General features: G+C 36.6%; 1 protein-coding gene across 1 annotated transcript; it reads left to right on the top strand.

Annotated features, from left to right (window-relative positions):
• Positions 1-28434: 28434 nt before the first annotated feature.
• On the top strand, positions 28435-30353 carry LOC110912167 (gibberellin 20 oxidase 1-D). Its single transcript, XM_022156839.2, has 3 exons — positions 28435-29059; positions 29153-29474; positions 29682-30353. Exons 1-3 carry the CDS (start codon positions 28512-28514, stop codon positions 29949-29951), a joined length of 1140 nt encoding a protein of 379 aa, XP_022012531.1. The 5' UTR covers positions 28435-28511; the 3' UTR covers positions 29952-30353.
• Positions 30354-72089: the final 41736 nt, after the last annotated feature.

Here is a 72089-nt window from a genome sequence, read left to right as displayed (position 1 = left end):
TTTTGCGTTGCATTAACACACATCCTAATCCTAGCATAGAAGCATCACAGTAAACTTCAAAATCTTCTGTTCCATCTGGTAATGCTAAGATTGGGGTATTTGTTAACTTTTCCTTTAAAATTCTAAAAGCCTTTTCTTGTCTTGGTCCCCATTCAAATTTTACAGCTTTACAGCTTAGCTTAGTTAATGGCACGGTTATCTTAGAAAAATCTTTAATGAAACGCCTATAATATCCTGCTAACCCTAGAAAACTTCTAACTTCCGTTGCTGACTTTGGGGCTTTCCATTTGGTGATAGCTTCAATCTTGGAGGGATCTACATGAATACCTTCATGATTCACCATGTGTCCTAAGAATTTCACTTCTTGAAGCCAAAATTCACACTTTGAGAATTTAGCGTAAAGCTTTTCTTTTCTTAATAAAATTAAGAGTGCATGCAAGTGCTCACAATGTTCCTCTTGACTTTTGGAGTAAATAAGTATGTCGTCAATAAAAACGATTACAAATTTATCCAAATATGGTTTACAGATTCTATTCATCATGTCCATAAATACTGCTGGAGCATTTGTTAACCCGAAGGGCATGACTGTAAACTCGTAATGTCCATACCTAGTTCAGAAAGCAGTTTTAGGTATGTCTTCTTCTTGTACCTTTAATTGATGATATCCGGAGCGCAAATCTATCTTAGAGAAATATCTAGTTCCTTGTAATTGATCAAAAAGATCATCAATCCTAGGTAATGGATATCGATTCTTAATTGTAACCTTGTTTAATTCCCTATAATCGATACACATTCTCATTGATCCATCTTTCTTCTTTACAAACAACACTGGGGCTCCCCATGGAGAGACACTTGGTCGTATAAATCCTTTACTTAGTAATTCATCTAACTGTTTCTTTAGTTCTAACATTTCCGTAGGTGCTAACCGATAGGGTGCCTTGACTATCGGCATAGTTCCTGGAATTAGATGAATTCTAAATTCTACTTCTCTATCAGGTGGTAATCCTGGTAAGTCTTCTGGAAATATATCTGGGTATTCGGATACTATCGGAATATCTTCCAGTTTCTTACTTTTGTTATTAATAACTACCGAAATCATATATACTATTCCTTGTTTTCTTGAATAACTAGCCAACTTCATTACTGAGATAAATTTCAGTGGCTTTTGTGGCTTATCTCCGGTAATTATTATTAGTTCTCCTGTGGGGGTATGAATTTCTATGGAATTTTTATCACAGAAAATTCGAGCATGGTTGGTTATTAACCAATCCATTCCTAACACAACATCGAATCCGGCTAAATTCATTGGCAACAGGTTTGCAGAAAATTTATGGCCTAATAATTCTATCTTTCCTTCTCGCAAAATCTTATCTATTTTAACAGAATTTCCATCTGCCGTTTCGACTGTAAAAATCTGCCTAAGATTGGTTAAGGGTAAATTAAGGGCTTGGCAGAACGAAGTATTTATAAAACTTTGGTTTGCACCAGAGTCAAATAATACTTTTGCAAAAACGTTGTGAACTAAAAACGTACCAGCTATAACATCATGAATTAATTCGGCTTCCTGAGTAGTTAATTGGAAGGCTCTAGCGTTCCTCTTGGTAGTTCCTTCAGCCGGTTTAGTCTCGTTGTCTGCTGGTTTGACTAATTTAGGGCAATCTGGCTTATAATGCCCAGTTTCTCCACAGTTGTAGCAGACTGTGGTTTTCTTTCTACAAGTCTCTTCACGATGGCCTACCATTTTGCAATAGTTACAGGGTTCCCTACATTTTCCGAAATGCTTCTTTTTACAATTTTTGCAATATGGCATGACAGAGGATTGTCCTGGTCCCCTTTTCTTGAAATTACTACCACTACCCACACGAAATCCTTGGGAAATTTTCTGAGCCAAATCTTTCTTTCTATTTGCTTCTCGAGTGCGTACCAGTCCTTCAGTTAAAGTGTTGGCTAGTTCCACCACATCATCAATTGTGCATGGTCTCGCGGCTTTGACAATGTCACGAATCTCGCTAATTAAACCCCAAATATAACGAGAAATAAGTACCGGTTTTGGCGAAGCCAGAGTAGGTACAATTCTAGCATACTCAAAGAATTTTGAAGTATACCCTCGACAATCTACATCCACCATTCGGTGGCTTAGAAATTTATTCGCCATCTGCTCTTTCTCATATTCAGGGCAGAACTTTCTTTCTATCAGCTGTTTAAATTCCTCCCAACTTATGGCATAAGCCAGGTCACTTCCCTTGGCTTGTAATACAGTATTCCACCATTCCAACGCTTCTTCCTTAAAAAGGTGCGAAGCGTACATGACTCTATCTTCTTCGGCACATTTGCTTATTTTAATTACGGCTTTGGTTTTCTCCAACCAATGTAGTGCCGCAGTTGCCCCTTCGTTGCCTGCAAATTCCACAGGTTTACAGGCAAGGAATTCTTTGTAAGTGCAACCAGGTGTTGCAGCTTTCATTTGTTTATGTTGAGGGGCCTGAATTCTATTATCATTATTACCACCTCCATTGATACTATTACTTGCAGTATCGTTGTGCGTTCGTTTACTAGGGTGAGCTTGCGAAGGCTCAACGGGACTTTTAACTGTAGCGACGATGGCTGGGATAGCATTGACTATTCCTTGAGCAACAATGTTTTCTATATCTTGTCGATTTAGGAAATGATCCTCGTTATTATGTTCTGACTGGTTAACTTCGTTAACTGGTTCATTTACAGTGTGTTCCATCTGAATGTTTATAAACTATTATTTAGCACAAATACTTGAGTCCATTATACAATCAAACTTTATTTAAAACAAATAAGCACAACAATCCTATAGATCTATTACAACTGAAATTCCACAAAATATACTATAATCATTACATCCTGCATTTATTTTATTCCCTCATACTTATTTATTTACTAGGGTTGGTCTTTGTGTGGCTACTTATCTTGATTACGGATCAAGGTTTGCAACAGTAGTAGCTAATATATAAAGGTCTGACCATTTTTCATCTAACCTGTCTTCCCATGGTGGGTTTTTACCAATTTTCTTATTAATCACTATTTCTTTGGAATTGGATGTTCCTACTTTTTCTTGGCTTTTTCTAATAATCCAGTCTCTTTTCTCGGGAGTAAGTGGGTTTTCATAAGATGCTTTACGAATAAATATTCCTTCATTGGTATTCACTGAATATCTTGAGGGCTTTGGTTGGGGTGAGATTTTCTTAGTCTTTTGGTTACTGTCTAATTGTTGGTAAATATCCGAGAGCTTTTGTTTACCCATTCTGTACATTAACAAATAGGCAATTAATACTTTAATAAAAACAATTAAGAAAATAGATTATCACAAAAACATGTACAGCCAAAATTGTCGACTTTGCGACTATCCGATTTATATATTTTTAATATTATGCTTCCGTACACACAGCTTATCTTACAAGGTTTTATTTTAAACTATCTTACAAGAGTTATATTTTACTATTATACATTACAACCACACTTCCACCTGCGATCCCTGTTAACTAGCTTTTTCAGAAATGACGCTCCCTCTCGTCATATTTCCAGGAGATCTGCTCTCCTACTTCCCGAATCCTATTTCCGGCATCCACTAATTCCTCGCCAAAATGGCGAAGTTCTGCTACGTTCTCGTGACTCATTGGTGGGTTCGGTGCAGGTTCCGGGTCGAATTGAGGGAGAAAAGTGTTAGGGCTATTTATAATATTCTGAAATTGCCAGTCGGCAGACCACCATTCTTCTAGTGTTCCTGGAAAAGGTCTAGGGTGCATAATTGGGTCTGGAATAGCAGGCTCTAGGTTAACAGGCAACAGGGCTTCTGCTGGGTAACTAAAGGGAGTTTCATTGGCAGGTCCGATGATATCACCTAGTGACAGTTTATGGTCCAGCTCTTTTTCCCAAGATAGGGTTTCCTGGTTTTGCCCAGAACTTTCTCCAGTTTCTATCCCTTTTCCTTTGTCTTTTGGGTCGTCCTTTTTCATGGTTTTCTGTGTCGCGGGCTTCTTCCTACGTACAAGCCTCCAACCTGCCCACCTATGTCTCTTTTTCACTACTTTTGGTTTTGCCTGGGGTTGGGCACTAAATACCATTGGTTCGTCTACATCTGCCTGGTACCCAGTAGTGACATTGGTGGTATCCATATCTGAACTATGGATTGAAATATTCTGTAGGGCTTCAGATAGTTCATTCATGCTGTTAGCACACACGAAGACGCACACAATTCTAAGTTAAAATTTTGTAAACTAAAATTTCACAGAATCACAGAATGGCAATTAAATAAATTAAGTATTTCTAAATACTTAATTTGGCTTAAATCAGTGGCTCTGATACCACCTTTTTCTGTCACGGCCCCCGTGCCCGGTTTGACCCGGTCCAGGAGCCGTGAGACAGAAAATCCCGTGGTATTTATTTTTACAGCGGAAGTCTTTAACAGGATCGTTTAAACTTGAAAATGCCCGAGTATTATTTATTTATAATTCGGGATAAAACCCCGTAATTTACAGTGGAGAAATTTTATAATTTCTTTATTTTATAAACGTGTTTATTTATTTATTCGAGCCACTACTTTAAGCTTCAGAGTGCTCCTATGCACTTGTACTTGATTCAAAGTAGATCACCTGAAACATGTTGTAAAAATATTTTGTCAGCGGGGAAATACTGAGTGAATCATTCATTTTAACTAAAAAGTCACATTGTTATAAATTACAGTATTAAGAGAGATTACAATGTTTTTATCAAACAAATTTACAAGAATAGGTATTTGTCACTCGACCGTATCTTGACTGTGGTCAAACCACTATTGGATCCCGTCGCCCTAATAGTGACGAGTATCACAAATTTTAGGCTCGCCCACCTAAAGTGATAAAAATAGTAATGTGCACAATACCCCACATACTGACTGTAATTGAAGACTACATAGACTTAATCCCTGTAATTATAAGTTTGGAAAATAATTTGAGGTATTGTAAAACAGTTGGTAAAAAGAGAATGACTCACTTTGCAAGTTTAGACGGGCAGTACTTAGCCTACTGATGAGCCGAATAACCTAGTTTAACAATAATGCACACAACCAGGTTAGTAACGAATACAGCCGTTACAATAATTCACGAGATACAACCCTCACAACAAATAACAAAGTGCGATACTTAATATCCAGCGGATTCACAACGAATAACAGAGCATAGCTCAAATATCCTGTTGGAATAACGACGAATAACAAAGTATAAACCCAGATTGAGCAGCACTTAAACACTCGTTGGATAGTTTTAATCGATCGGATATCGAATCGTAATAGCGATCGAGTTATTACCCGGTAATGTGGCAGCACCTTGCTACTATATGAAAATTATAATTTTTCACAGTAAAGCTTCGTTTAAAAACGAATTTGAACGACACGGAATGAAAGCTCCTGAGCTAGGCTATTTATAGCCTGAATATGATCCTGACGCGGCCCGCATGGGATTACGCTTAGGCCTTACGCGGCCCGCATTGCCGCCTAATCTAGGCGTAGGCCTGATTAGTCATGGGCTAGGTTTAATAGGTGGCCCAAAACGTGGCCTGTTTGCGTTACCGGATAACTTTGAGTTGTCGCGGCCCGCATCAAAGTTCATTCAATCTTTACGCGGCCCGCCCGGACTCATAAACTAATCCGGTTATGTTGCTAAGTTAAAGCGGCCCGCGTCGAAATTAAGTTGTCTCGTACGCGGCCCGCCTAAAACCCAAAAATTAGATTTTTTTTTCTTGGTTTTCATGTAGGTTAGGGTTTTAGGGGTTCGGGTTTTCACATACAGATATTCTAGAGATGTTTTTGAAGGTCCTTACACCCTAAGGTTTCTTTAGGACCATATTATAAGTTAATATAATCCTCTGAGGTTATACAACTTGGTTCCTAATTAATTCGATTCATTTGCATGTTTCCGTTAATTGCTTAAATGCTGACCATTATGCCCTTTTGACCTTAAAACGAGATTTTTGAAAATGTGAGAGGACAAAAACCATTAATACTGATTTATAAACATGTCCTAAAAATTTGACATCAGTTTGAGGTCTAAATTAGGAATTATGCTCAATGTCGTAATTAGAAAACTTTTTATTAAATTAAACGGCATTATTAGCATAAAGCCTATCTAAACACAAATTTTGACACCAAACTTTTTACCCACTGATGTAATATAATATTCTGGGATTTTTGAAGATGTTTATTTATTTTTAAACTGAGCATAACATAGAATTCTTGCTTTAATTCGGTAATTGTCAGTAATACCCTTTTTGCTAATAAAATGAGCTTTACATAACATTTTGATACCAAACTTTTTGCTACTGATTTTATATGATAAATAATATATTTGAAAATTTATAAACTGATCAAAAACTCAGATTTCCTATTATAACCCGAAAATCGCATAAAACCGACTTTTACGCGTTTTAAACACATAGTATGGATTAAAACTATTTTTATGATATAAGACTTAATACCTACTGATATATTAAGTATATTTTTATACTTTAACAGTAAGAAAATGTTTTGAACTCAGATTTCAAAATTTAACCTTTAAAGCTTATGTGAAAGTACCAAAATGCCCCTTCGGTGCATAGTTTGGTTATAAATGATAAATTTCACATATATGCAATATCCTACTGATATAACTTATTAAAATGAATATTTTTACTGATCATTTCAGATCTGAACCTCAGATTAATATTTAATCTCTTTTATAACCTTTAAAATGACCAAAATACCCCTACGGGGCTTAATTTGAGTATTAAATTCGTTTTGGGCATAATGGAAGGTGTCCTACTGATATCACGACATATTTAAGGCATATTAACTTAGGAAACCTATTCATGACTCATTTGTTTACCCGTTATGCATTTTTCGCATTCGGTGCGGTTTATGTAACTAGTTTGCATAAATTAACCGAAACGGGTCAAAACTTATCATTTATCTCAAAATCCAGAATGTGTTTAGTTTACCCATATTATACAAGTCCTCATATTTGTCGGGTCTAAATCACATTCTATTCCGGTCATCACTTAATCATGCATTTTGAACTGTATACCTTTCTTTAAAACTAACCGGTCTAAATTTAAACTTAAGTAAGACCCGTTAGGAATCTAATAGGTTAATTAAAACCTTCGTTCCAGATTTAGGAGACCAGTAAAAGATACTTGCACTTGCTGATTTGTACGGCTGGGATAAATTTGTATAATTTACTCAGGTAAATACTTTTAACTAATTTTTCGTTATACGGGCTTGGGATACGGTATTATAATAATACCGCTTGGTCGGGTGTGTAATTATTTAAATCGGATTGTGATTAATATGTTTACATAACTCGTTTTAATCTGTTTTGTTTGGTATATGGCCTTTGGGGGGGTTAATGACCATGTCCTAGATATCTTCGGCTCATTCATTGAAATGGCCACGGCTTAAGCACGGGGTGTATGCATACACCTGACAGTTGCATATGTATAAAAGGTACTCCACAATAAGGAAAATTCCTTGTGGGTATTATACCTGTGGTGTGTCAGTTAATCTTGGCCGGCTCTTCTAACCGGCCCTGACGGACGACAAACATATAAATCTGTATACAAGATTATTTTTAAATAATTATCGCAAGTTATAAAAGATATTTTGTGCCTTGTGCATTCAAATCAATTTTCTTAAACATTTTCAAAATGAGCCAGTTAATTGTATTTACCAGTGTAAACTGACGTATTTTCCAAAAAGGCTAAGTGCAGGTACTAGACGGAATAGGCTGGCTACTCCTAGCATCAATAAAGAGTCTTGCAAGCTTAGATGTTTACAAATCTGTTGAACAATGTTCCTTTTAGCTTTGATCCGCCTGTGGATCCCTTACAACCGTTTTTGTAATAATTGGTATTACTTTCATTCGGTTTGTAATGTTTTTATCTTTCGACTTCCACTGTGTATTAAACTGTGATAAATTGTCTATGATGATATCAACTACGTCACGATACTCCCCACCGGGCCCACCGGTAATACATGGAAATATCGGTGTGTGATAGGTTGGTATCAGAGCCAACGTTTGAGTGAATTAAACACTAGCCCTTAGTGTTTAATCTCAAATGACACAGTAGCACATTCCTTAGACCTTCCGAGTCTAGACTTAACATAGGAATGCTCTCATCCCTATTAAGTAAACATTGCTTTCAATTTTATGTATTTTGAACGTGTCGCCAAGAAAAGGAACCATGGATGGAGATTCTTCTCATCAGAAGCCAAGAAATGCTAAGTTTCATACCACGGCTAGGATAAGCGTGCGACTGGTTGAAGGAAAGACATTTATGGACCTATTTCCAAAACTAACTTGTTTAAACCCTTATCCAGATTACGGAGTCCATACCAGAAGGTCCCTGAGGGTTCCATATTGAAGATGATACATGTGGATGTTATTAAACCCTATTTCCTACCTCCGAGTTTTCAAATTTCAAACTTAGACTATACTAGTCAAAACCTAATCCGTGATCCATGTCATTCCTTTAATCATTGAACCTTTGGATTCTAATTCTGCAATGGATCCTTATTTGAAATATTCACTAAAATCTTCAGAGTCGCTACTGCGTACAATAAATAAAAATGAAGAAGCAATCAGAATAAAGAAAGGAAGACATTTGTAGACCCTCCTTCCATCATACTTCTTTCATTTAAGTCCCTATTTGGGCATTTGATTATTGTAGTCCTTTGTGGACATATTATTACTTCATAGTCCTTGTAGACTAACCTCTTTTGATAAGACTCCATAAATATATACACCTATCTGTCAAAAATCCCTTTAAGGACATTATATTTCACTATAGTCCTTTCAAGGACATTATATTCAATAATAGTCCTTTCGAGGACATCATACTTAAAATACTCTTTTCATAGACATATCATTCCATTAAAGTCTTTTGTCAATATATTATTAACGTCCCTTGGCGGACATAATAATTCACCATAGTCCTTCCTAGGACACATCATTTCACTAAAATCCCCATATTGGCATATCTTATAGTCCTTACATGGACTTATATTTTCGTTTCAGTCCCTGCATGGACTAGTATTACCACAAAGTCTCAATAAGGACTTATCTTCCTGCGTAGTCCATACGTGGACGTTTGGTTATTATAATTCTCTATTGAACTTATCTTTTGTTTTAAGTCCTTTTATGGGCGTATTATTTCATTAAATCCCTATGGGGATATGTTATTTCTAGATAGTCCTTCCGTGAGCAAGAGATTTCATTATAAGTCCTTTAGTGGACATGATATTTCATTATAACCTCTTTGTAGATATGACATAACCTCTTTGTAGATATGACGTTTCGTTATAGCCCCTTCATGGGCAAACTGTTTTAATATAGTCCCTATACGGACATATAATTTCCTTTTAAGGTCCTCTATGGGTAAGTATGATACTAAAAGTCTTGTTTTAGGCACTACGGTAATTTCTTAATAATTTATTGAAAGTTTTGAAAACTTTTATATAAGTACTCATATCGTCCTTTATCATCCATTAGTATGAATTGATTCGAACCTTATCGATCTTCTAGATAAATTCAAAAGATCTTCTTAATGGTTTACCACTGCCAAGTGGCAAGTCCACAAAAATTGGCCAAAACCTTCGGTAGTTAAGGATAATTATTCCTTCTACCATAATAGTTAAGGGAGATAACCCTTCTATCCAGAGGTAGTGAACTATGTTCAAGCCTCCAAACCCATATGATCAATGCGATCATGGTATTATCGTATAACCATTAAGACATATTAATCCTTGTTAACATCCAAGAACATGTTAACACTCCTGGCAGTGTGACTTGAGAAACCACACCAGCCGTCAAGGTATTTGGACTATGTCCAAGCCTTAAAGCCTATACGATCGAATTAGATCATGGCAAGTATCATCAATGTGATGATCAAAATATAAACATCCGTTATTGATGAAGTGCCTACGGGCTAAACTGGTTGTCCATTAAGACAACGACAGTTGTGGTCTATGACCCCCTGTCTAAAGATATTGGACTAGGTCCAAGCATAATAGTCTATATGATCAATGCGATCATGACTAATATCAAATGATACGATAATCATATTATTTTATGGGATATTTGAAATACAGGCTTAGGCCTTCCTAACTTCATAATAAGATTATTAAGAAGTACTTTAAGACTCGATAGTTATGGCTTATGCATAAATTTTCGGTGATTTAGATAACGAAACTAGAGTAATACAATAAACACATGGTGGATAAGCCGCTGGTACTTCCTATATATAAGTGTGTTTATTGTATTACCCTTCGCGGTGTTATCCCGAATCACCATTAGGATTATGTCGCCCACGGGTTATATACTATATTGTCCATTAGAGACATTGATAAGTTTGACCATTATGGTTCATCGACAAAGGTAATGGGCAATGCCCAAGCCTTATGGTCTATAAGATCGATAAGATCATGACTAAAATACTCGATTGCAATAATTGAACATATATATACATATGTGGATATATGTAAACATCCATTAGTGATGTCCTATGATTTGCCTATGTGCCAAAATGAATCGTCTTTTAAGACGATGACAAGTTGTAGTCTATGACTCCCTGTCCAACGCTGAAGAACTAGGTTCAAATCTTAAAGCCTCTGATCTAATAAGACTGCAGCTCATAAATTAATGTCCTCCGTGACAGGCTTTTGCCATATCTTATATTGTACTTCGCGACTAGGCCTTCGTTCCATATGATTATTAAGTCCTTTCTGACGGACTCATATTTCATATGTAAAAGTCATTATGGCAAGCCTTCGAGCCATCAAAAATCGTCAGTATAGCAAAGATAGTTTTGACATTGTGATCCCCTGTCCAAAAGGAAATGGACTCGGTCCAAACTCTAAAGGCCATTGATGGTCCTTTTGTGACCTAGGTTGAATGTGATTGATGTGCATACAAATGACATTCATTAGGAATGTTCATACCCTAATAGCCGGGATGGTTTAAGGATACCATGACTGATGTATGTTAGGTCGTCAGGGTGATGACTCGCTATAGTAATGCAATTAAGCAATTGTTTAATCTTGGTGTTTAGTGACAAGTTGCAAATAGGGCGAATTTGAATAAGACAAATAACAGTCGCGATATTGATGATGCGACAAATGCTAATGATGCAACAAATGTGAACCTCAAGGTTAAGGGAGTTAATCTCCAAACTGAGATTGACGCAGCTATTAGAAAGGCTATGAGAAAGGTCATGAAAAGGTTTGAAAAGCCGAATGCTAGTTGCTCCAAATCACATTTCCCTGCTCGTGAGAAGAGTTTTGCTCACACTTCGGATACAAAGGACAAACCAAATAAGATGACCTATTGTGAGGAGCCCCGTTCCTGTAAAGGATGTACTTAAAAGTACTTTGTCCCTTGCAAGTCAAGAGACTCAAATGGCAAAAAGGGAGCCATTGATATCATAAAATTTTGGATGAAATGGAAACCATTATGGACAGCAACGGTTGTGCTGAGAAAGACATTGTGAAATATATATCACAGTCATTCAAGGGCAGTGCCCCTAATTGGTGAAAGACTTTAATGAAGTTACAGGAAGAATACTCTTACACAATTTGGGATGGTCCAAGTTCATGGACTAATCAGAAAAACCAATTGACTGCGACACGAAATGGAAAAGGTGGAATAAGAATTTTCTGACTCTCACCATGAAGGATCTTAGATGTCGACAGAATGTTACAAACTTTAGTTTAGTATCTGAGATAGTGCCCTATTCAGTTAACCCAAAAATCTAAGCTTAATGCAATAATTATTGGTGGTTTAGCGTCGGTAATAAGAGGGCACATTAAGGTTTCAAAGCCCGCTTCTTAATAAATCCATTATGGATCTATCTCAGCTACTCTCGTTATATAGGTTAAGAAATAAACCAGACAAGGCTGAGACTGCCCTAAAACTGTCAAAGATTTTATAGCTAAGTATAGAAGGATTAAGAATGGAGGCGCCTAAACCCTCCTAATAAATGTTAGAGGCTGTTCATATCACCAGATAAATCCCTTATCGTGATTTTATTACTAAGAGTTACATTTGGATTCAGGTGCTACCGAGTCTCTCGTAAGACCATAAGCTTAGCAAAATTTTAGAATTTTTTCCTGTAAGAATCCCAAATATTAAGTATGAGGTAGAACATACAGGCGAAATCATAGGAACCATTTCTTTCTTTCTTGTCAGAATCTTTATTCGTAAAATTCTAAGAGTACTCTTTCTCCAGATGGAGTATGTCAATATATGTTATTTTATTTTATTATCTCATTGATTTCTATCAACTGCGAATACCAGACTGTATGATAAAAGCGCCATATGAGGATTGGTGTATCTTAATGTGTTCCATAGATTGCTTCCATGCCTGATCAGTATGGAGGTTTAATGCATGGAACCACTGAAATATCCCAATGGTCATATTGTACTAAAGTCAGCTAATGGTATTTAAAGAAGATATCCAGGATAGAATGTCCATGTAAGTGTCTCTAATTAGGATATCCATGCTTCGTAAAGAAAACATGTCATTTATCTGACACCGGCAAAGATAGAAGAACCAGAGCTTGAGGTTTGGAATATCTCTGTAATCTCCGTGTGTCTTGATTATTCTCTCCAAAGAAGTACCCTGGTCACCTTCGAACACAAGTAGAGTTAAGATTTTTATCCCATTTAGGGCTGCATCATTATGAAATCTTCATGTCGGGTAGTACCAACATTAATGGAAGGATAGAAACCCTAATCACATGAGTTGCAAGATAAAGCTTCATGAAACCTAATTCATAAATGTGAGAGCTCCGACATTATTATTTCAGAAAGACGGTTCGTTATGCTTATGCATTGTCTACCGCAACCCTATTTAGGCAACAATTAGGAATCACCATTAGTTTCCCAGGAACGTCGATTTGTTCGACTAACTGTAAGGATTAGCTATTCCATAAGGTTGGTTCAAGCAGTAGTTGGAATAACTATCTCGCCTTAAATAAGCTTTTCTATAATAGTTGTTATGTAGAGAGACCTTGTATATATGGATTGTCGAACGTCCATTTGATGGACAGAATAGTGGTAAATCCAATTATCAGGATCTGAAAGTCACCCTGGAGACGGCGGATAAGACCATATAAATTACGATCGTTTTGAAACTGCCAAGTAATCGGCGGAAAGTCAATAATAAATGAACGTCGCAAACCTCATAAGTTCTTGTTAAGGAATAAAGTTCAATTGAAGGTATTACCCTAGGAAGGGTGTGCTGAATTTTTAATTTATCGGACTAGTTAAGTTCTGATATATAGAGGAAATCAAATATATCAAGATTGGTAAGCAATAAGCTAAAACTTACATGAGGAGCTTGATGGAAATCAATGTGTCCCATACTAGTAATTTAAGGATATGTTTCGCCAATAAGACAAGAAGCATTATCACATAATGATATGCAGACTAATGAAAACTTTTGGGTTGATGAGAAACCTGTATAGATTAAGGATCGACAGGTTAAGAAGCTTCGAAAGAAGCAAGTACCAATTGTGAATATTAAATAGGATGCCCGTAGGGGTCCCAAATACACATGGGAGGTTGAATCCACAATGAAACAGAAGTACCCTCATTTATTTCAGTAAATCTTGAGGTCGAGATTTCTTTTAAGGGGGTGAGGATGTAACAACTCGCAAAATCATGTCCAATATAGTATGGACACGTGTCATGGACTTTAAACGTGTTACGGATTGATTATGAGGGACTAAAGTTGACACAACGAAGAAAGTATGTGTATATAAGGATTCAAAGTGTCAACATTTGATAATTTTGCCTTTCAACAAACCTACACGATGTTTATACCCTTAAACGAATGAATCATGAAGCGTATGAAACCGTTTGTGGAAGAAAGTGAAAGTTTACAAGACGCGAGGGTTAAATGTGTCAACATGTTTAATTAATACCTCTGAATGACCTTTTTACGAACCCGGAGCCTTGTAACGATTAATTATGCTCCCAAGAATAAGTGATAAAAATTTCACAAGGTTTCGATATCATATGAGGAAAATACGTTAACTTTCGTAATTAAGGGGTTAAAAACGTCAATGAGGCAAAACTTGTGTTTTCGGTTATCGTTTAATGAAACTGGACCTAACGATGTTTGGTTATATCTCATAGATCCTAAAAATATAAGTTATATGGGTTAATTGTGCTAAAAATGAAAGATACGAGGTTTTAAAGGTCCAGAGGTCAAATGTGCCAAGTTTATAACTTGTTTGGCTGGTGACCATGATGGTGGCGCTGCGCCACCACAAAAGCTCTCTGCCGTCACGCGACACGACGGCCTGATCTGGACAGAATTCTTGCACAGCTGCAAGTTTCAGCAAGTCATCTTCTCCAATTCAGCTTTAACTTGATTCTATGGGTTCTTTGATGGTTTTAAAAACCACTAGACACCTGTATGATCAAGATTACACTTCGGGGACACTTGCTTTGATCCTAGGGCATCCAAAAACCTATATAAAGGGGCAAGTTTGGCAGCCATTTGCACTCACAAGTTCAAAATTCATACTCTCAAACTTGCTCTCAAGCTTTGGAGTGTTTGAACTCATTCTCTGGAGCATCCTACTTTGGAAGGAAGCCCTCTTAGTCTTAATCTTTGTGATAAGGACTCTTGTAAGTGTGCTTAGCCTCTGTAATTAAGTTCTCATTAGTATAAAGACCGAAAGTCAAAGATATCGTAAATACGCTTTGACTTTGTCATTAATCACTAACGGTCCAGCCATTTGTCGAATTGAAAATGGCTATGAGTTGGTAATTATATGGGTAATAAACCCTTAAAAGGGCACCCACTGATTATCACTCTAACTTGGTCAATTGTTGGGTCAAACTTAATATTAAAAAGTCAACAGAAAGCTATTTTTGCGAATAAATCAATAACTAGTAATGTAGAAGTTATGGAACATGTTTTAACACTAAAATAACTTGGTAATTAATATAAGAACATGTTTGGACATGTTCAACCCGACAATTCCGAGTTTAGGCTCGGTTCGGAACCGAAAGTCGCAAAAGTAGACTTTTACTTTGACTTTCAGTTCTGGCCCGATTTAGTTTGTTTTAGATATGCCTTAAGGTTTCTTTAGGACCATATTATAAGTTAATATAACCCTCTGAGGTTATACAACTTGGTTCCTAATTAATTCGATTCATTTGCATGTTTCCGTTAATTGCTTAAATGTTGACCATTATGCCCTTTTGACCTAAAAACGAGATTTTTGAAAATGTGAGAGGACAAAAACCTTTATTACTGGTTTATAAACATGTCCTAAAAATTTATCATCAGTTTGAGGTCTAAATTAGAAATTATGCTCAATATCGTAATTAGAAAGCTTTTTATTAAATTAAATGGCATTATTAGCATAAAGCCTATCCAAACCCAAATTTTGACACCAAACCTTTTACCCACTGATGTAATATAATATTTTGGGATTTTTGAAGATTTTTATTTATTTTTAAACTGAGGATAACATAGGATTCTTGCTTTAATTCGGTAATTGTCGGTTATACCCTTTTTGCTAATAAAATGAGTTTTACATAACATTTTGATACCAAACTTTTTGCTACTGATTTTATATGATGAACAAAATATTTGAAACATTATAAAATGATCAAAAACTCAGATTTCCTATTATAACCCGAAAATCGCTTAAAACCGACTTTTACGCGTTTTAAACGCATAGTATGGATTAAAACTATTTTTATCATATAAGACTTAATACCTACTGATATATTAAGTAAATTTTTATACTTTAACAGTAAGCAAAAGTTTTAAACTCATATTTCAAAATTTGACCTTCAAAGCTTATGTGAAATTACCAAAAGGACCCTTCGGTGCATAGTTTGGTTATAAATGGTAAATTTCACATATATGCAATACCCTACTGATATAACTTATTAAAATGAATATTTTTACTGATCATTTCAGATCTGAACCTCAGATTAATATTTAATCTCTTTTATAACCTTTAAAATGACCAAAATACCCCTACGGGGCTTAATTTGAGTATTAAATTCGTTTTGGGCATAATGGAAGGTGTCCTACTTATATCACAACATATTTAAGGCATATTAACTTAGGAAACCTGTTCATGACTCATTTGTTTACCCGTTATGCATTTTTCGCATTCGGTGCGGTTTATGTAACTAGTTTGCATAAATTAACCGAAACGGGTCAAACCCTATCATTTTTATCTCAAAATCCAGAATGTGTTTAGTTTACCCATATTATACAAGTCCTCAAACTTGTCGGGTCTAAATCACATTCTATTCCGGTCATCGCTTAATCATACGTTTTGAACCGTATACCTTTCTTTAAAACTAACCGGTCTAAATTTAAACTTAAGTAAGACCCGTTAGGAATCTAATAGGTTAATTAAAACCTTCGTTCCAGATTTAGGAAACCAGTAAAAGATACTTGCACTTGCTGATTTGTACGGCTGGGATAAATTTGTATAATTTGCTCAGGTAAATACTTTTAACTTATTTTCCGTTATACGGGCTTGGAATACGGTATTATAATAATACCGCTTGGTCGGGTGTGTAATTATTTAAATCGGATTGTGATTAATATTTTTACATAACTCGTTTTAATCTGTTTTGTTTGGTATATGGCCTTTGGGGGGTTAATGACCATGTCCTGGATATCCTCGGCTCATTCATTGAAATGGCCACGACTTAAGCACAAGGTGTAGGCATACACCTGACAGTTGCATATGTATAAAAGGTACTCCACAATAAGGAAAATTCCTTGTGGGTATTATACCTATGGTGTGTCAGTTAATCTTGTACGACTCTTCTAACCGGCCCTGACGGATGGCAAACATATAAATCTGTATACAAGATTATTTTTAAATAACTATCCCAAGTTATAAAAGATATTTTCTGCCTTGTGCATTCAAATCAATTATCTTAAACATTTTCAAAATGAGTCGGTTAATTGTATTTACCAGTGTAAACTGACGTATTTTCCAAAAAAGCTAAGTGCAGGTACTAGACGGAATAGGCTTGCTACTCCTAGCATCAGTAAAGAGTCTTGCAAGCTTAGATGTTTACAAATTTGTTGAACAATGTTCCTTTTAGCTTTGATCCGCCCGTGGATCCCTTACAATCGTTTTTGTGATAATTGATATTACTTTCATTCGGTTTGTAATGTTTTTATCTTTCGACTTCCGCTGTGTATTATACTGTGATAAATTGTCTATGATGATATCAACTACGTCACGATACTCCCCACCGGGCCCACCGGTAATACGTGGAAATATCAGGGTGTGACACCACATCAGAACCATTATATCTACACCCTGTTTTTATTATTTGAAAAGTTGCGACGGTAGTTTTTTATATATAAAAACCTACTATTGATCGTCCATCAAATTATTGTGAGTGTATAAAAACAAGGAATATAATAAAATAAATGTTTGTGAGTACCAAAAAGATAAAAATAATGGATAAGATGTGGGAGGTTTTTAAAATGAGGGATTAATTTTGTAAAGTGTGTTTTATAATTAAATTATAGGCTCGAATATGGTGGAGATGTAGTAAATGCTCTTCGGGGGGAGGGGCACTTAACCCATAAACCCTAAGTCCCACCAATCCTATCGCGACATGTCACGTCACTTAGACCATCCACTGCCCTAAACTACCCTCTTTGGTGGCGCCACTACCCTGAATGTAACGTTCCGTACTTTTGTACTTTCTAATTTCGTAAACTTGTAATTCGTATTTCATTTACACATTTGTAATCCGGGATTTCAATCATAATGGAAATTCGTATTTTTATATACACGTTATATTCATACTTATATTTTATTCAATCAATCAACAAATACGTGTTTATACACGAACCCGAGACTTTAAATACTATCAAAACATCAACCATGCATGCATCATACTTATACCATACTCAAATACACCTTGAATACCTAAAAACAAGTTAAAATGGAAGTTTATGGCATAACAAAAACAAAATATTAAGAAAATTAGCCTGTCGCGCTACGTGAAGGCTGAAGGGAGAGCTTGTGGATAGTCGCGTGGATGCTCAATCTGCAGCAAGATTTTCCAACCAATCGGATTTCACCTTTTCCACCTCTTTTTACCTCCAATCATCTTCTAACCTCTTTAAAACAAAAACCCAAATTTACCATTATAAAACCAAGCCTCCTCTAACATGTTTTCACTTTCCACAACTCCATATCACTCTCAAACACTCCAAAATCACCAAGAAATTCTCTAAGTTGGGCAGAAAGTTTCAAGTGTTCAAATGAGCTTTCAACTCACTACCTTCTTCATTTCTTCTTATTTTCTTGTTCCACTCCACTTGGACAACCTCTAGGAATGTTTTCACAAGTTTTCCATGGTAAACTGAGTTGGAACATCACCATATTTGAGGTCCAAAGTAGGATATATTTTCTGTTTTTGACAACTTTCAAAACAATGTTCATACTTACTTGTTTCTTAGATTTCTATGCACCAAACCTAGTTGCCAACGAACCCATGAAAACACACTACAACTTAGTGTCCGAATGAGTTTTTAAACAAGATGTATTTTCAAATAACATCATACTTTCTTGTAATAATTCTCCATTTCTGGATCTAACTCATAGTCAAACTCCATTGACTCACACACCTTCGTTTCCCATTGTAGGGTAATTTCGGTATTCTAACCATACCATTCATGTCAACTCACGATTAGAAGCTTCAGCAAACCGTGAGTATACTTAACTCTTCTTACACTTTAATGCACTTTTGGGTGTAACATGTATAATATATCAAAATTCACAATGCACACAACCAAACATATTTAATCACTCAATCCATCAAACATAGTATTTGTTATGCTTAGATTGTTCTCGCTAGAAAACATTCATGCACTCTATTTTTCATTTACTTAGTTAGCCCACCTTAACAATTATAGCGCTATAGGAGTAGCACATCACCCGTTTATTGGGTATTTGTTAAGTATTCAATCAACTTTTCCGATCTCATTCACTTTGGTGACGATGGTATGTACGCACAATATTCAGTGGACACAAGGGTTTGACCTATTGTTATGCAGGCTAGCTTCAACGTAGTATACATTTTGTCATATTGAATTCAGACTTTTTATGATATGCTATTTAAACCAAACTTGTATGCTCACCGACCATTATGTGTTTACAAATTATTTTAATAAATGTTAAAGGAAATTAGCCTTGATGATTTGAGGAAATTGGTTAGGGTGAACTAGATACGCGCCCAAATTTTCATATTATGTATTTCCTTTGTTTCGTTTTGTTCAAGTTGCCAAAATTGTTGTGTTTTGCTTTCTAGAATATGTACTTTTATTTAGAATGAAATGAAATATTGCTATTTAACTTATTATCACTACTAGCAAGTTATGAAGTTTTGAACAATCTATTTCGTCGCACCTCGATATTTCTGCCATCGGTTGGGGTGTGAGACTAAACTACGATCTCCCTTTTTTTTTCTTTTTTTATTACACATACACACAAAAACAACAAATGCAAGCAGCAGCTACTTAACTCAACTCTTACCCCCCGCCCCTAGCCGCACCACCGACGGCAGTATTTGGAAACGTGTAGGGGTACCCGCTATCTTACCCACTTGTGCCCCTTCTCCCCTTAGTGTTAAAGCTTGTTATTATTATATTTGTGTTTATGTTTTATTTAAAATTTTCAAATTTGGTTTTTCTTAAGGTCGGTTTTTAGATTTCATAAGGGCTGGTTTCAAAGTTTAAGATGGGCAATTGCCAAATTTTACGAGGTAGCGATTGGAATTTTAAAGTACCCATAACACCAATTTTTAAGGGGGGGGGGACTGCCCCCTTCAACCACTAGTTTGTACACCTACAAGTAATCACTTGATTAAGAAAGAGTGAATTTCAAGTTTTGTTCTTTATCTTTATACCTAATTTCAACCGGTGTCCTTTGTCTTTAAAATTGACAAATTTTGTACTTTATGTTTCCAAATCTTGCACGTTATGTCCTTAGGCCTAACAAAGTTAAGTTTTTATGTTAAGTGGAGGGCAAATTGGTCTTTTTACTTATTAATTTAACAAAATCATTATAATAATTGTGAAAACTCGAAAACCAACTAAAAAAAGCCTAAAAAACACACGAAATTTTTTTTTTCAATTTTTTTATAAAAATCGCTGGTTTTTATATATGAAAAAAAAATTTTCAAAAAAAAAAAAAAATTCGTAGTACACATGTGTAATAATATACATGTGTAATAATACACATGTGTAGTACACATACATATGTGTAGTATTACACATGTGCACTACAATTTTTTTTTTTTTTGAAAACTTTTTTTTATATAAAAAAACCTGCGAAAATTATTATGCAAAAAAAAAAAAATTTTGTATGTCTTTTTTGGCTTTTTTAGTTAGTTTTCGAGTTTTCACAATAACTAGTGGTTTTCATTTGAACATTCCCCTATATATATATATATATATATATATATATATATATATATATATATATATATATATATATATATATAGGGTAGGGATATGGTAAAAAGTGTCCAAAGTGTAAGAAGTGTAAGAAGTGTTTTAAGCCATTGGATCTTTGATCTAATGGTTGAGATCAATAGGGTATTAAAGTGTAAATTGTGTTTTAATTAGAAGGGGCTTTTGTAAAATTGAAGGGCAATAGTGACTTTTCCAACATTTCAAATATGGTAACCGTTTCAAAACCACCCATCAAACTCCTAAAGATCAGCGAATTATATGTAACCGCCATCAATCTCCAAAAAAAAATCAGCGAATTTCTTCATACTTTAAAACATTCCCAGATTTTTAAAACGTAATCGCAGATTCAAGTCATGGTGTTTTATCTGGAGACATTGTTGATGGCGTGGTGTTTTATCTGGAGACATTGTTCATGGCGTAGTGTTTTATAAAAACAAAACATTCCCAGATTCAAGTCATGGTGTTTTATCAGGAGACCTTGTTCATAGTGTGGTGTTTTAAACATCTATGATTCAAGTCATGGTGTTTTATCAGGAGACATTATTCATGGCGTGGTGTTTTATCTGGAGACATTGTTCATAGCGTGGTGTTTTATCTGGAGACATTGTTCATGGTGTGGTGTTTTATCTGGAGACATTATTCATGCCGTGGTGTTTTATCTGGAGACATTGTTCATGGCGTGGTGTTTTGTCTCCAGATGTTTAAAACACTATGCCATGAACAATGTCACCAGATAAAACACCACGCCATGATTCAAGTCATGGTGTTTTATCTGGAATCCCCAGCAACCTTCTATGAATATAACACCATACAACTTAATAGAACACCAGAATAAAACACTATGATACACATTAACCTGCATCGTTGGACTCCCTAAATATATTTTGTTCAAATCGGAGAAGATGATCTGAATCGGAGTTCGGAGAAGACGATGACGGAAGGTTAACAAGATGACGTGAACTGTGATCAATCCCTAAACATTCTCATAGTCAGTTTTTTTTTCAGTTATATTGTAAATCAAATTAAATGACAAAAAAATACAATTACTAATCTACCCTTTTGAATTAATTAAGAGGAGGGACACTTGTCATTCCAAGATTATTTCTTACACTTCTTACAAAAGACCCACTTTTTACAGGATCCTCTACCTATATATATATATATATATATATATATATATATATATATATATATATATATATATATATATATATATATATATATATATATATATATATATATATATAGAAGAAGGATCCGTTAGGAACCACCTTTTATTACGAGAACCGCGAGAACCAATGTGAACACAACCAAAAATACCTCAAAATAGCTAAAAAGCACACAAAAAAAAATAATATTTTTTATAAAAAATCGCTACTTTTAGTAGCAAAAAAAAAATTTTTTTTGGCTACTAAAAGTAGCGATTTTAAGGTAAAAAATATTAAAAAAAAAATTTGTGTGTTTTTTTTTATTTTTTTAGGTTTTTTGGGGGGTTTAGTTTTTAACATTTTGCTTTGTGGGGGGGGGGGGGGTTAGGTTTTTTTAGCTATTTTAGGTTGTGTTCACATTGGTTCTTCTGGTTCTCGCAATAAAGGTGGTTCTCGCATGAACCTTACTCTCTCTCTCTCTCTCTCTCTCTCTCTCTCTCTCTATATATATATATATATATATATATATATATATATATATATATATATATAGGAGAAGGATCCGTTAGGAACCACCCTTTATTGCGAGAACCGCGAGAACCAGTGTGAACACAAACAGTAATACCTAAAAAAAATCTTAAAAACACCAAAAAAAATCTTTTTTTACTATTTTTTTTTGTAAAAATCGCTATATTTCGTTTATAATAAAAAAAATTTCAAATTTTTTTTTTCGAGTCACAGCTATCCATGCACATGTGCATTTGTATCATTTCTTTGACAAATTCCGTAATTCATTACAAATATTAGACAATTGCACTTTCATTACATTATCACGTGTAATACACTACTTTTTACGTTAACAATATTAGAAATGAACATGTGCATCTATATGTATCAACATGAAATAAGGTGTGTTGGTACACTACTTTCACTTTCATCTATCATTTCATCCATAATACACAAAGATGCACATGTGCATTTTTGTCATTTCTTTGACAAATTCCGTAATTCATTACCACTATTAGACAATTGCACTTTCATTTACACTACCATGTGTAATACAATACTTGTTACATTACCAATATTATAAATGCACATGTGCATCTATATGTATCAACATGAAATAAGGTGTTTTGGTACACTACTTTGAATACACTTTCCCTTTTATCTATCACCATCCATAATACACTACCATTACCTCCTTCCATCCATAATACAATACCAGTACCTCCTACCATCCATAATACAATACCATTACCAATATTTTCACTTTATTACATGTATGTAAACACCATTTATACTCCAATCAACATATTACATCATAAATTGACAACTATAACCAAACCATCAACCACTAGATATAACTAACCAAAAAACATGTATATGGGTCTACTTCTCCATTTAAAATCACAAACTTTTTGTACCAAAACACGTTATATCATGGTTACACCTAATGATGCACATGTGCATTTTGAATATTGGTAATGTAAAAAGTAGTATATTACAAATGGTATTGTAAATTAAAGTGCAATTGTCTATTCCTGATAACGTATTAACGACTTTGTCGAAGTAATGATACATATGCACATGTGCATGGATAACTGTTACTCGGAAAAAAAAGTTTTTTTTTTATGGTAACGAAATATAGCGATTTTTTTTAAATATTAAAAAAAATTTGAGTGTTTTTTTAGATTTTATTTTGTGTTTACATTGGTTCTCGCAATAATGGTGGTTCTCGCATGAACCTTACCCTATATATATATAAAGTCACACACACTCTCTCTCTATATCTACTACTACCTCCGTCCCACTAAAAGTGTCCTATTTTGAATTTTCAAAGTCTTTATTTATAAACTTTGACTTTAATTATATATTTTTGTGTTATATAAAACTTGATGGAAATTAACCCGATAAAAACACTTGTAAAACACACTCAAATCATATAACTTTCATCAAGTATTAACTAACACAAACAAAATTATTTAAGGTTAAAGTTTATAAATAAAGACTTTGAAAATTCAAAATAGAACACTTTTAATGGGACGGAGGGAGTATCTCTCTGTATATATATCCAACAAAACCCCATGCCACCACCTACCCTCACACAACTAGCAGCACCAGCCCTACATCACCACCGCACAATCCCTACATCCCCATCTACCACCACCTACAACCATCACCACCCATCCTTACAACCAGCCATCACCAACCGACCACCGCCACCAACGGCTAATAACCACCAGTCAACTAACACAACACAGCCCACACCCTTTCCCTAAACCCTCAAACCACCCAAACACCACCCTCCGACATCCCCGACACCTCCCTCAAACCACCACGACATCCTCAACGATCTTGGAAGCGGAAGACGAGGCCTCATCATCGTCATCTAAAAAAGAAGCAACCCCCAATTTTAAAACCCACAAATAAAAAACCCCCAATTTCAAAACTCTAATTCAAACCCACCTCAGTTATCATTCGAATCTAAATCAAAATCAGATTCTTCTAGACAAAAAATCAAACCCACCTCAGTTATGTTCATATATCTGGACGACGTTCCAGACTTCAACTTCGCAGGAATCGACTATGGCCGAAGTTTGCAGGTTGGTGTGGAGCTAGGGCTTATCACTATGAGCCCCTAATTGCTCATTTTCTTCGGTGATTTCCCATGAGAAAGTTGCAATGGTTCTTTGAGGAGTTATTAGGGTTTTCAGCAGTTTTGGGTTAGGATTAGGAGGGAGGATAACAGGAGGAAGCATTCTTTTCCAAATTTTTGTTTCGGCTTAGAAGAGAATAGATATATAGAGAGAGTGTGTGACTATATATATATATATATATATATATATATATATATATATAATTTTTTTGTTATAATTATTATAATGATTTTGTTAAATTAATAAGTAAAAAGACCAATTTGCCCTTCACTTAACATAAAAACTTAACTTGGTTAGCCCTAGAGGATATAACGTGCAAGATTTGGAAATATAAAGTAAAAAAAAATTGTCAATTTTAAAGACAAATGACACCGGTTGAAAATAGGTATAAAGATAAAAGGATAAAACTTGCAATTCACTCGTTAAAAAATATCACTTTTGCCCTTAATGTCAGTTATATTTTTGTATTTACTACATTCATCTATTTTAAACAATGAAGTTACCACCCATTTCCTAGTGTTTAACTATTTTTTTAAGGCAAAGTAAAATATTAGTATGATAATTAAAGAAATTGGAATCAAACCCGACCTTTGGTGAAAGCCTCTACATTAATATCCTTGATGCTTTACACTCCCTCTTTTTCAAGTTCACGCTTAAGGATGACCATGGCCAATTATTAGATGCATTATGATAATTCCCTTTTCCGTGTCTAATACCTCGTCATATACTTATCAGGGTATCCACTACTCATTACCCATCAGGTTTCGAGATTTCCTAGTAGATACTAGATATACCTATACCCTATGATCTGGTTTTATATTTTACAACTTTTATAATTAGCCTCACATAAACTTTTATAATTAGCCTCATATGCGGTCTCTCATAACCGCCCCAAATGTCTGTTATTCGGTTTTCCCCTCAAAAGTTGGGTTTGCCAAATTTTATTACTACCAATCTACCATCCCTATTCACCCAATATGTGTGTTGGAAAATAGATTTTTACGGTGGTAAAAAAAATGGTTAAACACCCAAAAGAAACGCCAAATTCCATTGGGAATTGGTTTCATGTGAATATAACAAGAGACAACTGAACTTCTGAACATATGCATGGTTTCAGAGTTTGTCAATATCGACCACTTGCATGTAATAGTGCCAAATAGAAGCCCTTCTTTGCAAAAGTAAAAAACTTACTTCATTTCTTTCTAAATTTGCCACGTTTTCTTTAACCCAAAGCCAACGTTTGCTTTTTTTCACATATTGTTAACCATGTTTAAATTTTACTTCAGTCTAATAGTTTGATTCTAATCTTAAAGCAATTTTCTATTATTTTTAGAAAAGGAAACGGTTTCGAAATGAGGATGACGAATCAAGTGATTCATTTATCAGAAGGGGGTTTGCTATTCAAGTCTTTAGTAGGGTTTGTTATTCGGAAGTGGGTAGCGGGGCAGCTTGTTGCCCGTCTACCTGCCATTAGTCTGTAATTTTCTATGTTTTAATGAAATTCATCCGTCTTTAAAAAAAATTATCATAGGTAAACGGTCTTACTAAAGACAAAGTTGTAAGTCTAAGGGTCGAGATGTTATTATGCACGACTCGCTGGACGTTGTTCCGAAAATTTACCAACTCACGGCTAGAGAACCAAATGTTAACAGTTAGATGTTCTTTAAGCTTTTAATACACGTTTATACATTTACACATTTACAGTTGACTATAATATGAAGTTAACAATTTCCACTTTAAGATCACACAGTGTGGGTGTTGAAATCCGGCGTGGTTGCCTCTCCACGCTGTGCACACCAGCCTCTCGATGACATCACTACTAGAAAATCTGAAATTTGTTACACCAGTTTTCGTAGGAAATGCGTTACAAAACAGGCTTTCCTACACATTTGTGACAAATACCTGATGTAGGAAAATGCCTCGTAGGAAACCTGTTTCCAACGCATTTCCTACGCAATTTCCTACCCATTTCCTACAAAATCGCCGTGTCACAAACTGCTACAGATCTCCTACAACAATTCATAGTTATTTTTAATATATTATTTATGATAAATATTAATTATTATATTTTCAGAATTTTTTTAGCTACACATTTCCGACAAAAAATAAAAATAAAAAATTTCATTCAGCATTATTCGTGACAAATTTCCGACAGAAAAATAAAAAATAGTTGTTACAAATTTCCGACAAAAGCATTTTTCGTGACAAATTTCCGACAGAAAAATAAAAACAGTTGTTACAACTTTCCTACGAAACTCGGTATTTTTCGTGACAAATTTCCGACAGAAAAGTAAAAAATAGTTGTTACAAATTTCCGACAAAAGCATTATTCGTGACAAATTTCCGACAGAAAAATAAAAACCGTTGTTACAACTTTCCTACGAAACTCAGTATTTTTTGTGACAAATTTCCGACAGATAAAAGGAAATTAAAAATAAAAATTTACTATTTTTTGACTGTTTTCCGACAAAAGTTTGTTTTTATGTTGTGACACATTTCCAACAGAAAAAAGCAAAGTCATTTTTTTATTATGACACTTTTCCGACGACCTTAATTTTTAATAGAAAAAAATTGCAAAATAAAATTTAAATTTACATTTTTCCAGCAAAAAAAAAATGCAGGAATAATGTTTGAACCAAGAACCTGTTTTACAAAATCCAACGAAATTCCAATAACACAAATTCAAAAATCATGCGTTGCAACGCAAGTTCAAATATGTTTAAACCGTAAACTAATACAATTTAACATATTTCCCAAAAGATATCAGAAACTATAACTAATTTGAAGGAGGACGCCAATTGTTCATAAATTCTTGAAGTTGTTGTTGAAGTTCTTCCCTTGCTTTCCTTTCTTCGTCAAGCCGAGTTGTAAGTAGATTCCTTTCTTCTTCAAGCCGAGCTTCAAGATCTACCATTTGAGTTCGCATAACTTGAACCTAAAACATTGTTAAAATGTATATAGTTATAATTAGTAACTACATTTTATAAAGAAATAGTTGACGCAAAGAAAAGTTCTTTATTGGTTTAATTTCGAAAGATAATAACACATGTATACATTCTAATACGATAAATTCTAATGGTCGGATCCTGTTTTATACGGTTTGTTTTTAATATGATATGACAAGAACTAACATTTCTAACTTTTAGTAACATCAATCAACTAAAAATAAACTATTTGTCGGAAATGTGTCACAAGTTGTGACACAATTCTGACGAAACGATTAAATCAGCTAAAAAATAAATATTTTGTCACAAATGTGTAGGAAATATAATAATTTTTAATTATTATACTAATTTTACTATTATATATTGACATAGAAGTGTATATCCTTGTATTTATTTGTAATAAAATTAAGTAATATGACTTAGTTGTAGGAAATCTGTCGCAACTTGTGACGCAGTTCCGACGGAATGTTTAATTTAACTAAAGAATAAATATTTTGTCACAAACTTGTAGGAAATGATTTAATAATCAACCTTTTGTAGATTATTTCTTACATATCTGTGACACAACTGTCAATTAATTAGGGTTTTTTTATTTTCTGTCATTGTTGCGTCAAAAATTTGACATAGAATTTTGGAAAAAAAAATCGTAGGAAATTTGTCACAAATGTGTTTGAATCTGTGACAAAAATAATTGTGTAGGAAATTTCCGTAGGAAATCATGCACTTTTCTAGTAGTGCATGGACTTTTGGGTGCTGGATTCTTCACCGGCTTGGTGAAGAAGATGGGGATGTGTTGGGTTGTTTTGATTGGGTGGTGGGTTTTTTATTTGATTTTCTTTTTTAAATATAAAATAAATATAAAAAGTGTATGCCACGTGTCACACAACGCCACCCTTTCACGCCCCGTCCCACTCCACCCTTTTTTGCATCACACCACTTTTCTAACGGGTGCTAACGTGTCTTCCACATGTCACATAAAACCACATTTTCCATGCCCCGCTCCGTATAGTATAATAAAAAAAAAGAAGTAAAATCATTTATTTGAAACGAAATATATTTAAACTATTTTGCACTTTGTAGAGATAGAGAGAGAGTGAGCTATAAGATTCCAAACTGGGACCTTCGCCAATTATCATATAAACGGCATTGGCGTTTCTTTTATCGCACCTAGCAAATTCATTCCACCCTTCATTAGTTCTATCTCTCTATTAACTCAAAGAAACATAATTAATACAATGGCAATAGATTGCATCATCCAGAATCCACCAACCATGCCTTCCCTCATAGAACACCAACAAACGTCACTAGTTTTTGATGCATTGGTCCTACAACATGAAACCAACATGCCCCAACAGTTCATATGGCCTGATCATGAGAAACCCAACTCCCAAAAGTCTAAGGAACTTGACGTTCCTACGTTAGACTTAGGAGGCTTCCTTTCTGGACACTCAGGTTCAGTCAAGGAAGCTTGCCGTCTCGTCGGTGAGGCTTGCGAAAACCATGGTTTTTTCCTAGTGGTCAACCATGGAGTCGATGCAAGCCTAATATCCGATGCTCAACGGTATATGGACTTATTTTTTGAGCTTCCGCTTTCGAAAAAACTAAGAGCTCAAAGAAAAGTTGGTGAGAGTTGTGGATATGCAAGCAGCTTCACCGAACGGTTCTCCTCTAAACTTCCTTGGAAAGAGACACTCTCTTTCCATTTCTCAGCCGAGGAGAACTCGTACGATATAGTTGAGGAATATTTCAAGAGCAGAATGGGCGAGGAATTCGTACAACTCGGGTATGTTTCTAACTATATGTATGTCTCTTTGGCAGTTAGATAAACTACTTTCCATACTTTGTTAACATAGGCTAAATGATTTGATTACCACAGGAAAGTTTATCAAGACTATTGCAATGCCATGAGTAGACTTTCACTTGGGATCATGGAGTTATTGGGGATGAGTCTTGGTGTGAGTCGAAGTCACTTCAAGGAGTTTTTTAAAGACAATAATTCGATAATGAGACTAAACTACTACCCACCATGTCAAAAACCAGACCTAACCTTAGGGACAGGGCCTCATTGTGATCCGACATCTTTGACAATACTACACCAAGATAAAGTCAGTGGACTAGAAGTGTTTGTGGAGAACGAGTGGCGTTCCATCGCACCCGATTCAAATGCTTTTGTTGTCAACATAGGTGACACATTCATGGTAATCAATCTCTTCATGATTAGGTTTTATTTGTTATGTACCAATGTTTTTACTAATAGTCCACTGATGGATCCTAATTGGATTCTTTTTTTCCCTTTTCCATGTTGCACTGTTTTTGTTTTTTATTTGGTGTTTGGCTTTTCTCCCACCACTTTTTACTGCAATTTTGTTCTTTCTTTTGAAAGTAATTTGGTTACCTGTTTTCAGGCACTTTCAAATGGAAGATACAAAAGTTGCTTACATAGAGCTGTTGTAAACAACAAAAGTCCTAGAAAGTCACTTGCTTTCTTTCTATGTCCAAAGAGAGATAAGGTGGTGAGTCCACCAGAAGAATTGGTGGATGAAAACAACCCTAGGGTTTATCCAGATTTTACATGGTCTACCTTTCTTGAGTTCACCCAGAAGCATTACAGAGCTGACATGAACACCCTCCAAGCTTTCTCAAACTGGGTTCAACAGAAAACAAGTAGAACTTGATGTCTAATCTACTATTCTACTGTACTCTCTCTTTATTTAACATGCAACTCAAGCAAGAAGACAATGGAAACTGTAAGAAGATATGATTGTCTAAGAGAGGGTAATTAAGTGGATGCATGAATCCAGCTATATCTGCATGCTTTAAAATATTTCCCTTTTTTGTTTCTTTAGGGTTGAAGGAGGAAACCAATGTGCAAAATTATAATATCTTCATGGGGCTAAACTAGGAATAAAGCATAGCATATAAATTAGCCAATTTTGTAATTTTCTTCTGGACCATATGTAGAAAAGTTTATGAACTTATCACTAGTAGCATTACCCTAGTTCCTTGTCTTCTACTTGTATGTATATAAATGCCAAAAATTGAATATAAAAATAATACAAGTAAAATTGGTAGCTTTATATACATTCTCCTCTAATCATATCCCTCTTTTCTGATTTATTATTATTTTTTTTGTTAAACATTCATAACCATTATCTAGGAGTAGGGAAGAAAAATCAAATCCTTTATCACTAAAAAAAGTAATTTTATTTCAGATGTTTTATTTTAAATTCACAAACTTGACAATAAACACTGTGAACCTTTTTTTGTTGTCAACATCATTGCTTTATTAGCATTTATAAGTGTAAAGTACCTTTTTCTTGTTGGTCTATGTATACTTATGACATTGGGGTTATTATGATGTTTTATACGATAAAATGATGTTTTTTAACAGCAAATATTTTTAATCCTTGTTATCTGTGAGAGTTGAACTTAAGACCTCTTCCTCTCAAACACAGATGTTTAAAAGATTTTCTTTTACTAAAGGACCACCACCCCATTAGCTACTTATATTGTTGCGATGTATCTTAAATTCTTTACGCAGCTTACGTAACTCAATTGAAATCTAGATATATATGTATTGCACCCACTGTTTAGAAATGGATAAACTGTAAACAAGACCACTACATTTGTCTTATAAGATGAGTCAACATCCATTCATAAAGAAAAAACAAGAAGATAACAAGTCAATTCATATCCGATCGATCGATAGCTACAAGCAAATCATATCACGGAGCCGAAGTATTTCTAAACTAGAAGACTCAAAACCGATCATAAACAAACAATCTATACTCATGCAAGAAAGGTAAAAGGCAAAAGCTTTAAAGATTCTGTAAGTAATTGATTGACATGTTAAAAAATGTGTGAAAATAATAATTTTATAGGTAAAACAAGTAGACAGGTGCACGATGGTGGGGGGGGTGGAAAGGGGGCTACATTGTGAATTCGTCTACTCTCAAACCAACAACACTAGACTAAGTTGATCCCACACTTAAAGAATGATATCTCCATGTCACACAGATATATCCCATGTCACATCTTTGCAAAATATATATGGTGTCATTGCATCTAATTTGGAATTACTATTTTTTTACCTTTATTCATAGAAGGACAAATTATGGAGGCTAGCTAGTGTGAGGGTATTTTAGTAATTTCAAAGATAAAAAATAAAATAAAAAGGACCCACAAAGTTGAATCATTTAGGGGAGATCGAGTATGTAACTAGAGTCCATGAAGGCTTTGACAGACTATCCTCGTAATGGATTCTTCTGCCACAATGGTTTTTGGTTTTACTCTTATCGTTATTTTGATTATATAACATTAATTAGTGCCTAAGAAAATCCTCTTTTAATTTAAAAACTGAATAATAATAATAATAACAATAATAATAATAATAATAATAATAATAATAATAATAATAATAATAATAATAATAATAATAATAATAATAATAATAATAATAATAATAATAATAAAATTCTAAGGTTGGTAGATATAATGGTTTCTAGCTAAGTATGATCCTGTCGATTTCAGTTCAAATTAATTAATTAGTGTATAAACTAACTTTCTACAATATATAATAAATTTAAGTACTCAAGTTTCGAATGGTTATTTTTAGACAATTTTCAACTAATACTATGAACATCTAATTATTAATCATGAAAGAATAAACTTATACATAAAATTTGGAGGATAGCAAAGGGAAAAAGAATAGAAAGTACGTTAAAATAGAGATACGAACACTTGGGAATTTGTCTTGATGTTTGTCGTTTGTTAATTCGCAGCAACATTCTGCATACATTTACTACATATTCCAATCGTTGGTGGACAATGTATACCACGCAATTCCCACGTACACAATCACATCACTTTAGTATTGAAATCCTATTCGAATTGAAGAACGATATAAAATAAAAAAGAGATGATTTATGAATTTGAATTTGGAGATCAATTAGAAGATCAAAATATGAGCAAGCCAGATTGATTAGTTAGTTTAATTTTAATTCGATAGATAGGCTACGTCAACATACGTAGCCTTGGGATATTGTATTATCATTAAGTATCGCTTTACAATTCCACTATTCTTGGTTGATGAAATATGCCATGTTTGTGGCAAGACGTGTTTGGACTCCTTTGGGGAGCATGCAGTGCTTGTAGAGAGCTCTTAGGGTTTAAGTATCGACACAATTTGGTTAGAGACATTCTTTTTGACATATTCAGGCGTGTCGGGATTTATGTTAAGAAAGAAGCACCTGTGAATTTCTTGATCAACTTGTTAGAAGGAAGACTAACACTCAGACCGGCTAACATTTTGGTCTTTAGATGGATAGGAGAGAAACATATGTGTGTGTAGATCTAACATGTATTTCCCTTCTTATGGGCTTAAGGAGCAGGGTTTTCATGGTGAGTCAATCTGCTTTAAAATCTATTTCATGCAAAGTGATGAAGTATGAAAACGCGTGCATTAACAAGCAATACGTGTTTATAACATTTGCATTTGATACTTTTAGTTACTTGTGCTTGAGGCTGCGAAACTACTTAATCGAATCAAACGAGTCACGTATTGTAATGTTAAGACGATAAGTTCTATGCGTATAATTTTTAAAAAAACTTAGTTGTATTATCCAAAAAGAGCTAGTGACGCAGCTTGTTGCCCATTTGCCCTCTATTTTGATGTATTGTACAATTAGAATCCAGCTTATCAAAAATATTTAGTATGAGTAGTCGATCGGGGTGATCACAATTGTAACATCATTCTAGCTTTGGTAAATAAAAAGATAAAAGAGTTAAGGTTGGAGTGACCAAAAAAATATTCGTGTGTTCAATACGTTCACAAAACAATTTTTTTAATCTTTTGGGGTAGCCCAGTTGGACAGCCTCACCCAGCCTCTTCTTGAGGTCACCGGTTCGATTCCCGGCAATGCCCTATTGGGGTGTTGGGGCTCTTCACCGTGGGTAATCACCGCCAGGCAGCTATGGGGCTAAGCTAGCTTGCGGAGTTGCAATACTCCGGCGGATGGGAGGTCCGTGCAACTACCCCCCCCCCCCCCCTACGTTCACAAAACAATTTTGGCAACATCTTTTTTTGAAACACGATCGTCACTATGTTGCGACGAAATATGGTTCGTTATGTCGTGTCAGCAAAATGTAGTCGCTACATGTTTGTATCGACGATTGTTGCTATTTGCAAATCGTTTATTGTGTCGCAAACGCCTGTCTCAAAACTGTCAATCATAAAAAGACAGTTGCTTAAAGATTATAGTAAGGTATGTATAATGTGAGCATAACCCAATATCATTCGTTAACCAATTAAGAAGACCAGTAATGCTTAAAGATTATAGTAAGGCATACAAAGAATATCGTAAAGTAGTACCATATAATGTCATAACCATTCTCATTAGATATAATATGTAGGCTGAAAGGAAGAACTCCCAACACTTTTCATATGTATATTACATGGGTCGGACCTTAGATTTTGGAGAATACATATAGGTGAGTGTAACACAATATCTGAACCAATTAAGAAGAACACTAAGCCTTCAAGATTATTGTAAGATAGAAACAGGATCGGAAGAAAACACCCTAAAGTGTGAGAACGGTGAGAACGCATCCTGGCCCAATACGTGGCGTGGGATATGATAAGTGCGTGAGGGGCTTTTTTGTCTTTTCAATCTTCTTTATTTCCCAATTTCGTGTAACATACTGCTTCATTTTTGGCGTCTAAGATTATTTTGGCGTTAATTATATTCATTAACTACTTGGCGTTTTATTGTTTCTTGAATCTGTCACGTTGAATTAATTGTTTTTATGTCATATAGATAATTTTTTTGGCGTTATTGCGTTTCCCAGGTCAATTTTTTGGCGTTCGTGGCGTTGTTAATAATTCATTACGATTCATTAATATTTTCATAAGATTACAATAAGACCAAATGTTTTTAATGGCGTTTAGTCAATTATTGATGTTTTCAATAATACACTGTTTTGGCATTTTTTGGCGTTTTATATATTAACAAGGTGATTTGCCAGCATCCTTTCTCACAGTTTTCATATTATTAGGGTTTTGGTGTTTGTAGTTTTTGGCGTTTTATATAATAATGTATTTTATTAGTAGAGAATCAGATAGCAAACAACAGATAATTAGATAACAAAACATTAGAAAATGAAAAAAAATAAAAAATGCTAATCTAATTTTTCATCCAAATCTTCACTGTCATCAGCCTCTTCTTCTTGAATTTGTTTTGGCGGTTTGAACCTTTGAATACCTTAGCAAGATGCCAATTTTCCTACATAACGCCCGTCTTTTTAGACGAAACTTATTAGTGGCATCATGTATTTTGGTGTGATATTCTTGTTTGGTGACATGTCATTGAAGATCAACTCCTGCTTGAATGCTATTTATAATAATGGAGTCTAAACAAGCATTTTACACTGGTATTGATCCATTCATGCCATGCATATATTCATCAAGAACAAAGCTCACATGATGACATATCAATGTCATTAGTCTCTTTTTCTTGAATATTTGTCCATCTCATTCAGCAAAAGCTTATAGAGATACCCACCATCAGAGAAGAATGCATTCAGTGAAAATTCATGTAGAACAATAGTGGATATAGAAGAAACGAGCTTTGCCATTTGTGGTTTTTTAACTATTTTTCTAGCGTTTAAAATGAGTGGTTTCTAGGAAACATGGCGTTTGTTTTCTGGTTGTGATCAATTGATTGTGTAGAAACCTCACTCTTATAGGATGTTTTTGGCGCGTAGTTTAGGCGGGATTTTTATTATGATAAACGATAGTAATAAAGTAACTGTCTTTTCAGTTACTGTGTGTATTTACTGTTTTGTTCAGCTTTATCAGTTTTAGGGTGATAGACGTTCCATCTTCCAACTTTGGATTTTTTTTAATAGCGTTATGTAGACCAAGATGACAAAATACAATAACAGAGAAAATATTAAACAGGAAAAATATTTTTTTATTATTTTTGGCATTTTGTAAGCAATAACTTTTTGTAGTATTTTTTTGGTGTTTTGAAACTAAATGGAGAAATATATCATTTTATTATCTTTAAAAAAAGATTACACAGAAGAAAACCAAAAAAAATTAAAACTCCTCGTCAGAAGGTAGTTTACCTGAGAAGTATCCATCACTTCCTTCGTCTTCTTCCTCGGACTCTTCATCTAGACTTTCATCCATGTCATCACTTTCACTTTCATCGGCTTCTTGTTGTTGAAGATTCTGAAGCCTCCATTTGAACATGTCTTGCATCAACGCTATTTTTAAGTCCATGTCTGTGTTCAAACAAGTGGCATTGTGCAATTCTTCCATGAACCCAATCCCCTGCTTTGTCATGATGTTTTCACGCAGATAGTCTTCCTGCTCTCTGTTGTCACAAATAACGGTCACCATGTCTGTTTCCTCATCAAAACGCCATGATGTTATGACTGGGTTCGTTTTTCCATCTGCTTTGCTTGGTCCAAATTTCCTTGTTAATGTTTTTATAGCTTATGTGTTTCATGACATTCGTTATCCAGAGCGATGTCCAAATTTCCTTTTGTTGTCAAAATGTATGACGAATCTTCTGATTTTCAGAGTTTATCTCCATGAAATGATGGTTGCCATTTTTGGCGTTTTGGTTAAACTTGGCGTTTTTGGTAAAAGATGTTTTTAGAATGATGGATTGAAGTGATTATGGAAGCGATGTTTAATGTCGTTTATATAATGATGTTTTTGGCGCGTAATTTAGGAGGGAATTTCTTCTAATAAATGTTACAAATTGAATTTTCAGTTACTGTGCTATTTCCTCTTCCTGTAATCTCCAACGCGTTTTATCACTAATCTTTGGCGTTTTGTATTAATGGCATTTTATTTGTTTTGAATGGCGTGTTATCATCTTAGTTGGCGTCTTGAATTTGAGCAGTAAAAGACCTTTTTACCCTTAATGAAGCGCGTCCACTTAATAAAATTGTTGTTATTTACGATAACACCACCGCGCCAATCTAGTCCGTAGATTGTTTTTATCGGACGATCTATAACCGTTCTCACTATTCTCACGCTTTTCACCGTTTTCCCTAAATCCGATCTATAAAGTACCACATGAAGTCATAAATATTATCATTAAATATAATATGCAGGCTGAAAGGAAGAACTCCAACACATTTTTGCGTATTTTATATTGCTCGGACCGTAGATTTCAGAGGATGATTACTTAAAATACACACACACACACACACACACACACACACACACATATATATATATATATATATATATATATATATATATATATATATATATATATATATATATATATATATAGAGAGAGAGAGAGAGAGAGAGAGATAGAAACGGGATCAGGAAAAAACAACTAAAAGTGTGAAAACGGTGAGAACGGATCCTGGCCGAACACGTGGCGCACGATATAATTAAGGCGGAGGGGCTTTTTGGTCCTTTTATCTTCTATTCCAATGTGTTTCTCACAACACTATTTAGGATTTTTTTTTGGCGTGTAGTTAGAAATAATAACTACCTGGTGTTTTATTGATTTTTTAGATCTGCCTCGATAAATTAATCGTTTTTTTTTTGTTACATAGTAAATATATGGCGTTTATAGTGTTCCCAAATTCATTAAAATCAATCAATAATTCGAACATCTTGGCCTCCATGGCGTTCCCAATTCATTATATACATTTTTTAGCGTTTTTGTTGATCTGACCAGTTGAATTAATCTCTTATCTTTGTGTTCATTGTGTTCTTAAATTCATTATATTCATTAATAATACAAAAGATTACAACTAAAACGAAATCAAACTAAAACTAGTAGTCTTCTGTGGCTGGTATTACATCAGAGATGTACCCATCACTTTGTTCATCACTTTCGTCAGACTCATCATCATCATCTTGTGCATTGGCGTACAACGTCATAATCTCGTTTCGTCTTTGTTGCATCCTATATGTAAATATCATCATAACCCTGGATCTTGCATAATTGAACTGGAAAATAATCTACTGAGTATTTCGCAAATTTGTGACAAATCATTTACAGTTCATTTCACTAAAAATGAATGTCTTGTCTTAAAACCAGGTTTTAAAATTCCCGAGGACATGGTGTTGTTGCGTGCTCCACGAGAAAATGATTTATATATTCTTGACATGAGTGTCGCAAAAACAACAGATCATCAGAAACAGTGTTTTGTGACAAAAACCAAAGCTACTGAAAAAGAGTCGATCATGTGGCATCGAAAGATGGGCCACATTCATGTTAGGAAAATGAACTTTCTTGTACATAACGATTTGGTTGAAGGTGTGAATTTGAAAAATTTTCATTTGAATGATGACTGTGTAGCTTGCAAGAAAGGAAAGCAGACAAGGAAAACACACCCGCAGAAGTTGCTAAATTCGATCAGGGTACCGCTCGAGAGACTCCACATGGATCTCTTTGGGCCGGTTAATGTGAAAAGTATCAGTGGAGACTTATACTGTTTGGTGGTTACTGATGATTTCACAAGGTTTTCGTGGGTGGTATGCATGGAAAGGAAGGATCAGACATTTGAGTCACTGATGGTTCTATTCAAGAAGATGGAAATGTTGTATCAGCTGCCGATCAGGAGAATAAGAAGTGATAATGGAACAAAGTTCAAGAATAATCGAATGCTCGAGTTCTGTAACGAGAAAGGGATTCTTCATGAATTCAGCGCACGATACACTCCACAGCAGAACGGTGTAGCTGAAAGAAAGAATCGTACCTTGATTGAAACTGCTCGAACAATGCTTGCCGATTCCAAGTTACCCATATTCTTCTGGAGTGAAGCAGTCGCAGCAGCATGCTATACTTTGAACCGAGTGCTCACTGTCAAGAAATATAAGAAAACATGTTTTGAACTTTTACACCGTTATAAGCCCAATTTAAAGTTTTTAGAACCGTTTGGATCTCCCTGTACCTTCATAGATCCAGATGGCAAATTTGGTGCTAAAAGTAATGATGGTTTCTTTGTAGGTTACGCGAGCCCGTTGAAGAGGGTGTTTGTGCCATGCCTGGGAAAAGTAATTCAAGTTCAGCATGTAGATTGTCAAAAGCACACAGCTCCACCACAACTTCCCGGACAAAGATTCTTGTTCGATTACGACAAACTCTGGGAGTCTTTCCAATTACCGATTCAGCCAAGTGATGAGGAACTAGCACTTTTGTACCAATATCAGCAGTCCATGTCGCAAGAACAAGTGCCTAGACCGCTAGTAGTTTCTCCACCCACCGAGGGTACGCACAATCACGAGGCTGGTCTAAGTGGAACTGCTGACGAACCACCAGAGGAACCAGCTCCAACATTTGACAATTCTGACGACTCAGAATCGGAATCCGGTCCAACTTTTGACGAGGAACCAGATGTTGCAACGACGGAAGCTGAGGATCACACCGGTAATCAAGACATTACGAACTTGCAGTCGGAAGTTAATGTGCCTTACACTGCAATGCCACGAACATTGTCTTATCATCCTTCAGAGCAAATTATCGGTGACCTACAGAGTGGTGTGAAGACGAGGGATCAGATCAACAGAGCACTTACATGTTTTTATTCATCTGTTGCTCCTTTACAGGAAGAATTCTCACTTAAATGTTTTATCTCGCAGATTAAACCCAGAACATATAAAGAAGCTTTGACTGAAGACAGTTGGGTGAATGCTATGCAAGAAGAGCTGCAGCAGTTTGAAAAACTGAGTGTTTGGAGATTAGTAGATCTGCCTGAAAATCAAAAGCTGATAAAGACAAAGTGGGTATTCAAGTGCAAAAGAGATGATAGAGGAGTCGTCATTCGAAACAAAGCACGATTGGTAGTACAGGGATTCAGTCAGCAAGAAGGCATTGACTATGATGAGGTTTATATGCTTGTTGCTAGACTTGAGGCTATAAGGATCTTCCTGGCGTTTGCGTCATGGAAAGGATTCAAAGTCTACCAACTTGATGTGAAATCTGCATTCCTGTACGGAAAGATCAAAGAAGGAGTGTATGTGGGACAACCACCGGGTTTCACTGATCCACAACACAAGAACAAAGTCTATCTTCTGGATAAAGCGCTTTACGGACTTCACCAGGCCCCGAGAGCCTGGTATTAGACGCTTTCCCAACATCTGCTGGCCAACGGGTTCACCAGAGGGACAGTTGATAGCACTTTGTTTACAAAGGAAGTTGCAGGCCATCTCTTAATCGTGCAGATCTACGTCGATGATATCATTTTTGGTTCGACGAATGACGACTTGTGTAAAGAATTTGAGAAAGTTATGAAGAAGAAGTTTGAGATGAGTTCGATGGGGGAGATGAAGTTCTTCCTAGGGCTGTAGGTGGAGCAGATGCCCGACGGAATCTTCATTCATCAAAACAAATACGTGAATGATGTTCTGGAGAAGTTCAACATGGCTCAATCCAGTCCAACATCAACCCCCTAGCTCAGAATCACGGTATTTACCCGGATGAGAGTGGAGAAAAAGTAGATGAGACACTCTATCGGTCAATGATTGGATCCTTGATGTATCTTACTGCTTCTCGCCCGGACATCATGTATCCAACGTGTTTATGCGCCAGATATCACTCAAGCCCAAAGCAGTCACACCTGACAATCGTCAAACGAATTTTACGGTATTTGAAAGGCTGCCCAAGCACCGGCTTGTGGTATCCTAGATCGGGTGACTTCTCTCTTACTGGTTTTGCTGATTCTGATTTTGGTAGCTGCAAGCAGAATGCTAAGTCCACCACTGCAGGCTGTCAGTTCTTCGGAACTCGATTAGTCACTTGGCAGTGCAAGAAACAAACCTCAGTAGCGCTCTCTACTTGCGAGGCTGAATACGTTTCGGCCTCAAGCTGTTGCTCTCAGATCCTTTGGATCCAACAGGAGATGCGAGACTTTGGTTTGCAGTTCTTGGACACGCCGATCTTCGTGGACAATGAAGCAGCAATTAATATAACGAAAAACCCGGTTCATCATTCCAAAACAAAACATATTGAAATCCGACATCATTTCATCCGTGATTGTCATGAGAAGAAATTGATTCGGATAGAACATATACACACCGATGAACAGAGGGCTGATTTTTACACCAAACCGTTTGACAAAAAGAGATTTAACTATCTTTTGAAATTAAATGGGATGAAAAATTTGCTTTCTGGAAGGGTTGTGGAATGTGAAGCCGAGGAGGGCGGCGATCTGATGTGATCCGTGTCTTGTTGTCAAGTTTATTGTACAGTTCATTTTCTGCTTTAGATAAAAACAAAAACACAAAAATATGTTATTATTTTTAGGGGGAGAAAGTTTGCAGAAAAATACAAAAACATGATAAAATTCTAAAATCCAAAAACAATAGAAAATTAGAAAAATCCAAAAACATTGAAAAACTGAAAAAGAGTTTGTGTAAAAAGGGGAAATGATAGTACATCAGCTAGACAAATGCAGTACGCTAAAGAATTGTAAAGATAAAATGTGTTAAACATTCTTGCAAATGATGTGTCGATAGGTTTTTGCACATTTAGTAGATTTGTTTGGGATACAAACAAAAATAATAACTTGCTTTTACGTGGGGAACATCTCTAGGATATATAGGTAACCCCTGAAATCTCGTTTGAAAGGTCCTATTTCTGACATACTAGGTCTTTGTACGTGATGATATCTGGGGTATTATACCTGGACTTCTAATTTTGCGGAAGCAATAGCCTAGTCCTCGTATAATACTCTTCACAAGCTTTACTCGTGAAGCCTCCCCCCAGCATAAAAAATGATGAAACATTGCAAAATGCTATTCATGTGCTGTTGTAGAAAAGATTCCCTAAAGGGAACACACCGAAAGTCGAGCCGTCATCTCTCTGCTGAACGGAAGTTCTGACCAGAGCTCTCACGGTTTCGCATTAACCCCATTACAGATATCATTAGTGTACACTCACCTGTAAGACTGAATATAGTGATCTGGATACGAGAGTATATTCTGAGGTGGTACACGCGTAAAAGTCAAGATCTTAAAACACTAAATCCGTATCCCGAATAGATTGAAATTTGTGTGAGAATTTAAGAGGATCAGTATATCGACAATCAAAGCAAATTGTTTAATGATGTGTATGAAATCTAAGCTTAACGGTACTTGTATCTTATCGGCAGCTGATATGATCCTCTAACACGCTCACAAAAATATTGTGTGTATAGTTTACTGCTTATCATATTCTAAAATCCTAAAAGATTTTCATTTCATCTTATTTTTGACAACAGACGTTGGGGATCAGATGATCAAAGTCTTATATGCAGAACATGTCTGGATCATGAGGGGTGGGTAAGCAGAAGATTGAAAATGTGTTGGTAAATTGCTTGATAGTTCAAAAGTTCATTAACTTGAACTTAAAAGTTTTTTAGAAAATCAGCATCTTTATAATCAGGTCAGCCAAGGTCATTAACTTGGACTTGGCAGGCTAAACAGTTGACCAGGGTCATTAACTTGGACTTGGTTAACTGGGTGTGCCGGTAAATTCTGAAAAAGTTGATAAATTGAAAAATTTGGTCTTAATTTCGCTTGAAACATTAATTTCGTTTGAAGTTAATCCCGCTTGATCACCTAATTCCGCGTGAACCATGTTATCATTTGAGACTTAATTTCGCGTGAAGGACATCAGTGGTAATTCCATGCGGAATTACCCTGCCTATAAATAGGGGTTTAATTCCGTGTGAAATCATCATTCACCTAATTTCGTTTCAAAGACCGTCAATAGCGATTTTAAGCGAAATCCCTGAACCTTCAATTTACAGCCGTTATACTGCCCGATTTTCTACTACTTCTTGATTTTAGTTGGCTGGTTCAACTATTATCATGGGAAAGGTAAGAAATTGTACCGATTTGGACCAGATCTAACTTAATCTCGTTTGAACGGTGTTGAACTGTTGGTATATCTTAGATCTAGGGTTTGTTTTTGATGTGTATTGATCGAATAACAGACTATTGTACTCGGATTGTGACATAGATTATGATTAGGCTTCAATTTTGTATGAGTTAATGTTTGTCGGCGATTCAGAGGGTTTAAATTTAGATCTAGTGTATTTCACTGGACAAAAATGCATAAAAAACACATCATGATGCTCGGAATCCAGAATAGAACAAACCCATGTCATCAATTGAATCATCAGTTCATAAAATTTTGATTTTGGGTAATTTCGTTTGAAAAGGTTAATATCGCTTGAACTGTAATCCCGTGTGAAACGTGATTACGTTTGAGTGTAATATCACTTGAATGTAATCCCGCATGAAAGTGATTTAGTTTGTAGATAAAATTTCGTTTGGGATGTATTTCCGCATGAAATGTATAATTCCGTTTGAATGAGGTTTGATGTGAAAAATTTTCTAAGTATTGAATCTGTTTGTGTGTTGTGATTTTGCAGACTTCGAATGTGCTGTTTGATCCTTTGCACAATACTTGTTGTGTTTATGATAGAGAAATTCCAAAAATGGCTGGTTTCACAGAAATTCTAGAGTTCATGGAGAGATTGCCAATTCAGAAAGCATTGTCGAACCAACGTTTAGCATTCAGATCTCATATTAAGTATTTCTGGGAGAAGGCAACTTATGATGAAGCAAACAAAACAATTAATTTAGTAGTGAAGGTGAATGGAAAAGACAAACCAATTATTATCACTGAACAGCTTGTAAGAGAGGTGATGGATTTTCCAGATGATGAGAACTCTCCAACGAAGTTCCCAGAGAGGATGATAAAGGGGTGTATGTTAAGGATGGGTTACAACGGTGATCTGAACAAAGCAAATTATTTAAAGGCATGTTTTCCAAGATTGTACAAGTTTTTGATTCATTCTGTAGTACTCGCTCTCAGTCATAGGAAAGGGGGTTACGACGTGATGAGAGATTATCATATGAACATGGTGACAACTTTAGTGCTTAACAAGAAGTATAACTTCTCGAAGATAGTGTTTCATTACTTGGTTGAAAAAACAACTTCAAAAGACAAGACTTGGTTGTATCCACGTTTTATTCAGATGATTTTAGATCATGCTTATCCAGAATTGGTGAGAGACGAAAAGAATGATTTGTTGGTATTATATCACATGGATAATGAATCTTTGAAGCAGTTGGGCAGATATCATCCAAAGCATCCAGAGCTAAAAACAAAAGTTGAATTCTTTGGCTTCATTAAAGATAAGAATTATCAAGATCCAGATCCAGTTAATCATCAGAACTGGAGGAATGAGAAAGAGATGAAAGAAGCTGGTTATGCTCATGAATTGAAAATCCTTGAAAAGTTCAAAGATTCTAGGAAGGAATGGTTTGTGAAAGAGGTTAAAAAGAAGAAAGGTAGAAAAGCAATTCCAAAAGTTCAAACTGAAGAAGGTTCTTCATCTCAACCTAAGAAACGTCGAAAGAAAACAGTTGAGACTTTGCTTGTCGATGAACCAGATGAAGAAGAACCAGAAGCAGAAGCTGAAGCTGAAGCTGAAGATGAAGCTGAAGCTGAAACTAAAGTTAATGAGGGAATTGATGTTCGTTTATCCCCTAATTCTGAAAAGTTGTTGAAAGATCTTAATGTTTTTAATGCTCAGAAAGAAAAGGCAGCTGGTAATGAAGAAGGTGACGATGGTGATAAAAGTTCATCTAATTCATCTGATGAAGAAATTGATGAGACGTGGCGTTTAAAGAGAATTCATGATGAAGTTGAAAAAGAAAGGCAGCTGAAAAGAAAAAGAAGACATGAGAAGGTTGATGATGTGTATGTTCCATCACCTGAGGATGTAATAGAATCTCAAACGCCTCCTTCTGGTGGAAGAAAGAAAGCAGGTGCAAGGAAGAGTGTTGTATCTCCAAGAGCAGCAAGACAAAAGTTGACACTTAGGCTGCCAAAACGTACACCTAAAACAAAGCAACCTACACCACCACATCACCACCACCTGAACCATCACCACCACCTGAACCATCACCACCAAAATCACCACATCCATCACCACCTAAATCACCACATCAATCACCATCAAGACAACCATCTCCTATCCAATCACCACCACATTTTACACCACCATATCAAACAACATTCCAAGAACAACCTATTCTTACTTCACAACAAATCTTCCAAACACCTCCAAATTCACAACCACTTGTTTAATCCACACCTGGTTCTTCTGGTTACAAACCGTTTCCAAATATTCCACAAGAAGGTATTTCTCTTGAAGAAATTGGTGATTTCAACTTCGCAAGTGATGTACAAGTAAAGAATGTAGAAAAGAAAGTTGATTCAGTGTTAGTTGAGAATAAGAGATTGGCAGATCGTGAAAAGATTCTTGAGATGCGTGTCAAGAAAGTAGAGTCTGAGAACAAGTCTTTGCTGAAGAAAATTGAAGCAGATCAGATTGAAATTGATATTCTGAAGGTTAAAGTAGCAGAGTTAGAGGAAGAAAAAGCACGCAGAGACGAACAGAATAAGTACTTTGAGCTGAAGAACAAAGAACTTGAAGCTGCCAAAGCGATGAAAGAGCATGAGTTGTATATGATGAATAAAGTGCTTGAAAATATGCTCGGGAAGTCTATAGAGCAGAGGTTTGAGGAGATAGAAGTTGAAGAAGTTAGAGCGAAACGTCAAGCTGAAATTGATGCCGAAATGAAGTATAAAGGAAAGGGTGTTGAAGGTTCTGAAGTTGCAGAAAGATCAACAATTTTATCTACTGTTCCTGAATCTCCTATTCAGAATCCTCGCCCGATATCTGTTGTGTCTGCTATCTTTGAGGAAGATGTGTTACTCGAAGATGTTATTGAAGAGGAAGAAGATGAAGAGGATGACGAGGAAGAGGATGATGAGGAAGAGGATAATGACGAAGAGGATGATGAGGAAGATAATGTTGATGATGCAGATGATGTATTCTCTGCAAGTAGTCATAGTGACGATGGTATTGATGATGATGATGATCAGGGAGGTACTGGTGTTACAGTTACAGAAGCATCGACTGAACAAAATGTTGATGATTTTCTACAAGATGATGCAAATGAAGATCATGATAGTGCTGAAGGTGAGGGGGAGCATGTAGATGATCAAAACGTTGATAAAGTTGAAAAGTTAATCTTGAGGTTAGAGCCTGAAGTTAAAGAAGGAGAATTCAGGCATGTTTACACCATGAATGATATTAAAGAGTATGACACGTATTGCTGATCCTGATTTCAAGTTTGATTTTGAAGAGGAGTTGAATGCGTTAGATATCAACCATCAACCTGATTATGTTTACAAGTATGTTGATGAAACAGATAATTATGACAGGGTTGAGGTTGAGGATTGTAGTGACGAAGAGGGTGTATCTGAAGATACGTCTAACTTTCCAACTCTTGTTGAGTTTTTCAGTGAAGAGAACAGAGATGAGCTAAGGAGAAAAGTTGCTGAAATTTTGAAAGATAAAAACTTTGACGATACTACAAAAGATCCAGAAAAGGAAGAGAGAAAGAAGTGGTTCCGTAAAGACACTGAAAGAAAGTTTAAGCGTCCATTGAAGTTCTACAAGAGAGATAGAGATGTTTTGCTTGGTGATATCATTAGCTGGGGTTTCTTACCGCATGTGAATGCATATGCTATTCGTAGAGAATTTGGTGTGCAATACTTTGAACGTCTTTATGATATTATGTCCCTACCCTGGTGGGATGTAGAAGAGTTATCAAAGGTTAGAACATTGGGCTATCCAATCAGAAAGAACGATGTGCCTATGTGGGGTTTGATAAAGTATGAATCTTTGAAAAACTTCAAACACTGGAAGCCTCATTATCCGAAGAAAGTTCAAAGGGTAGATCCAGTAACTGGAATTGAAGAGACAATTCTGCATGTGAAGAAGCCTAGAGTGATCAAGAATATCCCTGTGCCAAAAATGGAACAAGAGTTTTATAAAGGTTTTGTATGTTGGGTATACAGATGTATATCGACTGAATCTGTGATTACTTACAGGGCAGAGAATGAGATTAGAGAAATCTTTATATATGATCCTCTGTGGCTGGTGAACTGCTCTACTAAAGACGTCGAATGTTTGTTTGTCAACAAAATCTGGTTCAAAGCTGAAGATAGAGAGCAAGCGATGCAGTTTTAGAAAGTTGTGTCTATTTGCTTTCAAAAAGGTATAAATGCTGAAGTAAATGGAACTCAAAGTGGTGGAAGTTTGAAGAAGAGGAAAAGTTGAAAAGAGAGAAACAACGGAAGGCACAAGAAGACAAAGACAATATGCTGAGACATACTCTTAACCAGAGAATGGCAGCTGAAGAAAAGCAAGCAGTGGAAGCGAACGAGAAGCTTAGGAAGATGTTGGCACGAAAGCCTAAGCAGAGGGAAGAAACTTTCAAGTCGCTATGAAGAAAGAGTTAAAGACTAGACTGAAGACTCCGGCTGTATCCAAGGGGGAGTTTGTTGGTGCACGATGTCTAAAGCCTACGTCTTAAGTCTAGGTTATGATGTATAGGGGTCTTAGTGTCAAATATGTAAAGTTAAGGGTTAGTTTTGTAATTTCGCATGAAGTGTACCTAGCTAATTCCGCATGGAATTACTAAATGTAATTCCGCATGAACTGACACGTTTAATTTCGTGCGGAATTAAGCGGGCTATATATATGTGTATGTTCTTCTCATTTGGCACGGAATTAGGATACTTGTCACGAAGTGCTGTCAAAATTCCGCTGTGTAATCAAGTTGATTTCTGAATGAGAATACTGTTTTAAAGTGATATCTCTGTTTTCTACTCCATTCTTCGCTGATTCTAATCTGTTTGTTAGATTCCGCCTCTCAAACAGTGTGTATTGCCTCTTATTGACTCATTCGATCGTCAAAACGATCCTACAACATGATTTTCAACCCAAACTCTTGCAAAAGGAATGTTTTACAACACTGTTTTAAGTTATTCACGATCTGAAATGTCAAAAACTAAAAAGATTTTAACTTAAAATAAGATCTCATGGGTTAAAAATCATAACAGTTAAAGAAACACAGGGCCGTGCCTACTAGGCACGGGGCCATTTGACCTCCCTGCATGTTCACCTTTAAATGGTTTTTCTTGTTTTACTTAGCATGTCGATCCAACAAAGTGGAACTTCATCAACCAACTCCCACAACAACAGGAGAGGAAGGAGACTTTCACTCTAGGCGACCCTTGTTCGCTATGTTTGCGCACTACGAGAATCAGTTAATGAAATGACCTCGGTGGAGGAAGTCCTCATTGACCGAGTGAACTACCTCATGTTAGCCCTCGAGAATAGCCTCAAGGAAATCAATCTTTTGCACCAAAGGTTGAATATTCTAGTAGTTCCCCCTATGGATCCGATTTTCTCTCAAAAATATTGGAACCTAGTCCAAGAGGTCATAAACCGATCGGGTGGGATGAAGTCCTAGTGGAACTCCCATTGACGCCTTCCATGAGGTTCTGGTAATCGTCGCCCCTCCCCCGCAAGATGATGAGTTCTTCATCTTCCTCACAAGGGAGATTAAAGAAATGCTGAATGACATATAAGGGAGCACATCCTGACAGAGCTCTATGCCCGTATCACCCAAAAATTAGTTTTGGGTTTTTGTTGTTCTTTCATTGTGCTATTTAGGGAGAGCTATTGTGATTTAAATTGTTTACCTCATGGGTATCTACTAGGAACTATCTCTTAGGATTTAACTTTAGTTTGCAATTTTCATTTTCTTAGTTTGTAATCAGTTGGTGGAAAATTTTTAATGGAATGTCGTTAGAAATTTGGTGTTTAAACTTGTAGAATGGTTTGGCAAGATGAAATAACGAAAGATGGGATCCCCATGCACGTAAAAATAAGTCCCCCGCCTCGAAAACTTCATTATAGGAAGTTCAGCACGGGGCCGTGTGAGGTAAGCACACCCCCGTGCCACCTCACTGCTGAAACAAAATTAGCCACTGGATCTTTCACATGGGGTTGTACCTCCTAGGCACGGGCCTGTGCCCATCTTCCATAAGTTTTCAAAATTCAATGTTACTAGCAGTTTGACACGAGGCCATGCCCCCTAGCACGCCCCCGTTCCCAGTGCCCAGTTCCTGAAAAAATTGTTGTTTTAACCCACGTTTACACATTTAATCAATTTTAATCCATTTTTGGACACATTGAGGACAATGTGTAATTTAAGTGGGGGAGGGGGGGACTTGAATCTTTTGTCCTAAACAAGCCTTACACAAAACTCAACTTGGAACGGCTAAACACCCCAAATCTTTTCAATTTTTTTATTTTCTTTATCTTGTCTTGGTTTAAGTTAGAAAACGAAGTTTTAAAAATTTATTTTTACTAATTTACAACCGATAGCGTCGTGATAAAAAGTACCATATAAGATAAATTTATAAAGGGCATGACAATCTTTTGTAAAATTTGATTGTATATACATTTTCACACTTTTTAAACCCTTTTCCCACAAATAGTGAGATTTGAGCCTTTAACGAGCATACAATACCATATTTTTTACTAAATGCTCACTTTTCATTTCTTGTGTGATATCCCGTATGGTTCTTACGAATCTAGAACTTGCCAAGACACTGCATTCCCGGTCCTTACCGACCAATCCAAGTAAGTAAATGATTGAGGCATTAGGACTATAACCCTGTTAGTTAAACCTTATTTTTCTTTTTATGTCCCAACTAAAACCAAAAATCCCATAGTTAACCCCTTTGAGCCTAAACCTTTCGTTTTAAAACCCGCAAAATTACAACTTTGCAACAATCACACAATACCATATTTTTTACTAAATGCTCACTTTTCATTTCTTGTGTGATATCCCGTATGGTTCTTACGAATCTAGAACTTGCCAAGACACTGCATTCCCGATCCTTACCGACTAATCCAAGTAAGTAAATGATTGAGGCATTAAGACTATAACCCTTTTATTTAAACCTTATTTTTCTTTTTATCTCCCCACCAAAACCAAAAATCCCATAGTTAACCCCTTTGAGCCTAAACCTTTCGTTTCAAAACACGCAAAATTACAACTTTGCAACAATCACCCATCACCCATAAACCTTTTTTACTTTTACACCCTTTATTTTGGTAAAAATTCGGTTCTTCTGAAAAACGAAAAATGAAACATGTGACCTAGTTATCTTGTTTATACTCTAACACACACATACACACACACACACACACACACACTAAGTTGCTTGAAATAATTCAGCAAGTCCCAAATTTCTTGCTTAAGTTTATAGATTGTGATGTGTGACGGTGTAAATATATTTTTAGTTATATTTTAAGCCCTTTTAAACACTTTAGTCAAGTTTTAAATTTATAAAACACGATATTTTACTAACACTAAACACACATATGAGCAAGTGCACCCATCGTGAGCGTAGTATAGCGTTGGTAAGATACCGAGGTCGTCCAAGGACACAAGAGCTTTTAGTACCGGTTTATCCTCAACGTCTAATCAAATCAAAATTTTAGAAAAAGTTTTAAACATAAAAATAAAAACTAAAAATGCTGAAAAATAAAATAAAATAAAAACAGATAGACAGATGAATCACTTGGATCCGACTCGCCTTTAGTGTAATCTTTGATGATTTCCGCACTTTTGCACCTTTTAAGAGATTATCTTAGTTATAGTAGTAGGCCCCTCTTTTGAAGGTGACGTTACCCTCAACTCAGTAGTTTGAGTCAGCAAGGATACAATCCTAAAGGGTCGGAATATTGAAAGATAATTAATTAAGTTATTAATGCGTAATGTGGTAGGCCCCTCTTTTAAACGTGACGTTACCCTCGACTAAGTGGTTTGAGTCAGCAGGGATACAATCCCAAGTAATCGGGTTAATATATTAATAGTAGTTTACATATGAGGGGATCAAGCCATTCGCACCCCCGCCATCCAATACCAGTGGGTATTGAAGGAGGTCCTAGTAAGCTTGACCCAGGTCCTTGCAGCATCTATACACTGAACAAGGCAAGAACCTTACCAAACCAATCCCTTAACCCCCGACCAGGTAGCCAACATATCTCTATATAGACCGTAGAGATATGAATGGTGTAAATCTTTTATTTTATATAGACAGTAAATAACGCCAAGACACAACGGATAAATGATAAGGAAGTTTCACCTTCAACATAAGAAACTAGTTATTAAAGTCATTAATACAAAACCATATAAAAAGTGCGAAAAGATTAACAATCAAAAGTATTACACTAAATGCTTATCTTCACCAAGTGATGTAAGAGACTTAGGCAAACATGACCTTTGATTGTCAAGAACTCTTACTATCAATCTTGGATCCCGAGACTACTACACACACTCTATGATGGATGATGGTGGTGGATGTGGGTTGTAGTGGTGGTGGAGTGTGGGTGAAGTGGGAGAGAGGTGGTTTGCCAAGTGATGCCTTTGAAGTGAACCAAGCACCTCTATTTATAGCCTGCACAGAAGCCTGGATATGGCCACGTGTCCATTGGGCACGACCCCGTGTCCATCCACTTTCTCTTTCTTCATTAATTGCACTTTGTCTGCATTAGCTCCACACGCCCCCATGTCCCCTGGGCACGGCCCCGTGTGCAGAAGCGTATCTGTACTATCAAGATTTGCTTGGATTCTGTGAATCTTAGCGTTGACCACGGCCCGTGTCGAGCTGGGCACATCCCCGTGTCGGGAATAGAAGCTTCTATAGCAAACTGGCCACGCCCCCGTGTCCGCTGGGCACGGGGCCGTGGTCAGCCTTCTGTTCTCTTGTTTTTGCTTGGGAAGATGCTGTCGAGGGGTCGGGCATGCCACGTTTATTCCTTTTCTTGTAATTATGTTAGATTTTGCTGCATATTTGCTCCTTTTGTTCATTTACGCTCATTTAATCCTGAAAATACAAAAGGAAGACAAAAGCACACTTTTTCCAACATTAGTACTAAAAAGGGTTAGTTTTATGCCTTATTTGATGTAATTTATATGTTGCATTTTACACACATCAAATACCCCCACACTTGAATCTTTGCTTGTCCTCAAGCAAAACTCTTTATAATGTTGCTTACACTCCCATATGGAATGGGTAGAAGAGAAGGTTTGGGCTTGTCTTGAGTGTCGGGAATCCAAGATCTTTATTAGGCTTTATTTTTATGTTATTTACAATCCTATTCGTTATGATTTATTTAGAGAGTTTCATTAGAGAAATTACTTATTTGGGCATAACATGCCTCTTTAAAATTCCATTTATATACATTTCACATAACTCACGGGAGATCACTCAACACTCGGCCGAAGATGTATTTTTGTGAAATACTCGAGACCGGAATGGAACTTACTTCTATCATATGCTTGCCAAGCAATCAATCCTCCTCTTTTTTAACTATACACCTTTGTAAATATCAAGAGGACTTGGGGAAGGGTTAGGCTTGGGTTAAAGGTAGGTGGTTTTGGGGTTAGTGGTTAGTAAAAGGGCTAAAAGCGTAAAAAACGTCAGTCGTCGTAAAACCTTTTGTTTTTGTGACTTTTATTCAAACAAAGTTTCTTTGAGGAACTTGTTTGTTTATTGATAGACTTCATTTTTTTTATAAGGAATGTCACATGAAGACCGAGTTTTTTACTAAAATAAAGGGTTTAAAAATAAAAAAGGTTTTTGTGGGTAAAGGGTGTTTATTTTGTGGGTTTAGAAACGAAAAGGTTTAGGCTCAAAGGGGTTAACTAGGGGGATTTTGGGTAGGTGATAAAAAAAATAAAAATAATGCTGTTGAAAAGAAAAAGGGTTAGTCCTAATGCCTGCATCATTTACTTACTTGGGTTTAAGTTGATAAGGACCGGGAATTTATAGTCATGGCAAGTTCTAGAGTCGTAAGAAACCAAGCGGCTATCCACACAAGAAACGAAAAGTGAGCATTTAATTTAAAGATGTGTGCTTTTATGCTCAATAAAGGCTCAAAACTCACTTTTTGTGGGAATGGATTTTTAATGTGATCAAGTATATATAATCAAATTTTAACTAGATTTGTCATGTCGTTTCATAATTTTCTTATGTTGGTTCTTTTTATCATGACGTTATCGGATGTAAATTTGTAAAAATATAACCTTTTTAGAACTTGTTATTCCCAAATTAAACCAAGACAAGTAAAAAATGAAAAGTTTTTGAAAACAATTTGGGGTGATTAGCGGTTCCAATAGAGTTTTGTGTAAGGTTTATTATTAGGACTTTGCAAAATTCAAGGTTTAGCAATCCCCCCCCCCTCCACACTTAAATTACACATTGTCCTTAATGTGTACCAAAAATAAGTTTTTAGGTTGATTGAATGTGTAAAAAGGTGTTTAAAAACAAAAATTTATCTTACTGTGCATCTGGACACGGGCCCGTGGTGATCCGGGCACGGCCCCGTGTTCAGATTGCCAGTATCATAATGTAACAGAAGGCTGGGCACGGGGCGTGTTTAGTGAACACGGCCCCGTATCCAGTTACCTGAACTGGGCATTTTCTGCAGATCATTGAGCATGGGGCGTGTGGGCTGAGCACGGCCCCGTGCTGAACTTGCTGTAATGAAGAAAATTTGTCGGGTGGTTCTGTTTTTGTGCATGGGGTGTGGGTTCAAGTTTCTCTTAGTAACCTCCACCATTCCGAGTGTGTTTTTCCCATTACATCATCATCCAAACACCATTTAATAATTAAAAACCATCATTCATTGAAAATAACAATTTACATAAGGTCCTAGAAAATTAAAAATAAAGCTAGAATTGAAAAACTAAAAGTTCCTAAGATAGATAGGTCAAGTAATGAAGAAAATCATTTCAAGGAGTTCTACCCTTATTGTAGGAATATTAAAAACCCAGAAATAACTTACCGGTATTTAAAGGCGTTATAGAACTTGTAACCGAAGGATGTCACTTAGATGTCGTTGAGCCATTCCTCTATCTCCCTTGGGAGGAAGAAGGCGGGCTCATTTTCCACAACGTCTTGTGGAGGAGGTGCGTTGGCAACCGGGACCCCATGTAATATGTCTTGTGGGGGTTCCGGGTGCATGACATACCATTTGGCCGGAATGAGGACTTCTGGAACTACATTCCATCCCCTTTGTGTAATGATTGGTACCAAAGGAGGGGAAGCGAGAATATTCAACCTTTGGTGCAAAAGGTTGACTTCTCGAAGACATCCTTCTAGTCCCACCGACAGATGATTTATACAGTCGACCAAAGCTTCCTTTACCCCGTCATTTCATCGATGGCCTCCCTCAAGGCATACACGTAGTTTACAAGAGAGTCTTCTACTGATGACCTTCTTCCTTGTCGGTTGTTTCTAGAGTGTGATGAAGATGTTCCGCTATTTCTGCTCGACATTCTAAGAAAACAAACCGAAAAGAGTTTAATAGACACGGCCCCGTGTTCACTGAGCACGGCCCCGTGTTCACCTCTCTGCAGGTTTTTGAAACAAGGAATCTTGTAGCTTTAAATTATTTTTCTAACTTTTGAAGCATTTTTAAGCAGATTTAACTTAAAACAGTGTTGTAAAACTTATTTTTGACAAGATTCCTTGAATAAAAACCTAACAAATATCACAATAAAGCTTGAAACTATGGTGATTTCAAGCTCTAATGGAGGTTTTGAGGAGAAAATAAAGAAGAAGGCAAATGACAAAAATAGAAAAGACAGGATGGTTGTTGAGAACCTACTTTAGAATATACCTAGTATGGTATATGTGAAGATCCCACCAGATCTTTGTCTTTGGAATGGGTCCAAGAGTGCAGGAATCTTGCTACATTTATAGAAAACGATAGCACGCTGGACACGGCCCCGTGTGCAGACAAAATTCTGACACTTTTTGTCCGTATTCTGACCAAAAGTCATACAGGAATCTTTGGGTGGACACGGGGGCGTGTTGACCTGGACACGGCCCCGTGGCTAGAAGTGTTTATGAAGTTTCATCTATTTTCAAGGAGTTTATCCGGATCAGGTGGTTCCTTACTAGACAGAACAACACCGAAGTGTCTGAGATATCTAAGTTTCCCTAGTTTTAGACAAGAATGCAAGAGGTTATCGGAAAGGGTGATTCCTAAGCTAAATACCGGTGGGCAGAACCAACCTTTATTTCCCTTATCCGGGCTCTCGTTAAAGAAGGTATATGTCGAATCGCTCAGGTCTATGTATGCATCGGCGGAAACTGATGGGGAGTCCTTCACGGTACAATCGACACAGGGACGACTATCGCTCAAGTTCTCGCAAGAGTAAAAGGTGATTTCGGGAGCAACGATGTTGTCATAATCCGAATGCGGTCTCAATAATTCTCCTCGATCGTCGTCTTGAGATGAATTTGTTATATCCATCTCAAGTTCTTTTATCCATCGGAGAATTAGTTCTTCCATTTGAAATAATTCTTCAAGAATCATTTCATCCAGAAGGGATGATTGAGAGCATTCGAGGGAGAGATAGGGATTATTTTTACTTTCGCCCATCTTAAGGCTACAGGAAAACAATGGGTCTATATAGTGGGGAGTATAATTTAAAAAAGAATATTTTAAATCTTGATGAGTTCCGCCACATATTTGACACCACGTACCATAAGAGGAGCGAAAGCAAAAAAGATCAGTATCACTCATGTTTGTGTCAGAAATTACCAACCGTCGGGATCTTACGGTTCTGTTTTCAGTATCTGAAACTTGGGCACGGGGCGTGTTTAGTGGGCACGACCCGTGTTCAGTTGCTATCTGACTTAAAACAGGATTGCTAGTACCAAAGATTGGGCACGAGGGCATGTTTAGCGGGCACGACCCCGTGCTGAGCTTCTGCAGAAACTGAAAAATCTAGAAAAATCCTAAAAAAAAAAAAGAAAAATAAGAAAAACGATTAGGCCGTTGATTCCTAAGTTTCTTAAAATCCTTGTGTCCCCGGTAATGGCGCCAAAAACTTGATGTGTGTCGGTGTAAATATATTTTTAGTTATATTTTAAGCCCTTTTTAACACTTTAGTCAAGTTTTAAATTTATAAAACACGATATTTTACTAACACTAAACACACATATAGGCAAGTGCACCCATCGTGAGCGTAGTATAGCGTTGGTAAGATACCAAGGTCGTCCAAGGACACAAGAGCTTTTAGTACCGGTTTATCATCAACGTCTAATCAAATCAAAATTTTAGAAAAAGTTTTAAACATGAAAATAAAAACTAAAAATGCTGAAAAATAAAATAAAATAAAAACAGATAGACAAGATGAATCACTTGGATCTGACTCGCCTTTAGTGTAACCTTTAATGATTTCCGCACTTTTGCACCTTTTAAGAGATTATCTTAGTTATAGTAGTAGGCCCCTCTTTTAAAGGTGACGTTACCCTCAACCCAGTAGTTAGAGTCAGCAAGGATACAATCCTAAAGGGTCGTAATATTGAAAGATAATTAATTAAGTTATTAATGCGTAATGTGGTAGGCCCCTCTTTTGAAGGTGCGTTACCCTCGGCTAAGTGGTTTGAGTCAGCAGGGATACAATCCCAAGTAGCCAGGTTAATATATTAATAGTAGTTTACATATAAGTGGATCAAGCCATTCGCACCCCCGCCATCCAATACCAGTGGGTATTGAAGGAGGTCCTAGTAAGCTTGACCCAGGTCCTTGCAGGATCTATACACTGAGGAGGCAAGAACCTTACCAAACCATTCCCTTAACCCCCGACCAGGTAGCCAACATATCTCTATATAGACCGTAGAGATATGAATGGTGTAAATCTTTTATTTTATATAGACAGTAAAATAACGCCAAGACACCACGGATAAATGATAAGGAAGTTTCACCTTCAACATAAGAAACTAGTTATTAAAGTCATTAATACAAAACCAAATAAAAAGTGCGAAAAGATTAAAAATCAAAAGTATTACACTAAATGCTTGTCTTCACCAAGTGATGTAAGAGACTTAGGCAAACATGGCCTTAGATTGTCAAGAACTCTTACTATCAATCTTGGATCCCGAGACTGCTACACACACTCTATGATGGATGATGGTGGTGGATGTGGGTTGTAGTGGTGGTGGAGTGTGGGTGAAGTGGGAGAGAGGTGGTTTGCCAAGGGATGCCTTTGAAGTGAACCAAGCACCTCTATTTATAGCCTGCACAGAAGCCCGGACACGGCCCCGTGTCCATTGGACACGGCCCCGTGTCCATCCACTTTCTCTTTCTTCATTAATTGCACTTTGTCTACATTAGCTCCACACGCCCTCGTGTCCGCTGGGCACGGCCCCGTGTGCAGAAGTGTATCTGTACAATCAAAATTTGCATGGATTCTGCGAATCTTAGCGTTGACCACGGCCCGTGTCGAGCTAGGCACGCCCCCATGTCGGGAATAGAAGCTTCTATAGCTTTGTCTTTTCTGCAGACAACTGGCCACGCCCCCGTGTCCGCTGAGCATGGGGCCGTGGTCAGCCTTCTGTTCTCTTGTTTTTGCTTGGGAAGATGTTGTCGAGGGATCATGCATGCCACGTTTATTCCTTTTCTTGTAATTATGTTAGATTTTGCTGCATATTTGCTCCTTTTGTTCATTTACGCTCATTTAATCCTGAAAATATGTAACATCCAGAAAATATAAAACTTTATAATATAATTATAAAATGTTGAATAAACAAGAACAAACTAACTAGGAATAGATAACCCAGTTAGATACGAGTCTTGTGATATCAAATAAATGGATGGAAAACTCCTAAATCATAAAGAAAACAATAATTGAGGTACTAGAATGGTTAAACTTGAAACTTGGGATGTTAAAACAAAAGAAATTACACCAAACACACACAAAAGTGTGTGTCTGGTCGATCTCTACACAGGGGCGACATAAGGGTTTCCCCGACAACCCTAATCCAATCAATTTCCATCAAACTGAAGCCCCTAATCAGTCTAAAATCAAGTTTCAAGCACAAATTAGTGATCACCTCGCTGAAAGGATCACAAGGTATGCGAAATTATAGTATTTTGATTCATCTCAAGTTCTAGGTTAATTATGAAAAATCAAAATTGAGCTTGATTGTGTCTTGCATGAATGTAATTAGAAGAGATATGGTGTCTAGGGATAAACCCTAGGTGAAATCTTGTTAAAAGATTACATGATAATTATAGAGTTCATAACCACCATTGTAGGTGATTAATGAGCTTGAAGAAAACTTGATAAACCCTAGAATTATGATCTTGTTCTAGCATAATCTGAATTTAAGAGTAAATTTCAGAAATATTGATGTTAAGACATGTGTAGAATTGTCTAATTGAAGTTAATTTAGATGATAATTACAAGTCATGAACTTGGTTTTGATGATATAAAAATCTGACCCGCTAGGCGTTTGATGAAACGCCTAAGTGAGGATTAAAATGTTAAAAGTTGGGTAAAAATGCAGATTTGATTATTATAGAGAATTACGCGTTAAAGCTTATGAAAGGGTTCTAAACTTATTGTGAATTGAACTATTTAGGCAAAGAATCTAGACCGTCAAGTGGACACGCTGGAGGAGATACGCGTTTGAAGGGTGTGCTCTAAAGGTACGTGACTTTAGTTCCGTTACATTACGCATACATGTTTGGTAAATAGGCTACAAATGGTGTTATAGTGTAATATACACGTTTGATATGTCATGGAAGTGGCGAAGCTCACTCGACAATCAAACGGGTCAATATAATGGTTAGCAATAGTTTGGCTTGTCAACAAAGTGGTGGATATCACTTGACAACCAAACGGGTCAAAACTATGTTTTTGAAATAATCTAGTGTAAAGAGACTTGAGAGTCTCATATTTTGTTAGTGTTGTAGTGTAACATACGTGTTTGACATGTCATTGTAGTGGCGAAGCTCACTCGACGATCAAACGGATCAATATAATGGTTAGCAATAGTTTGGCTTGACAACAAAGTGGTGGATATCACTTGACAACCAAACGGGTCCAAACTATGTTTTTGAAATAATCAAGTGTAAAGAGACTTGAGAGTATCATATTTCGTTAGCATTGGATAACAATACGTCAATGGGTTGGTTAGGTTGTTTAAGGTTTACGAATCTGAGATATCGGATCAGGCGATAGAAGTCAATTGTAATTATCGCTTGAAGCGGTTTGCTTGAGTTTAGAGAAACAAGCATGATATCCTAATGAGAGCGTAAAGCCATGGAATGGCGTAAATACGCAAAGATTTATAAGCCCGGGGAATTGGGTAATTATATCTAAAAGGTTTTAGAATGAGAAATTGGTATTAGGCACATATAGCTGATGTGTGTAAAATGCAACATATAAATCACATCAATTAAGGCACAAAACTAACCCTTTTTAAGTACTAATGTTGGAAAAAGAGTGTTTTTGTCTTCCTTTTATATTTTCAGGATGAAATGAGCTCAAAATCACAAAAGAAGCAAAAAGACAACTAATTCTACCATAAATACAAGAAAAGGAACAAAAGTAGGCTGCCCGGACCCTCAACGGCTCCTCCCAAGGCAAAGAAGAGAAAACAGAGTCTGAACACGCCCCGTGTCCAGCGAACACGGGGGCGTGCCCAGGAAGCAGCAGAAAAGACAAACCAGTAGAAGCTTCCATTGCCCACCACGGGGCCGTGTCCAGCGGGCACGGGGGCGTGGTGAAAGTACAGCAGGCGCATTAATTGTAATTGCGAATTACAATTAATGAAGAGAGAGAATGTCAGACGGGCACGGGGCCGTGTCCAGCGGACACGGGGCCGTGTCCAGCCTTCTGTTCAGCCTATAAATAGAGGAGCTTGGCTTCATTCTCTCTCATCCCTTGGCACACCACCTCTCTCACACTTCATCCACCACCCACCACCACCATAACACCATCATCCACCACCATCATCCATTGTCCATCGTAGAGTGTGTGAGTCGTCTCGGGATCCAAGATTGATAGTAAGAGTTCTTGACAATCAAGGCCATGTTTGCCTAAGTCTCTTACATCACTTGGTGAAGAGAAGTGTTTAGTATAATACTTTTTATTTTTAATCTTTTGCACTTTTTATTTGGTTTTGTATTAATGACTTTAATAACTAGTTACTTATGTTGAAGGTGATCTTTCCTTATCGTTTGTCCGTGGTGTTTTGGCATTATTTTACTGTCTATATAAAATAAAAGATTTTCACCATTCATATCTCCACGGTCTATATGGAGGTATGTTGGCTACCTGGTCGGGGGTTAAGGGAACGGTTTGGTAAGGGTCTTGCCCTTGTTCAGCGTTTAGAGGTCCTGCTTGGGACCTGGGTCAAATTTAGTAGGATCTCCTTCAATGCCCATAGGTATTGGATGGCGGGGATCCAAACTCTTTGACCCCCTCATAAGTTAACTACTATTAATACTATAACCCGGCTATTTAGGACTGTATCCCTGCTGACTCAGACTACTTAGCCGAGGGTAACGTCACCGCCAAAAGCGGGGCCTACCACAATTTGCATTAATAACTTAATTCATTATCTTTCAATAATCCGACCCTTTAGGATTGTATCCTTGCTGACTCAAACTACTGGGTTGAGGGTAACGTCGCCTTCAAAAGAGGGGCCTACTACAATAACTAAGATAATCTCTTAAACAAGTGCAAAAGTGCGAAAATAATCAAAGGTTATACTAATACACATGTCGGATCCAAGTGATTCATCTTGTCTATCTGTTTTTATTTTATTTTTATTTTTCAGCATTTAGTTAGTTTTTATTTTTCTTAGTTTAAAACATTTTTCTCACTTTTTGATTTGATTAGACGTTGAGGATAAACCGGTACTAAAAGCTCTTGTGTCCTTGGACGACCTCGGTATCTTACCAACACTATACTACGTCCACGATGGGTGCACTTGCCCATATGTGTGTTTAGTGTTAGTGAATATCGTGTTTTATAAATTTAAAACTTGGCTAAAAGTGTAAAAAAGGGGCCAAAATATATATCAAAATTATATTACACCTAACGCACATCAAGTTTTTGGCGCCGTTGCCAGGGACACAAGGATTTTAAGAAAGCTTAAAATCGACGGCCTAATCAGTTTTTCAAAACCTTTTCAAAACGCGCGCACATTTTTCTGCATTTTAGTTTAGTTTGCATTTACAGTAGCCTGAACACGGGGCCGTGCTCGCTGAACACGCCCCCGGGCTGCATATTTTTAGAGTAGATACCCAGATACAGAGTCTGAACACGGGGCCGTGCTCACTGAACACGCCCCCGTGCTCAACGTGACCAGTAACTTTAATTGAAACGCCCAGATACAGACCCTGAACACGGGGCCGTGTTCGCCCAACACGGGGCCGTGTCCAGCTTCTGTTTCCGTCTTTATTTTTGTTTCCTGGTCTTGAGACTCAGTTGTGGTCTGTTGAGTGATTCTTATGGATCAATACTCAAGAGGTTACAACTACACCTATGATGAGGATGAGTATAGGGGTAATTATTGCACTAATTGTCGTAACGCATGCTCGGTTCAATATAATACTTCATATCAACCATCCAATTCATACAACCATTATGAGGAGCCCAGGTACGAACCATCAACTTCATACACATCCTATGAAGACCAAAGGTATGAACCTCCTTCCTCATACTCATATTTTGATGAACCAAGGTATGAGCCTTCATACTCATACTTTGAAGACTCAAGATATGAACCACCACCTTCATATGCTTATTATGAGGAACCATGGCGTGAACAACCCACCTCATATGAGTACTGTGAAGAACAAAGTTTCGACCCTTATCCATCATATACTTACAATGAAGAACAATGGTGTGAACCATCTACTTCATATGAGTACTATGAGGAACCGAGGATCGAACAACCGGATTCAAGCTTTGAGGATCCAAATTCTTTTTCTTTCACCGAAATGACTAATAGGATATTAGAACAACTTAAAACTATCGAATGTTATATAAAGGAATCTCACGCAAGGGAAGAAAAATCCCGCGCAAGAGAAGAACTAAAAAGTGATAATAACGTAGAGATAGTTGAAAGTCTAAAAATGGAAGAACAAGAAAGTGAAAAACCGACACATGAGTTAAACAACGAAAAAGGTGAGTCCGATAATGCTAAAATTCAAGAAGAGTCTAATTTTGAAGAAATTAATCTCTTGTCACCTACTTTCGAAAATCATTGTATAGTAACCCCTCATGCTAAGTTTTTAAAAGAGTTAAACACTAGTGCTAAAATCAAAGACTTAATAAGTGTTAAGTTAACTAATGATCAAACCTCGCTAATAAAAGAAGATCCTTTTGAAATTAACATTACACCGGTTCCATGTTTCTTTCAAAATTCATTTATTAGTAATATCACCATTGATAAAGATCTTTGTGTTAACATAATGCCTAACTACATTTTTTAAAAATTAAGCATTAGTGATTTTACTCCACTTCAAATTCCCATTTTTCTATCCGATCGAAAGGTAATGAAATCAATCGGTGTAGTTGAAGATGTTTTGGTTCAAACGAATCAAATGGTAATCCCAACCGACTTCGTCATCCTTGATGACGCCCCCTTAGTCTTGGGAAAACCTTTTGTACAAACTCATAAAGCTTTGAAAAACCGGAAATTCAACAATCTACCTCTTCAACTAGGGGCATTCAAAAGGAGCATAGATCTTGAGCGTTCAATGAAATATCCTTTTGGAAACAATGACCCCCTAATTGAAGATGAAGCTGAACCACCCGATACGACTAATGAAGAAGACCACTTTGTCGAAGAAGAAATAGCCATAGAACAAACCTTTAAGGTTCTTAATCTAGATGAGCCACAAAATAAGGTGTCTTCTAAAGACCCACCCATTGAGCTCAAAGAACTTCCTAAAGGTTTGGAATATGCTTTTCTAGGCAAAGATGGTAGTTTACTCGTAATTATTTCATCTAAATTAAGTAATGTAGAAAAAGAAAAATTAGTTAACCTGCTTAAAAAACACAAAAACGCGATCGCTTGGAAGCTTGTAGATATTAAAGGAATAAGCCCTTCCATGTGCACGCACAAAATTTTAATGAATGATGACTACAAAACGGTAATTCAACCACAACGAAGAGTGAACCCCAATGTTCAAGAAGTGGTTAAAAATGAAGTTATCAAACTACTCGACACCGGACTAATCTACCCTATCTCCGATAGCCCGTGGGTAAGTCCCGTTCAAGTAGTTCCAAAGAAAGGAGGTATGACGGTAATAACTAACGAGAAAAATGAATTAATACCAACAAGAACCGTCACAGGATGGAGAGTTTGTATAGATTATAGACGATTAAATGAAGCAACAAGGAAAGACCATTTTCCTTTACCCTTCATTGATCAAATGTTAGAAAGATTATCCGGTCATAAATTTTATTGTTTCTTAGATGGTTTTTCAGGTTACTTTCAAATACCGATAGCACCGGAAGACCAAGAGAAAACAACTTTCACATGTCCCTACGGAACTTTCGCATATCGACGCACGCCATTCGGTCTATGTAATGCACCTGCAACATTCCAACGTTGTATGGTAGCCATTTTCCATGATATGATCGAGAAGACAATGTAAGTCTTCATGGATGACTTTTCCATCTTTGGAGACTCATATGACCAATGCCTCGATAATCTTGAACGAATGCTATCCCGATGTGAGGAAACTAACCTCGCCCTTAACTGGGAAAAATGCCATTTCATGGTGACAGAGGGAATAGTACTCGGTCATAAAATCTCAAGCGAAGGAATGGAAGTTGATCGAGCAAAAATAGAAACTATTTCTCGATTACCTCGTCCATCCTCCGTACGAGCAATCAGAAGTTTCATAGGACATGCCGGATTTTATACAAGATTTATCAAAGACTTTTCAAAAATCTCAAGGCCTCTAACAAAACTACTTGAAAAAGATGCACCCTTCATCTTTGACAAGGAATGCAATCAAGCATTTCTAACCCTCAAGGAAATGCTAGTCAATGCACCTATCATGATAGCGCCAGATTGGAAATTTCCTTTCGAAATCATGTGCGATGCAAGTGACTTTGCTGTTGGAGCAGTCTTGGGACAAAGAAAAGAAAAGCATTTCCACCCAATTTATTATGCTAGTAAAACTCTTAATGATGCACAAGAAAATTATACAACTACAGAAAAAGAATTACTAGCAGTGGTATTTGCTTTTGATAAATTTCGTTCTTATCTTGTTCTTTCTAAAACAGTAGTCTATACAGATCATGCAGCCATCAGGTACCTCTTCAAGAAGCAAGATGCAAAACCCCGTTTGATCAGATGGATTCTACTCCTCCAAGAATTCGACATCGAAATCAAAGACAAAAGAGGAGCAGAAAACACTGCTGCAGATAATCTCTCGCGCTTAGAAGACCCAGCTTTGGAGACAACCAGAGACGAGCAAATCAACGAGAAATTTCCCACGGAATCCTTGGAAATGATGGAAAGTAGACAAGAACCATAGTATGCCGACTACGCTAATTTCCTAGCTAGCGGTATAGTCACCAAAGGATGGCCTCATCATCAAAGAAAGAAATTCTTTGCTGATGTAAAGCATTACTTTTGGGAAGACCCATATCTTTTCAAAATGTGTGCCGACCAGCTCATCCGAAGGTGTGTCCATGGTAATGAAGCACGGAGAATTCTCCGTCATTGTCATGAAGGTCCATACGGAGGACATCATGGTGCCGCAAGTACCGCACGAAAGGTATTTGACTCTGGATTTTACTGGCCAACCATTTACAAGGATGCACAAAACCTTGTAAAAACATGTGATGCCTGCCAAAGATCAGGTAATATTTCTTCCAAAAACGAAATGCCTCAAAACGGCATTCTCGTCTGTGAAATCTTTGATGTGTGGGGACTCGATTTCATGGGGCCTTTCCCACCTTCAAAGGGAAACAAATATATACTTGTGGCAGTCGATTACTTGTCTAAATGGGCGGAGGCCGAGGCTCTTCCAACAAATGATGGAAGAGTAGTGGTAAAATTTCTGAAAAAGCTGTTTTCTCGCTTCGGGACACCAAAGGCTTTAATAAGTGATAGAGGTACCCATTTTTGCAATCATCAACTCGGAAAAATATTAACAAGGTATGGGGTCTATCACCGGGTCTCAACGGCATATCACCCTCAAACAAATGGGCAAGCCGAAGTGACTAATCGAGGTTTAAAACGAATACTTGAAAAACCCGTAGGAATAAATAAAAAAGAATGGGCCGACAAGTTAGACGACGCTTTATGGGCTTTTCGAACTGCTTATAAAACCACTATAGGCACAACCCCATATAAACTCGTCTATGGAAAAAGTTGTCACTTGCAAGTAGAGATAGCTCACAAAGCCTACTGGGCAATAAAAAACGTAAACTTAGATTTGGAAAATGCCGGTAAAAATCGATTTTTTCAAATAAATGAATTAGACGAGCTAAGGAATTATGCATATTCTAACTCCGAAATTTATAAGGAAAGAACGAAAAATCTACACGATAAATATATTAAATCCAATGAATTTCGGGTAGGAGATCAAGTTCTATTGTTTAATTCACGACTTCGATTATTTCCTGGTAAGTTAAAATCTAGGTGGTCAGGACCTTTTTCCGTCACCCATGTTTTTCCACACGGTGCAGTAGAAATAAAAACTCGAAATGGGACACCATTTAAAGTCAATGGCCAACGGCTGAAACTCTACCGAGGATCCATTGAGGATGAGGAAGAGGAGATCTCACTTCAACCGGTTAACGAATAAACTCATACCCGACATGTTACAGGTAAGTGTACGTTTAAAAACCAGTAAGTCTTCTAGGCATTTTCGGAAATAATGGGCATGCACACGAGCACAAAAAAAAAATATTTTTCAAAAACTATGCTCGGCACGGGGCCGTGTCCGCTGGACACGGGGCCGTGTCGAGGCAACTGTCGGGATAAAACCCTCTTTTCCTATCAGTTACACCATTCCACACGCCCCGTATAGCCGAAAACGCTCTGGTTTACGGCGATTTTCTGCAGTTTTTCAACGTCACCATCGAATCTAACAACGTCAAGGTATGATTCTATCCTCTTTAGTAGTTAGATTAGTTACTTGCGTGTAGTTAAAACATCAAAAATTAGGAAAAATCTAGGGTTCTTCATGTTCATCCGGATCAAACTCAAAATTTTTGATGAAATTTGTTAGTAGTAGTTTAGATTAGAGTAGTAGGAAGTAAATAGACAAGTATTGTTGATAGATTTGTTTGATTTCCAACTAAAACCCCAAACCCTTGTTCTTGAACCGAAAAACACGAAATTGAAAGGGTAAACGGTTTGTTTTGGGAAAAATGACACTTAGGGTTTCATTTTCGGGGGAAACCGCTACTATTGGGCTAAAAATTTTCAGGTTTTCGAAACCGGGACGAAAAATGGAATTTTTGGGTTACAGACGCCTGGACACGGGGCCGTGTCCGCTGAACACGGGGCCGTGACCAGCCCACTGTTTGCAGTTTCACTCTGATTTTCCTTGTTTCGTACTAACTTTTTATGTATTCTTTTCAGATGTCTAAATTCACAAGGTTTAACGCAAGTGAACTGGACGCTAGGGCACGATACGAGGTTCTACAAACAAGACCGGAAGAGTACCCAAGGCGGGCGTGTACCGACTTGCTAACCATGGTGAATCAACTTGACCGCTTCAACAACATTGTGAGGGGTCCACTGCATGTCGCATTGACCACCCGACTACGGTCGGTACATCAATGCACGATGGAGTTCTACAGCACCTTCATTTTCAACTCGAGATGTGAACCGTTTGACCATGATGCAGTCACATTCCGATGTGGAGGGACCACGTTCACAACCTCCATGGCACAGTTTGGATCTATCATAGAGCTATACAATGATGAAGAAGCGGGGAATGAAGAGAATACTGGGGGATTACGAGACTTGGATGCAACTGAACGCCAAGCCGCATGGGCTCAAATAGGTGAAGGGATCTACAACCCAAGCAGCACCAAAAGCACCAAACTGAGGGACCCACTATACCGCTACATCCACAGGCTCCTCACGTACTCGCTGAACCAACGCCACGACAGTAGTGGCGTTGTTGGGTTGAAAGATTTGGTTGTCCTTCACTGCATCCATAACCAGAAGCCTCTCGATGTTCCGTACCTCCTACTGCGAAACACGCACCTAAACCGCTTTGCTCATGCTCCTACACCAATCTTCTTCGGGGGATGGGTGTACGGTCTTTTCAAGCACTTCACGAATATCCCAAGGTCCTTTGAAAGGAGTCCATGGTCGGGACGGGTCGATTACCACATTTGCCGAGCCATGAACTTGCTTTATGAAGCGGAGGACGGGACGGTGAGCTTTCAAAGGACGCAAGGCTATGCATGGAACCCGCAGGAGGCTCTAGTTCTTCATGCACCACCTCCCCATTTTCAGTACCCACCCCAAGGCGATCCGGGTCAATCCTCCTCTCAAGGAGGCGGTTTTCCTAATTTTCAAAGTTTACATGATCTTTTGCAGGAAAACCTTATGTGCACCAGGAACACCTACAACCTCGCCAACAACACATACCACCGGGTTGGAGCTATCGAGTGCAACTTTAACAATATTCAAGATGATATCGGTAGCATCCGGGAGTACATGGCGAGGCATGGGGGCGGAGGTGATGGTAGTGATGAAGACATGGAGTAGGAGGCTTGGAGGAACAAGGGGCTGGTTGGTGATGAGCCCACAGGTTTAAGTGCCCTTCTATCTATCAAACAATTCATGGCCTGCGTGCCATTTGTCGAACAATTTACTTTCCCTAACTATTTCTTTTTATCTTTGTTTTATTTTTACTTTATGTTTGGATGATGCTTGACGATGGTAATTTAGGATGGTTTGTGCTTGTTTGGTTGGTATTGAGTGATTAAACAGGTGCAATGCAAGGGTTAGAGTGCTAAACATTAGCACTTGCAGCCCCAGGATGAAGAAACCGGGAGAAAAAACCTATTTTTCAGGCTCACGGACTGTCCACACGGGGACGTGTCCAGCCGACACGCCCCCGTGTTCATCTCCCAGAACTGCTGTTTGGCTACTGACCTGCAATTTTTTGCCAGACACGAGGCCGTGTCCAGCCGACACGCCCCCGTGTTCATCTTCTGTAAATTTTCGTTACTGGCAGTTCACCACGGGGCCGTGTCCAATGGACACGGGGCCGTGTCCAGACTGCCAGTAACATAAACCTTTGTTTTTTTTTTTTAAACCCACTTTTACACATTCTAATCAACCAAAAACATTATTTTTGGACACATTGAGGACAATGTGTAATTTAAGTGTGGGGGGGATGCTAAACCTTGAAATTTTGCAAATCCTAAACACAAGCCTTACACAAAACTCTATTGGAACCGCTAAACACCCCAAATTTTTTTCAAAAACTTTTTCATTTTTTTTATTTACTTGTCTTAGTTTAAGTTGGGAATAACAAGCTCTAAAAAGGTTATATTTTTACAAGTTTACAACCGATAGCGTCGTGATAACAAAGAACCAACATAAGAAAATTATGAAACGGCATAACAAGTCTAGTTAAAAATTCGATTATATATACTTGATCACATTAAAAACCCATTCCCACAAAAGTGAGTTTTGAGCCTTTATTGAGCACAAAAATATACATATTTAGATTAAATGCTCATTTTTCGTTTCTTGTGTGAATAGCCGCTTGGTTCTTACAAAGCTAGAACTTGCCACAACGATACATTCCCGGTCCTTACCAACTTAAACCCAAGTAAGTAAATGATAGAGGCATTAGGACTAACCAATATTTCTTTCAAAACCATTATTTTTCAATTTTTTTTATCACCTACCCAAAATCCCCCTAGATAGCCCCTTTGAGCCTAAACCTTTCATTTCATTACCCCAAAAACCCTTTTCACCCACAAAAAAAAAAAAAAAAAAACCTTTTTTATTTTTCACCCTTTATTTTAGTAACAAGCTCGGTTTTTCGTAAAACTCGCCTTTTTATGTGATGAAAAATATATATATATATATATATATATATGAATGAAGTCAAAAACAAACAAAAGCTATATAAAAGCTTGTTTGGAGAAATACTTCAAAATAAAAAGTCGCTAAAGACAAGGCATTTTACGAAAACCGATGCTTTTACGATTTTCGCCCTTTTTACTAACTACTAACCAACCACCCACCTTTAACCCAAGCCTAACCCTTTACCCCAAAAAAGTCCTCTTGATATTTACAAAGGTAAAAAGTTAAAAAGGAGGAGGATTGATTGCTTGGCAAGCCTATGGAAGGCGTATTTTACTGTCTATATAAAATAAAAGATTTTCACCATTCATATCTCCACGGTCTATATGGAGGTATGTTGGCTACCTGGTCGGGGGTTAAGGGAACGGTTTGGTAAGGGTCTTGCCCTTGTTCAGCGTTTAGAGGTCCTGCTTGGGAGCTGGGTCAAATTTAGTAGGATCTCCTTCAATGCCCATAGGTATTGGATGGCGGGGATCCAAACTCTTTGACCCCCTCATAAGTTAACTACTATTAATACTATAACCCGGCTATTTAGGACTGTATCCCTGCTGACTCAGACTACTTAGCCGAGGGTAACGTCACCGCCAAAAGCGGGGCCTACCACAATTTGCATTAATAACTTAATTCATTATCTTTCAATAATCCGACCCTTTAGGATTGTATCCTTGCTGACTCAAACTACTGGGTTGAGGGTAACGTCGCCTTCAAAAGAGGGGCCTACTACAATAACTAAGATAATCTCTTAAACAAGTGCAAAAGTGCGAAAATAATCAAAGGTTATACTAATACACATGTCGGATCCAAGTGATTCATCTTGTCTATCTGTTTTTATTTTATTTTTATTTTTCAGCATTTAGTTAGTTTTTATTTTTCTTAGTTTAAAACATTTTTCTCACTTTTTGATTTGATTAGACGTTGAGGATAAACCGGTACTAAAAGCTCTTGTGTCCTTGGACGACCTCGGTATCTTACCAACACTATACTACGTCCACGATGGGTGCACTTGCCCATATGTGTGTTTAGTGTTAGTGAATATCGTGTTTTATAAATTTAAAACTTGGCTAAAAGTGTAAAAAAGGGGCTAAAATATATATCAAAATTATATTACACCTAACGCACATCAATAGCTAATGGGTCGAATAATTGAAACAAGGATTTTGTAAACCGTTTGTTCGTAATTCGGTTTTTATAATATGAAATTTACATGGTTGGCTTCGTAATTTTATGACAGACTCGTAGGAAAAAGAATCACTTAAAACGGATAACCGAGTAAAAAGTTATGAGGATTTAAAGTTGGACTTAGTGAATTTCCGGAGCTGGGTAAAATGCAGGTCTAGAAACTGTACCTGCTGGAAAACGCACTCCCCCGCGCCACGCGAGGGGAGCATAAGGCACTAGCGCGACACGCGGGGCCACCCGCGCCATGCGAAGGTCCTTCGCGACACGCGACAGGATGAAAATTGAAATTTTATTTTATTTTGACGATTCGATACTAGAACTTGTTTATACGCATTATATTTATGTCAAGACTAACTTTCTAAGTGGTTTTGACTCTAGGTAAAGATGGGGTCTTTCCGGATGGTGATCAAGCATGTTATCAAGAACCGAACACAAATTTTTGAAGCTTCCACGTCAACTTAACTTTGTCTAGACAATGTTTTTGATGTAAATGATTTGCTAATCATGTTATGAATGTTTAAACTATAGTCGGTAGTTGACTAGTAGGTGATACTTTAAAACTTTGATTTTGTACTTATGTTAGACTAAGGTACTCTATATATATAATTAAGTATATTGTATTATATAAAATTGGAAATTAAACGGTTGTTACAAAATACAAAAGGAAGACAAAAGCACACTTTTTCCAACATTAGTACTAAAAAGGGGTTAGTTTTATGCCTTATTTGATGTAATTTATATGTTCCATTTTACACACATCAGATTGTATTATTTGTATTAAAGTCCTCTTGATATTTACAAATATTATGTCAAAAAGGAGGAGGTTTGATTGCTTGTAAAGCCTGTGGTATGAGTAAATTCCACACCGGGACCGAGCGTTTCACGTATACATCTTCGGCGGAGTGTTGAGTGACCACTTTTGAGGTGTATGAAATTGTATATAGCTTAATGGAATTTTAAGAGGCATGTTATGCCTAACAATATATTTTTCTTGAAAAGTGTTCTAAATAAATCATGTCGGATATGATTGTAAATAAACTAAAAACAAGAATAAAAGTACTTGGATACCCGACACTCTCGAAGCAACATATAAATGCAGCACATAAATTATATCAAACGAGGCATAAAATCAACCCTTATTATGTACTGACATTGGAAAAAGTACGCTTCTTTGTATACTTTGATTTTCAGGACTAAATGAGGTTAAATGTACAAAAGGAATAAATTAACAACAAAAGCCAACATAAATACAAGAAAGAAGAGTTGACACACCATGCCTACCCTCCAAGCAACACCCCAAGACCAAAACAACAGACCAGAAGACAAGAACGGGGCCGTGCCACCAAGGGTTGTAAGTTAAAATGTTGTGGTTCGTGAGTTCATATAGGATTGTATGCCTGTAAAGAGAACCAGAAATGTAACGCCCTGCTTCTTCGTACTTTCCATAATTAGAAAGTTCTTGTATTTCTATTTTTGGAAGCTTGTTCCTTTTGTATTTCGTATTTCGTTTCAAACCATTTTAAATCCGAGACTTCGATCGTAATGAAATTCTCTTTTTTATATACATGCTTATACGTGTTGCAATACTTGTATTATACTTTACCAATCTCGAATGCATACGCGCAACCGATAGTCATAACTTATACATGCTTGTTAACCATTAAATATATGGTTAAATAATAATAATAATAATAATAATAATAATAATAATAGTAATAATAATAAAATATAATAATAATAATAATAATAATAATAATAATAAGTTAGACATGAACCAATAATAATAATAAAATATAATAATATTAATAATAATAAGTTAGACATCAACTTACGTTGATGTTTGTTGTTACTATTTAAAAAAAACAAAAAAAAATTAAAGAATATAAATGCTGTCCAAGCCAGCGATCGAACTAACCAAACATGTCCTAAATTCCTTTTTTTTTTCCTTATTTAAACACCTAGCACATGAGGTTTAATAGTAAATTATATGTGTATCTAATCTAATATATTGTATTATGTACAATACTTCATTATTTGTCTCAAAAAAAAAAAAAAAAGGAAGGATAAGTGGCTATCAACAGCCCACTCGGCCGCAACTATATGTGTTGTGTTTTGAATTGTTTTTTTTTTTTTTAAACACTCAACTAACCATAATTAATGCCAACCCAACTTAACTCTAATCCTTTCCCCTATAAATGCAACTTAATCTCAGCCTCCTTACCACTTTACAAACTCAAATCTTACTCCCAAATCACTTAAAAACGCAGTTGAGTTCTGAAGTTCGGACAGATTGCTACCCCTTCACTAAAGTGAGCATAACTCACTCAATTCTTGTCCGATTTACCTTATTCTTTTTTCTATGTGCTTGGATTGACCTTAGCTTCGATTCCATGGGTTTTTTCACAATAAATAAGTCCCTGGAACTCCGGAAAAAAGGCTCCAAAGTCCACTGTTCATTTCATATTTTCATCTAATCTTTACTAAACTTGTTCAACTTGAGTCTAACTCATCTCAAACCTATGTCCTTATGCTTATAACCACTTATATGGTTAGTTAGTCTTAAAAACAAGGTTGAGACATTCAAAATCAGCGGTTAAACCTCATATACATTCTGTTTTGTTTAGGGTTTTTAACCCACAAGTAATGTTTAAGTCCAAGACTTAATGTAGGTGTGATTATGGACTAACTTGGGTTGTCCAACATAAAATCCCCACATTGCTTGATGATTTCTTATAGTATAGTTGTTTATATTCTTGTATTGTTCATAGTTCATGACCCTCCTTGTATGTTTTTACATCAAGTGTAGTG

This window comes from Helianthus annuus, chromosome 15 (genome assembly GCF_002127325.2).
Source record: "Helianthus annuus cultivar XRQ/B chromosome 15, HanXRQr2.0-SUNRISE, whole genome shotgun sequence".
Taxonomy (NCBI): Eukaryota; Viridiplantae; Streptophyta; class Magnoliopsida; order Asterales; family Asteraceae; genus Helianthus; species Helianthus annuus.
The sequence above is the reverse complement of the archived record's forward strand: the minus strand, read 5'-3'. Positions and strand labels throughout refer to the sequence as shown.

Bases quoted from the DNA above. Each gene is read 5' to 3' on its own strand.
- LOC110912167 (XM_022156839.2), top strand. From the start codon at position 28,512: ATGGCAATAGATTGCATCATCCAGAATCCACCAACCATGCCTTCCCTC. The intron at 29,060-29,152 runs GTATGTTTCTAA...TGATTACCACAG, and splicing joins GAGGAATTCGTACAACTCGG to GAAAGTTTATCAAGACTATT. The intron at 29,475-29,681 runs GTAATCAATCTC...ACCTGTTTTCAG, and splicing joins ACATAGGTGACACATTCATG to GCACTTTCAAATGGAAGATA.